Here is a 72,089-nt window from a genome sequence, read left to right as displayed (position 1 = left end):
ATCACAAAAATGAAATAATTATGTGAATTATTAGAGGTGCTAGCTAAAGCTACAATGGCAATCATAGAGCAATACAAAATTGTATCAAATCAAAAGGCTACATACCTTAAACGTAACATGATGTTATTTGTCAAATACATTTCAATCTAAAAAGATTATTTCCTTCTATATATACTGTATAACTAATGATGCCTCTTCCCAGTATTTGTGAACCAAAGCATATTATTGATAGGACGACAATATTAAAGATTACCATTTTGCATTCACATGTCAGGCACTGTGATGAATGCTTTACTTAAACCTTCACAATAATCATTCAAGACAGAAATTATTATCCACATTTTCCAGGAAAATCCAGGGTTTAGAAAGGGTAAGTAACTTGCCTAAAGCCACAAAACAGAACTGAGAGCCAGAAAAATTCTGTATTCTTTACTGCCTTACTAGTAATGTAATGTAAATAATATGTATCTTAATGACAAGTAATTAGCCCTAAAATATAACTCAAAAATGTACAAAATAGATTATCCCCGAAGTGGTTAAAATTTAGAATCTGGAGTCATATAGATGCAAGTCCAAACGCTGGCACCATCCCTTAGTAACCGCATTGCTTTGGTAAAGATGTCTTTTTTTTTTTTTTTTTTTTTTTTTTTTTTGGCCCCACCTATGGCATGCAGAAATCCCCAGGCCAGGGATCCAACCTGAGCCACTGCAATAACAACATGAGGTTCCTAACCACTAAGCCACCAGGTAACTTCTTGTACTTTTCTATTTGGATTTAGTGATTTTACATGGAGATTTATTATGGCATTTTACCTATTGCTCATATTTTCTTTTATGGGTAGTAGGTACTATTAAAGCAAACGTGTGACATGGTGGTAGCTATACAAAAGCCTGAAGAAATGAAAATTAGAAGTATTTGCACCAACATGCATAAATTAAACAAGCATTCACTGTGTATCCCCCATGAGGAAGGTGTTGTAATGCCACACTCAGTGTAAAATACATTCTCTGCTCTCAAGTGGCATCTAATCTAGATGAAGATTCAAAACATATAATAGAATAAGAGCTATTATAGATATGATATGAAAAATGCTAGCTTAATGGTCAAGTAAGCAAGCCCTACAGATAAGGTGGGTCTTGAGCGGTTTTGAATAAAAGGAAGAAATGAGAACAAAGAAAATAAGCAGGTTTGTCATTTTGAGGAAGTCATGACAAAAAAAAGTAGAGGTCAAAATTCATGTTGCTTTTCTAGGAAACAATAACTAGATACTCCTGTCATGGAAAAGACCTTTAATGTCTATCTAAAGAGTTTAAGTTTAATAAGCTTTCATCATTGTTGCAAATATGAAGTCTGATTTTTGCACTAACACAGTATCAGTTATCATAAAGGTTTGTCTGAAGAATGTTAAAAATAAAACCTACCGTATTATTTCACTGCTCTTTAGATCTATTCTCAGATGAAAGATTGCCTCTCAATTCAGTGGGACATTTGGGGTCCAAATGTAAAGCTGACTTTTATTATGATATCCAATAATAATCATATCACCTTATTTGCAGCTGCAAAGATAAGAACCCTGCACAGAGTGGCTAGAATAAGTATGGGAATATTCTTCTCACTGGACAAGAAATCTGGAGACAAGGTGAGGTTCCTGGTGGTAGTTCAGAGGCCCAGCTATGTCAGGACCAGTATGGCTCTGACTCTCCAGCTTGTCACCTCATTGTCACAAGTTTGCTGTTACAGCTCCCAGCATCGTATTCACTTTCACGATAGGGTCGTTCTGGCCAAATCTTTTGTTTGCATGAGGAAAGCAAAAACTTTTCAGGAAACTCACGACAGTATCTTGCTGGTTCCTAATTAGCCAGAACTAAACCCCATAACCATTCCTACAATATAAGGAAAGCTAAAAAAGCAGAAAACATGCAGTGTACGGAAAAGGGCGTTGAGAATAGACGTCAAAATAGCCAAGTCTAAGGCTCTTCCATAGGGATACCACATGAGAAAAGACTGAGAATTTATTTTAAGACATGGAAGCTTCACGTTAGTGCTGCAAGATCACGAAAGAGAAGAACATGGGTAAGAATTCTCAGTAACAGTAATGCATATTAACAGCTTTCTAACTTGGATTGAATAATAATAATGAAAAAAAACAAGCATAGCGATTTGGATCATTTTTGTAACAAAGTTAAGTAGGATGAGGGTTTGGGAATTACCAAATTACCAAATATTTAAAGTCTAAAGTAGCAAAGACCAAAGAGGTTCTTGAAAGGTTTTTATTCTTTGTATTTTTTAGTGAGTTCAGTGTTGGCAAAACCACATCACTGCCTACATTATTGATGCAGATATCTGCAAAGAGGCAGATGTTTTGCCAAGAAAGGGAATATGAATCATTGTATCTAATAAGATGAGAATTTTAGGAAACAATCTACATAGCTCATGAGTGAAACCAGTAATTAATCTTGACATGTTTTGTAAAAGGTTTGGTTGCTTAACATTTCTCCCAAAGAATTTTTTTTTAAGTTTGCTGTAGGCAGGAAAGTAAAAAGACTGACATGCAGGAAACTGAACTTTTCTTTCCTCCAAAGGCCAAGTGTACCAGTTGTATATTGAAATATGAGGTGCATCATGATAGGAGATTAGACAAAGGCATTCACCGATGTGCCCTCAGCCCCAACTTGCTAAAGGAAGCGATGAAGTGGCGCCATTGGAGACAAGGAGTCATGACCAATTTATTGCTCCATTCTAGATGCTGCATATGTATGCAAAGTTTTATTTATAAAGATAATTTATGTGGCAGTTGGGTTATGTGGTAATCACCAAGATATAGTGACTAAAACTACACAATGTCACTCTAGCATGTAGATAGAAATTCTCTTGTATTGATTTACATATGAAAGCTTCCCGAGAGCTGTGCTGCAATCAAAATGCATCTGTTGATTCTCCACAGGTTTCTTTGAGGAGGAGAAAATGAAAACCTATTATTTCTAAAATTTATTGATTGTTGCCATCCCCGTTTGGGTGGGTCTGTATTTTCCCAAAAATAAATTATGGAAATCTCTGTCAATAACTCAATATGGCTCTTTTATGTTCCTTTAATTTTAAGATGTAATTGACCTTAAGATCATTATTTAAAGTCTGTTTAATTAATGTTTAACAGAAGTGCAAATAGAATGAGCTCAGTGTTGAGGAGGAACTTGGGCTAATTAAGTCACAGTGTCTGTATTTGATCTTGGAGCCAATATATTTATTGGCAATTTTTTCTACAAAAACTTAAAATGGAAATTTATATTTTGAAAAAAAAGAGGGAATAATTTCAGCTTGCTGAAGACCAGAAATCTGTTCTTTTTTATATCTAGTTATTATATACTTAAAATGAACAAACTGCACTGTTTAATTTCTTCCACCATATTGAAGAAATGGTATTGATATTCACATATACCACTTCCTCAGGTTCACACATTTATTCATAATCAACAAAGCACAACCACTAGAACCATCACTAGATTTCCCAAACCAACAATAAGAAAACAAAAGACAATTCAAGAATTAGAATTCCATAAATATTTACATTATTCATTGTTTTCTTTTCTCCACCCTCACCCCACCTCTGCTCTTCCCGAAGGCTTTATCCTCATTCAATCTCTCATTATAGCCCATCTGTTACTTCGTAGTAAAGTTCTTCATAGAAATACACACTAAGCATTTCATAGAATTCAAAGAAAGGAACATTTCCCAACAGTTTTAGTCATCAAATGGGTGCAAATTTACAACCATAATGAGATACCACTACATACCCACTAGAATGAATACAATCACAACTAAGAATAAAATAAAGAGAAAATCAAAACCTGATATTTGTAAAATTAATTAAGTGTTGATATCCCCATTTGGGTCTACATTTTGCTACATAAATTATGGAAATCTTCTGTCAATAACTCAATTCAGTTCTCTTATGTCCCTTTAAGACAAAGAGTTGGTTAGATATAGCACCGTCAAGTTATTGGTGACATTGACAAGACCAGTGGTTTTACTAAAAATGTGGGGTTAGTAAATGCAAACTATTGAATTTGGAATGGATAAGCAATGAGATTCTGCTGTAGAGCACAGGGAACAATATTTGGTCACTTGTGATGGAACATGATGGAGGATAATGTGAAAAAAAGAATGTATATGGATGTGTGGCTGGGTCACTTTGCTCTACAGCGGAAATTAACAAAACATTGTAAATCAACTATAATAATTAAAAAAAAAAAGAAAGTAAATGAGAGGCAGGAAGGCAAACACATGTGTAGACAGTTCTTCCAAGAAGTTGACTCAGACTAGGAGGGACACCTAAAGAATTTAAAATGGGAAACATCACAACATGATTGAACGCTAGTGGTAATAATCCAGAAGGAAATGAGAGAAAATGGTGCAAGAAAAATAGTGTCATCGAAGGAATGATGAACTTGAGAAGGAGACTGGAGGTGGGATCCCTCACTTTGGTGGGAAGAGAAAATCATCCTTCTCAGTGACAGAAATGAGGAAGGAGAACATGGATCATAGCATCAGAAAATTTTAGGTCTGGAGTTCTCATCATGGCTCAGTGGAAATCAATCTGACTAGCATCCATGAGGATGCAGGTTCAATCCCTGGCCTCGCACAGTGGGTTAAGGATCTGGTGTTGCTGTGAGCTACAGCTCTGATTTAACCCCTAGCCTGGGAACCTTCATATGCCACAGGTGTTTTAGGTCTGGAATAAAGAAGATTAGAAATGACTGTCCGATATATTGTTTTTCTTTATTTGCAATCTAATCCTCCCCGAAAGTGTCAAAGTTAGTACTAAATCCATCCTGACTTGGAAGTTTAGCTCAAGGAACAAATTAAACATACCTCAAATGTAGCACTCATGCTCCTCTGTGACCACTTCTTAGAAGACTGTCTCTGAGTACAAAGGAAAAATTATTTTTATAGAAAATTAATATATATGGGTCAAAACCAACATGCTGAAAACATATGAAGTTTTTCTAAAGGAAAGTATCAGCCTACTAGGATACTACGTAGTCCTTCCCCTCTATACCACAGATGCTTAGGGCATGTTAAGGCACAAACATATATTATAGTTATCTGTACCATATATCAACTGAAGCAAACACACATTTTTATTATTATTTAGTTGAATCCACTTATATGACACAATACTGCAGGTATCTGTGATGTGAGGAGTATGAGTAAGAGGTCACAGCAAAACAAAAATCACATGTGTCTTGTGTAGGCATGCTCCTAATCAAGGGTTAAATGAACCTATTTTTCTAAAAGGCTTTCTCTCAATTGTCCACTACTCTATGAAAGAAGTAGAGCCATCTCTCAAAACCTAGGAAACTTGAGAGCCAATGAATAGGGTCTTAAATCCAGAAAAATGATGGAATTACCATGGGATTATTTTATGGACTTTTGAGATCATAATTTTCACATTTTTTCCTGAAATACTTCTTTATTTTCTAATGAAACCTTGTATCAAAAAGATAGGAACTATGCTCAGACCCTAATGCTAGGCCTCTCCCACATAGTTCTGAGAGCCCCCAATTGACATCCAAAGAGCCACTGGCCTCCATGGAGAGAGAGAGGAAGAGGGAGATAAAGAATGCACAGACATAGTGACAGTGGCATTTAGATTTGCCTGACCTAAGCTATGTAGGTTCTCAGGTTGACAGATCCACCATGGGAGTCAATTTGAACAACTCTAAATATTTATACGATTCTAGGACACTGACATCACGAACAAAACTGTGTGTCTGGGCTGACTCCAGCTCAGAGCCCATCTTCCAATCACCACTTGATGCTCACCTATTGAGATAATCGTCCAAGTTGCAGAAAACCCTAAACCAGCTGAGGCTGCAGCATGAGCCAATGGACATAGACCACACAAGCACTCTGCCTTGCACCAGGCACAGCGATGCTAGTGGGACTTTCTTTTTCGGCACCCTTTGTAGAAAGTGAAAAGTGGAATTAAATAAGATAATGATAGCTTTATGTGGCATATATGTTTAAGTATAAAAATGTAAATAATTAAATAACATATGACACTGAAAATAATAACAAAATCTGTTCACATTTAGAATATAATTGCTTACCTTAAATCTATAGCAAAAGGCAAAAATACTGAATTTTTTAAATTGCTCTTCCTGTCAAAAGACAGTTGTTGAGAGTACTAATCCTACAGTTTGAATCTGCCAAGAACAAATCTAACACAAGGATGACAGCACTTTTTCAAGATTAATGTGGATTTTACTATATTTTGTGGCTACACAGTCATGGTATTACTCTCTCTCTCTCCCTCTCTCTCTCTATCTCACACACACACACACACACACACACACACAGACTAAATAATATTTTCCTCCAGGTTGAGTGTAGTTTGTTTGCTGTGCTGCTTCCTAGCAACCAGGGGCTCTCATCATGTGCTTCAAAGTGTCTCCCATAGCATCTTATCTCTGCACCCCACTGCTGCCCTTCTTCCACAATCCATCATTGAGAACAGAGTATGCTTTATAGCACCTGTCATTATCCACCATCATTATAATTAGAAAAATATGTAGTAGCAATAACAATGCAATAATGAGGAAGCCTACAACTGTATAAGATGCTACAAAGAAGAAAGAAAATATTAAAACATATATATGCCTTATTGAATCATAGATATAATTCAGTCACATGCCGAGTGGGATTGGTATCTGTATTACCCATATAACTATCCAAACTTGCCTTTGTGTCTTACATGCAATTTGGCTTAAGATGTTTATTCCACATTTGTGGGAGGTGAAATGCCCAATTATATCCATGGGAATTGTGGGTCCAGCAGGAGAGAAAGAAATCTTCTCAGATCTTGTTCCTTTTCTGTTGGTATCTAACTAGGAACTCTGACTTGAACACAACAGAGGATCATCCTTGATGGCTACAATTTATGTATTGAGGTTCCTTGGAAGCATCACATTTACTTCAGTAAAATTATACGCCACTAAATTTGGCAGAAATGAATATACATAGATTATAATGACTTCCAAGCAGACTGACATTAAGGAATGTAATTCCTGAGAGAAAGGTGAAATTAATATCTAAACATAGTTCTGTTCTAACTTGGAATTCTTAAATAAAAAACACCATTCCATTGGTGTTCCATTGTTCCTGTTTCAAACATACAGGTGTACACCACACACCGATCAGACAGGTATTATTCTCCAGTGTAAATGCTAAAATATGAATCACAAATGAAAAAACCAAAACTAACATTAAAAAAAAAGAATTTCTACAAGTTTGTGTGCCAAATATGTTCCTGTCATCTTTCTCCATTCTTAAAAAATCAGGGCATATTACTTCTAAAAAAAAAATCAGGAGATTTTTAATTTGTTTTCACTAAAGACTACTGTAACTGTATGGATTTTTTTGTCATGAAATTACTTGAATTAATAAAGCAAATAAAGAAAGATTTTATGACATAATCTTCACCAAATTATTGTGAGGACTTTCACAGAATCTTAAAAGCAAAGTGAAGTAAAATTTCCTACTACTGATAGGAAATTTTCATAGTTACCAAAACTATGAAAGATTTTCTCATATATAATGCAATTAACCATTATGCAGAAGAGAAGTTACTTGGCAACCACCTTAGTTTCACTATTTAGTGAAGAAAATGAACTGTTATTCTTAAATCTGAAATTTTACTAATAAGAATGGAGTGGGAAAATATATAGCAAAAGAATGTTAAAGTCTACATACATCACTGAACCCAGAGACAATTTATCATATTAACAAATTCATTAATAATATCCTCTATGAAGTGTTAAGAGCAAATCCGTTAAATATAATGCCCACTTTTAATGAAGATGCAGGACACCTGCTGATTATACATGACTAACACAACTATAAATTGGTACATATCTAGGAACCAATTAGACAATATAAATCAAAGACTTGGTAACTATACATACACTCTGATTTAGCAACAACATATCTGGAAAAGAATTTAAGAAAATAATAAGAGTAGGCTGCAGAAACTTATGCACAAAGATGTCCAACAATAAAATTAGGTCAAATAAATACATGACTAATCAGTGAGTGGAATACAATGTAATTTACTAAAAATGATGAAAATCTGTACACCAAAGTAGGGAGGAAACAAAGTCAGCAATGTCAATCACTCTGTCAAGGAAGTAAAAACTAAATTTAAAAAAGTACACAAGGAAGTATTATAATTAAATATGTTCTAGGAAAATACAGAAACATTTTGTAATAGGAAGAAAATCCTTTCTTTCTTTTTTTTTTTTTTTTTTTTTGTCTTTTTGCTATTTCTTGGGCCGCTCCTGTGGCATATGGAGGTTCCCAGGCTAGGGGTCAAATGGGAGCTGTAGCCACCGGCCTACGCCAGAGCCACAGCAACGCGGGATCCGAGCCGCGTCTGCAACCTACACCACAGCTCATGGCAACGCCAGATCGTTAACCCACTGAGCAAGGGCAGGGATCGAACCCACAACCTCATGGTTCCTAGTCGGATTCGTTAACCACTGCACCACGATGGGAACTCCAGAAAATCCTTTCTTATTTATCTGTCTTTTTTTTTTTCTTTTTTGGTCTTCTTAGGGCTGTGCCCACAGGGTGTGGGAAGTTCCCAGGCTAGAGGTCAAATTGGAGCTACAATCGCCAGCCACAGCCATGCCAGATGCAGGCCATGTTTGTGATCTACACCACAGCTAACAGAAACTCTGGATCCTTAACCCACTGAGCAGGGCCAGGTATTGAACCCATGTCCTCATGGATACTAGTCAGGTTCGTTACTCCCAAGCCACAATGGGAACTCCTATGTGGGTTGTCAACATATCATAATGAATCTTCTAAAAGCCTATTTGTAAATCCTAAGAACCTCAAAGATCAACTTTGAAGATACTGAACAATCTATATATTTTAAACAAAGGCTGTCTAGTTTTTTATATAACACAACTACTGAGGTATATCAGAAATTAAATAGCAATGAGCATCCACAAAAATTCAGACTCCAACAATCATTAATATTCTCAAGTAGGTTAATTACTGGGTGCTTTAAGCACATGACACAGAGTAACTGAGGTCTCTGAAAGAACACCAGCATGGGTTTCTTGTTCATACTAATAAGACCTTTACTAAATACTATAAACATAAAGACAAACAAATCACCTGTCTCATGAAGTTCAGGGTTTAATGGAGAGGACAGACATATGAACAAATAACTATAGCAGTGAGATAAAAGGGGTAAGAGGATGAGCAGTGCTTCCAAATCATAAGCATTTAGCTTTAACTGGTTATATGGGAGGGCCTCCTGGACTGATATAAGTTAAGAACTAAGGATAAGACTTTCCCAGGCAAACAAGAAACATAAAGGAATTTGAGGTAGAAAGACTAACACAGACAAGGAAAAGCATGGCCTCTTTTGAGAATTACAAATATTTTATAATTCTAAGACACTAGATCACCAAAAGGCAGAGGATGTAAGCCAAAGAGTTTTATATATCCAGTAGGTGATGGGGCACTACTGAAATGTTTTACACAAAAGTGTAATATGCCATATCTTCATTCATCAGGGTTCTCCAAGAAAAATAGCATGTATGTACATGTAGGAAAAGATTTATTAAAAGGAATTGACTCACACAATTATGGAGGTTAGCAAGCCCTATATCTGTAGGGTGAGCTGTCAGGCTGAAGACCCAGGAGAGCCAATGTTCCAGTTCAAGGCTGAAAGCCATCTTGCTGTAGAACCATGAAGGATTGATGTTGAAGATGAAGTCTAAAGGCGGTCTGCTGGAGAATTCTCTCTTGCTTGGGGGAGACTGGTCTTTCTGGTCTATTCAGGCCTTCAACTGATTGGGTGAAGCCCACCAACATTATGGAGGGCAATTCATTTTACTCAAAATCCATTAATTTAAATACTCACAGAAGCACCCCCAAATAATGTCTGGCCAAATATCTTGGCAACCTTTGGCCCAATTATGTTAACACAGAAAATTAATCATCGTAGTACTATGTCCCGAATCAATATGGAAAAAGTCATACCAAGTGAAATAGATGACCTGGCACGTTTTATACAAATTTTTAAAATATATGTCTCTTTATTTGGGCAAAATGGCATAAACCATCTACATCTCAAATGGAATATCTGGTCTGGCTGGTGAAAAGAGGAGGCTAACGCCTCTTTTTACCACATTAGTAACCCAATTTTCCTATCATGGCCATGACTTTATGGAATTACTATTTGAAAATATGTATGGATTTTATAATACTATTACAGAAGAAATGTGCATACCATATTTATTAGTTTTATGAGTGGTTTTGACTATCTAATGATCTAGAAGTAGAAATCCCTTAAAGTTCAGAAGAACATTTTTGGAATATGTAGAATCTATATTATATTTTAATATAGAACAATTAGTAACTTTGTCAAAGTAGAATAAAAAGAAAAATAAAATATAAAGTCTACATTTTAGACTTTATGTTTAAGAATTTTTATTTGAAATTTTGATATTAAGATATTTTGGGGTTTTTTAAAAGATCAATTAATTCATCTCAGAAACACGATCCTACCTATTTTTTTAATTTAAAGTATAATTGATTTACTACATTGTGCCAATTTCTGCTGTATAGTATAGTAACCCAGTTATATGCCTATACATATGTATAGATATATACACACACAATTTATATATATAAACTATATGTATGTGTATATATCACTATCTTTTTGTCATACTATCTTCCATCACGTTCTATCCCAAGATATTGGATATAGTGCCCTGTGCTATATAGTAGGACCTCACTGCTTACCCATTCTTAATGTAATAGTTTGCCAATCCCAAACTCAAACTCCGTTTGTCCACTCCTTTCTCCTGCCCCCTTGGCAATCACTTATTTTGAATGAGTCTAAAAGAATCTCTCACATAGACTGGGACCCATACAGATTTTTCACTAAAACAGTTAATCTACATATAGAATTAACTATGAGCCATGCACAGACAGAAGACATAAGAGTTTCTTATATCTGAACTCTCTTAATCCTTACAACAATTCTAAATGCTATGTACTATTGTGATCCCTGTTCTATAGATGGGAAAATTAAGAAATGAAGAGCTTAAGTGACTTTCCCAAGATCAAACAGTATGAAGTAGACTTAAGATTTGAATCAGGTAACCTGGCTCCATATTCCATTATTATATTATGTCTCCTTTTTCCTGATCAGAACACATGTGTAAAAATGTAAACAACAAACTATGTGAGTTTGGTTTAGATGGAGATGAGGAGAAGTATTGCAAATAATATTATAACTGCAGGGTAGTATCAACTTAAACCTGTGGGGAGTCAGATATATTTGTCTATGTCTGGTAAATTGGTGGAACAACAACAGGGGCCAACCAAGAAAATGATGGAATTAGTTGGGAGATGAAGATCCGACAGATTCTAGCCCCCACCAAAGGTCTAGACTGATGAGTGGTCAAAACCACTGTGGAGGAGAGCTGGGTATCCATGGCTTTGGACTAGGCAGGGCACACAGCCAAGGTGACCAGGCAGAAAGTCAGCAAGAGCAATCAAGCTATAGAATAAGCCAACTATATACAGTTTAGATCTAGACTCTAAACTCTTTTAGATGATTTTCTGGTCACAGGGACTGATAAATAATAAAACACATACACACACTAAAATCTTTCCTGACTAGGGAAGATACAAATAAGCTCTGAACACCTCACAATGATGTGAACACATCTAGATCTTTTTTTTTTTTTTTTTTTTTTGGCAGAAGGAAACAAAAACTGCAAAGCAGTTGGAGTTGAATTATTTCATTGGTGATGGAAATTCCTGCTTCCTGGACCCTCAAAGCTGCCCTGTTCTGTTTCCTTCCAAATAAATTATTTTTAAACTCTGTTTTCTATTCTGGAAGCTATCCAGTATTTCTTTTTAATTGTAGCTATCAAGAGTCAGTTTTGTTACTTGCTGCCAAAAGCCAATAACCAATGCAACCCCTTACCTGAGTTATCTCTTATTCGCTATCAAAATTTCACCTTTGTTTGCAACCCAAGGTAATTCTTACTTTGACATCCATTGATTTCTTTCAGTTTAGAACACACTTAGGAATAAATCTAATAAGGTAGCACTTTGTCAAATAGGTATGAATGCTAGTATTACCTGTAATGCATAGTTACTCATATATTAGAACTTTTTTTCCCAACTATACCTATATATATGGTATAGGTAAGCAATCAACAAATATATATTGAATCATCACTTTAAAATCATATACAATTTTTCTATATAAACATTCTCATCATAATAGGAATCTTATTTTGTAGTACACTGCAAATATCTTTAGCAGAAGACAAGATGTTTCATCTTTTAGCAAGGAAAGAACACTCTCAATCCGAATGTCTTGTTGTGGTATTAAACTTATCTTAAAATGCATAGATTTTCTTTATAGCTTAAACCACATAAAAAATTTTTACCACATTCTTTTTTTTCAACTTTTCAAAGTATATTTATTACCTATATACTGTCCTAACAACAATCAGTCTTCTAAGGAAGACTAACAATATCTCCATTTGGCAAATGCATGAATTAAAGCATACGGCAGCATTTCAGTTAATTTTCTCCAGTCACATAGCTAATGAGAGAAACAAGTCAGGAAGCCACATCTGTTGATTTCTATCCCTTTGAACTTTTTGCTGTATCATTGACTATTGATTTTTTTTTAAGTTGACTATTTCCTCCTTATATTTAGATTACACTTATAAACCTTTGAAGCATAAATCCCCGTGATTTTTAATAAAGGTCAACAATAATATAAACAAACATTTAAAAACAATTCATAATCACATTTTCCCATTCAGTGATATATATTTTCTGTATAATGGTTTCTATAGTTCTTTTCACAGGCCTGTGTGTTTTATAATATTTACAACCAAACTATTTTTTTCTGGTTTTAATTACTACTTTTTTAACAGTTACTTCCCCAATATAATTTTTTCCCTACTCTACAGCATGGTGACCCAGTTATACATACATGTACACATTCTATTTTCTTACATTATTATGCTCCATCATAAGTGACTGGACATAGTTCCCAGTGCTACACAGCAGGATCTCATTGCTCATCCATTCCAAAGGCAATAGTTTGTACCTATTAACCCCAAGCTCCCCAGCCACCCCACTCCCTCCCCATTCCCCTTGGCAGCCACAAGTCTATTCTCCAAGGCCATGATTTTCTTTTCTGTGGAAAGGTTCATTTGTGCCCTATATTAGATTCCAGATATAAGTGATATCATACGGTATTTGTCTTTCTCTTTCTGACTTCCTTCACTCAGTATAAGAGTCTCTAGTTCCATCCATGTTGCTGCAAATGGCATTATTTCATTCCTTTTTATGGCTGAATATAGACAGACGAATGGATTAGGAAGATGTGGTATATATACACAATGGAATACTACTCAGCCACATTCTACTTTTTACATTCTCCAGTTAGACCCCTACCACTGAATGCTGAGATACAGTAACTCTTCAGTTACTTTAAGACTACTTATCTTGCAACTCAGCCTAAGATCAGCTAATAAAGAGCTCCCTATTATTCAGATATCTACTCCTGGGTATATATATAGAAAAAACAAAAACACTAATTCAAAAATATAAATGTACTCCAATATTCAGAGCAGTACTATTTTCAATAACCGAGATATGGAAGCAACCCAAATGCCAAGCAACAGACAAGTGGATAAAGATGTGGTATATAAATGCCATGGAATATTACTCAGCCATATAAAAACTAAATTCTGCCATTTGCAGCAATGTAGATGGACCTAGAAAATATTAACGCTTAGTGAAATACGTCAAAAACAAGTACTCTATACTATCATTTATATGTGAAATCTAAAAAATAATACAAATTAACACATATACAAAACAGAAACAGACTCATATATATAGAAAACAAACTAGTAGTTACCAAAAGGGTGTGGGGTGGGGAAGGGGCAAATTAGGAGTATAGGATTAAGAAATACAAATTACCAGGTAAAAAATAGATAATAGGAGTTCCCATTGTGGCTCAGGAGTAACAAGCCCAACTAGTATCCATGAGGATACAAGTTCAATCCCTGACCCTGCTCAGTGGGTTAAGGATCCCACTTTGCCATAAGCTGTGGTGTAGGTCACAGACTTGTCTTGAATCACGCATTGCTGTGGTGCTGGCGTAGGCCAGCAGTTGCAGCTCTGATTGGAAACAGAGGCTGGGAACTTCCATATGCCACAGGTATGGCCCTAAAAAAAGATAAACAACAAGGATATACTTTATATAGCACAGAGAGTTACAGCAATTTTCTTGTAGTAACTTTTAATGGTATATATAATCTATAAAAATATGGAATCTATTCTTTATCCTATGCTGTATACCTGGAACTAATATAAATTATAACATTATACATCTTCAAAAGAGAAATACATGCAAGTTTTTTTTAAGTTCCATACAGAAGCTCTAAACTCATATGTAATAGCTTTTCAAGCAAGTTTTTTTTATTTTCCCTGAATTTTAGTTTCCTCAGGTGTAAAATGAAAATGGGTAATAATCCTAATCTGCAACACTGTATTAAGGACTATATGAGATGAAGTTACTAAGTGTCTGTGACCCAAACATCAATAAATCTAAGGATCAGGTTGAACAAAGCAAACTCAGGAGGTTACTTATAGAAAAGCCTCTCAGATTTTGCTCAAAGAGTTTTCCTCATTTTTGTCTTTAAAAATCTACTTATCTATTTCCCACCCTACAATGGCTTAAAAGTAGCAAATTAAAACACTGGTAGTTTCCAAGAAACCATGACAAATGCTGGCACACAGTGCCTCATCTCTAGGTACGTATAACTGACCCTTGAACAACATGGGTTTGAACTATGGAAGTCCACTTACATGCAGATTTCTTTCAATAAATACACTGAAAATGTTTTTGGCAATTGTAACAATCTGAAAGACTCAGGTGAAAAATGTAGCCTAGAAATACCAAGAAAAATTACGAAAAGTTAGGTATATTATGAGTGTGTAAAATATATCCAGATACTAGTCTATAATTACATAGGCAGAAGGTGAGAAATATTTAATATAAAATTAATGTGTTAGTTTTCTTACTGTTTATAACTTTCCTTTCAAAGAATTCCATTACTCTACAGTGCTTCTCTGTCCCATAAATGGAGAAACTATGTATCAGCCAATCATCACATGTGTTTTTTTTTTAATGTAACAATATTTCCAATACTATATTATGAATAGGACTGTAATACTGTATGCTATAGAATTTTTATAATGATTTGTTCATTAGTGTATAGGTCGGGCTACAGTGAAACCATCATATCAGTTATACTAGGTTACCAGAAAGCAATCATATTATACCAGAAAGCAATCATATTGCTGCTTCCTCACTGTCAATGTAAATAAATAGGAATTTATTTTTCATATTACCTTTTCATTTTTGATGTCTACTGTTAAGTAATACATATAACATCCTCATTGTTTTGAATCATGTAAGATGATACTGATGTAAGTACTGACAGACAATTTTTTTTTTTTCATTTTAGGGCCACATCCATGGCATATGGACGTTCCCAGGCTGCTAGGGGTCGAATCTGAGCCGCATCTGCAACCTACACCACAGGTCATGGCAACACCAGATCCTTAACTGATTTAGAAAGGCCAGGGATCAAACCCTCATCCTCATGGATACTAGTTGGTTTCATTACCACTGAGCCACAATGGGAACTCCCCGACAGACAATTCATCTTGTAAATAGATGATGTAAACTTATGGTATTGATAAATAAAGTACAGCACTGTAAATGTATTTTCTCTTCCCTGTGATTTTCTTAATAACATCTTCTTTTCTCTAGCTTACTTTATTGTATGAAAACAGTACATAATACATATAACATACAAAATGTGTGTTAACTGACTGTTTATGTTATAGGTAAAGCTTCTGGTCAATAGTAGGCTGTTAGTCGTTAAGTTTGGGGAGAGTCAAAAGTTACACGCAGATTTTTGACCCTGTCGTGGATTGGTGCCCCTAATCCCTGAGCTGTTCAAGAGTCAACTGTATTTACTATTGTTGCCAAGTCAGAAGCAAGTAAGCTGAGCACAGGACACATTTAGAGATGCCTTGCTGAAAACAAGGAAGCACATATAAAGCCATTACAAGAAATAAGCATATGAACCTCCAATGTAGGCATCATGCAAATAAAGCCCTGCACATTATATAGACCTGAGGGCCTCAGATGATTAACACATGATAGAAATATTTTTATTATACTATCAAAAGCCAGGGGTCTAGGGAGTTCCAATTGTGGCTTAGCAGGTAACAAACCCAACTATTATCCATAAGGATGCAGATTTGATCCCTAGCCTCACTCAGCGAGTTAAGGATTTATCATTGCTGTAAGCTGTGGTGTAGGTCACAGATGTGGCTTGGATCCAGTGCTGCTGTGGCTGTGGCTGTGGCTATGGCTGGCAGCTGCAGCTCCAATTCAACCCCTAGCCTGGGAACTTCCATATGCCACTGCAGTCATAAAAAACAAAACAAACAAAAAAAAAGCAATGGGTCTAGGTAGCCTCCAGTCCAAATCATACGTCTACTCCTTATAACCTGTGTCTATTATTTATTATCACTGTAAATTCAGTGGACCCAGCTGGAACAGGTAATAGCAATATCTGTTTTGCAAGGTTATCTTGAAGACAAAAAAACTGAAGTGACTGCATATAACAGTATTTTGTATAAGGAGGCAAAGAGGTGGATAATTTACAATGGTTTTTCATTTAAATTATTTTCCATTTACAAAGTGTCTCTTTTTAAAGTTTTGCATTTAAAAAGGCTTCAGTTTCTTTGAAACTTTATTTAGGAAGAATTCCTCATTCTTGGACAATCTCAAGTAAATAAAACACTACTACCTTTAACTTAGAAATGCATACAGCATTTTTTTAAAGCATCATAAACACAACTTAAAAGCAAATGAAAAAAATTCATAAGAAAGAATTGATAACCTTAATGTATAAAGGCCTAAAAATTAAGAAAAAGTTGGGCCAAAATGATGAAGAAGCAATTCAAAAAGAAGAATTTCAACTGGACTATGTATTTGTTAATGCTAATTAGAAACAGTGAGATTATATCTTCACCTATAACCCCAACAAAATTTTGTTAAATTACTGTAATGATCATCATTGACTAGGGTGTGGAGGAAAAGTCTCCTTTGCATTTTACTGTCAGTTTGCCTAGAAGGCAAGTTAGAAATTCATATCAAAAGGCTCAAATTGCTGTCTATCATCCAGGAATACTAGTGAATGTATGTAAGGATTAATAAAAAAGAATATCCATCTCTTTGAGAGATTGGAAATATCCTGAAGTTTTGTTCAACAGGGAAATTGTGAGTAAACTGTAATTATGGGTCATTCACATGAAAGGACATATTAACACATGCAATCCCATAAAGTATTTGTATTATCCTAAAAATATGATCGTAGTATAATGTTAAGGGAAAAGGAACAAACTACATATTGCATATTATACAGTACAATAATGAGGTATACTTTAAAAAATGATGTGCATAAGTAAAATTAAGATGCAAATCATATAAACATGTGTTAACACTTATTTGGAATGATATGGATGCTTCTCAGTTACTTCTTTTTGCTTATTTTAATTTTCTGTTTTTTCCACCTTCATCCTGTATTGCTTTTGCAATTAAAAAAACTGAAACAAATGTGTATAAATTTTTATAAAACCTGAATGGAAATAAGGCCATTTAGTGGAAAACATATAAAATATATCTTTAATAATCCTACATTTACACAAAATTTTGTGTGTAACACTTTTCCATACAAAAGCGTCTGACGCCTCTGTAACATATCTATTACCATTACCAATTTTAAGGATGAAAAAACCAAGTTACTTGAACAAAGTCAATGATGAAAGGTGACAAGGCTCTGTCTTCAATGCAGTGCTCCTGAGTTTAAGGCCCTGGCCCTTTCCACTGCACTGAGAGCTGCCTCCCACTTAATCCCTGCCTGGCAGTAAAAGAAGCCAACTGAGCATTAACATATAGTACCTCTAGCATTTCTGCTGCAGATGCTTGTAGGAGCAAGCCAGCATATCATTATTTTTCATTTCATTGAGTTTTTTTAATGACAAATTTTGACTGCAAACTCTTTCCAGAGTGGAGAGTTCAAATTAAAATGTCAGTTTTGATTCAGTAAAGATGCTTTACTTTCAAAATATTTAAGGAAAATATTTTCATTAAAACCAAGATGACTGAATGTTAGAGTGTATCAAAGCCATGATAAGTTCCACCATTTAGTAAAAAGATTTCAGGCCTTATTAGACAAATCCTGAAACTTTGTAAGGCAGGAAAACATGAATTTCATTAAAAATATACACGTGCATAAAAATACACATATAAAACGTATACAGCAAGTTCAAGATCCTGACACTTTAGTTTGTCAATGTCCATGACAAAGCATTCAATCTGTTGACAAGCAGTCCTCAACAATTATTAGCAATGACAGCATCCAACAGATTTCTGTTGACTAGTAGCATCTCACTGATGAATTTCTATGTATTTTGCTAAGCAGTGTTTCTTTCCATATACACATATTAACTCCTTTCTAGCCTTTTTTTTTTTTTTTTTTTTTTTTGCCTTTGCCTTTGCTAGGGCTGCTCCCGCGGCATCCGGAGGTTCCCAGGCTAGGGGTCCAATCAGAGCTGTAGCCTCCAGCCTGTGCCAGAGCCACAGCAACACAGGATCCGAACTGTGTCTGCAACCTACACCACAGCTCACGGCAGCGCCAGATCCTCAACCCACTGAGCAAGGCCAGGGATTGAACCTGCAACCTCATGATTCCTAGTCAGATTCGTTAACCACTGCGCCACAAGGGGAACTCCTCTAGCCCTTTTTTTTTTTAAATAGAAGATGGATTTAGACTCTTGAGATTCCCTTAGTCTAGACTGACAGTCTCCAAACACAACAAAATTTCTACATATCTCTGATTATTCAAAAAAATTTCACAATTTATGATATCTCCACCACCCTGCCTCCAAATGACTGAATACTTCACAAATATTTTATTAGAGCCAGATCTTATGGGCAGTTTTAGTTTGAATTTAGTGCACCCATAATTGAGTACAGATCTCTTCAACCATGATGCAAAGATCACCACTTGCTTAAGAGAAGAGGCTCCTGCACAAATTCCAATTCATCTCCCCTTCTTTCTCTTTTCCAGGACCCATAATGGTCCCTAACCTACCATTTTCTCTCTCAGTAATATCACCCTTTGCCTTCACTCTTCTCTGAAATTTTCAGTAAGGATGAGAAGGAAAGGGCATCTTTAGTTTTTCCTCTTTGAGAATTCCTAAGTACTCTTCTGCAGGTGGTGGGAAGTTAAATCAGAGCCAGAAGTTGTAAGTTGATACTGCTGTCTTCACACTGCACTACTTGACTCTCTCCCATCTTTGTTCTTAGTCTTCATCCTTATTTTTCTGCCTCCCACAATCTCTTCTTGAGATTTCCCCAATATTATCTGGTCCTAAAGAAAATTGAAGGAGGTATCCCAATGAAATGCTCTGGATCATCACGATTTCTGTTGTTTTATTTGTTTTACTACTCAAACCACTTGTGCAAGGCCACTCCTTGCACACACATATGGCTAATAAGGGTATGTCTTATATGTCTTACTTATAAGTAGCATTATTGCACCTTGTAAAGTCATTCGAAAATACAATTGCAAATATTTTTTAGCTAATTCAAGCCAAATGCCAGAATTCTTAAAAGACAAGAAGTCTACTGAATTTAACCACATTTCTTTAGGCAAATCACGATGGGATGGATCCACTGGAAAGCAAAACTAAGACAGGTTTAGAAATAATGAATTTCAGAAGGGTTCTTTTAATCAATCCAAAATACAAGTAACAATTATTTATTGAGAACTTAGATTCTGGTACTATTCTAAATTCATTGAAGATGCCCATAGAAAAATAATATAAATTAAGTGAGAACTCAGGAGAAGCACACATAAAGAATTTAGAGAACAATGCAAAAATATAAAATGGTGTATACTTAAAAGCCAATCTCCAAAGTAAAAGCCAGAAATACTAAAGAAATTCTCATCAGTGAAATTCTGTTAAGGTTTTGTGGAGGATAGAGAACTCAAAATGGATCATGGATAAAAACTTTAAAAAAATCAGGAGAGGAGATCAGCAAGGACACAGAGGTGGAAATTTACAACTATGTAAGGGACTGAAACTAAAAGCACTAAGAAGTAGATGACTTTACTCACATATCTAGTTGACACACAAACACCATATAAGGAGATTAAAATTAGCCATAAATTCTTCCCTTCCTGGAGCTAAAGTCTATCTTTCCACCTGTTGGATCAGGGCTGTCACTGTGGCTTCCTTTGGCCAATGGAACCTTAGCAAACAGGACATAAGTGGAGGCTAGAGAAACCCCTGCACCTTGGGGCTTGCATTTACTATGCTTGGTATCCTGAGACCACTACACATGGAAAAGAACCCCAGCTGGCCTCTTGGAGGATGAAAGGAGAAAAGTCTCCAGGAAGAAATGAGGTAACAGAGACAACAATCAGACAGCCTCCAGGCAAAAGCCTGCCAACTGCCAGTGATGCAGTGAGGCCAATCAGCCTGCCAGCTCACCATGGACATGAGTAAGCCCAACAGAGATCAGGGGAGTCAGCCCGGACACAGCACCTTGACAATCCACGGAATTCTCTCTCTCTCACACACAGGCACACGCACACACTCTTGAGTTTTTTTGTTTGTTCCTCTAAAATTACTATGATCCAATTAATCACCTCCAAAGTGATGACCCAGCTTTCAGTTTTTCCTTCCCAACTATCTTAATCACTGCTGTCAGATTAACTTTTCCAAAAAGGTCAGCTTTGATCCTCTCACTTTTTTGATCACAAACTTCTGAACAGCATTCATTCATTCATTTAACACAGTTACGGACCACCTGTTAGGTCCCAACCACTAATCTAGATGCAGGAAATATGTTTTTAAAAAGTTGTATACTCCACAAGACTAACATTCCAGCTCATGATTTTCTACAGTAAAAACTCTCCAGTCTGACTCCATATAAGATCAGTGGGGGAGATTTACAATTATTACTGAACATAAACAATAGAATGACAAACCACACATTGTTTAAATCCATAGGGAGAGTAAGTAGATAGGCTGGTGGGACAGGCTAAATTACTTCGACAATAATTTGTTTTATAAATTTAACTTTGGAAACATGTAAATATTCTACATAATTATAAAACAAAATTAACTGTATAAATCAGTCTCTAAAAGAGTTCCCTTCATGGCTCAGTGGTTAATGAACCCGTCTAGGAACCATGAGAATACAGGTTCTATCCCTGGCCTCACTCAGTGATTTAAAAGGATCTGGCATTGCAGGGAGCTGTGGGGTAGGTCACAGATGTGGCTTGGATCCTGTGTTGCTGTGGGTGTGGTGTAGGCTGGCAGCTGTTGCTCTGATTTGACCCCTAGCCTGGGAACTTCCATGTGCCATGAGTGTGGCCCTTTAAAAAAAGCAGTAAGTAAATAAATCAGCCCCTAGAAATGGAAATATAATATAAAATAAAACAAAGTGAGCTTTAATATGTAACCAATTGCTGGTACAATCAGATAGATGAACTATTCAAAGTAACTTTAAATTAGAGCAAATTGACTGTATATCCCTAGTGGCATATGCACTAAGAACAAAAAAAATTACAAAGTTTCCAGCAATGATATTATTAGAAATGATGTTATTGTTGTTAATATGAACTTTTTTCATGTATACTGCAGGACAGAGCAGATAGTTCATTATAAAATACTCTCTTCTAACATTCCTGGTATCATTGAAAACTGCAATTTGGGGGAAACATGGGAGAAAGAAGATACTGACCTAAAATAGAAGCCTGTAGTTGTTGGGTTTGAATGGAATGTATCGGTACAGACCTGTGAAGTGAGGGTATCTTAGAAAACAAAATCATCCCTGGCTCTTTCCATTTATAAACTTAGAAACATAGCCAAAAAGAAATGCAAACCACTCTAATATCCAGATTGTAATCTTAACATATGGTATCCTACTAAAAGACATCAAATCTCCTTGGAGAAATAACTGATGGCAGGTTTGGGACAGGAAATGTACATGATGATCCTGGAACATCTTCTCATACGTGAAAGTAAATGATGTTTCAAGAACTATGAGGGTCATGTAAGAACTCAGCCAAATTGATGAGGTTCCCACCAGGTAAAATAAGAACAACCTGAGAATCAGTCAACAGTAACATTGCAATGGACAGGAATATCCCAAACATCTTTAATTTCATAGTAATGTTCAAGAAACAGATTAAATAATTCAGTTCCCTGTATGATGCTAATAAACAAATCCATTATTTTGAAAACTTGTAAGTAAGGGAAAGAATCATGCATCCCGCCTTTTCTGCCTAAACTGTACCACTTTTTAAACAACCAGGAGATGGAAGGCAACATCTCCATAGAAGTATTCCAACAAATTAATGAAGAAAAGACTATCATCATTTTGCAATTTCTATTAAATTAATGACGCTAGGCATTGCTCATCAATGGTTGCTAACATCTTAATAAGAGAGAAAAAAAGATATTATATGCTCCTAATGGAAGAACACAGCATGACCTAGAAAATGGTTTTGAAAAAAAACAGAACAAAACTGACTGGAACCTAAATCTTATAAAACCTTTGGATCTGACTATCTGTGAATGACAAGAAAATATGCTAAGTAACACCATAGGAATGAAATCAGCAAAATACAGAGTGAGGGAAACTCTGTAGGGCAGCCTAGTTTACGGAAGAAAGAGAGAAATGGAGAGGGAACATCTAGATTAAAAGACTGACTTTATTGTGTAGGCCTCGTTCAAATCCTGATTCCAACAATCTGTAGAAAATTGCACCCAAACACACTCACATTGATGCAACAGTAACAAATTAAATCTCAACAGGCTATTTCATGATGCTAAAAAATTTAGTATGGTATCATGGCACTTTTACATCCTTACTTAGAGACACATACTGAAATGGTATGGATGAAATTTTAGAACATCCAAGATTTGCTTCGAAATAACATAGAAGATAGGGAGGGTGGTAGGTGCACACGTGAAATGAAACTGGTGGTGAGTCTACAACTGTTGATGGGATAGGCACATGGGTATTCACTATACTGCTCTGCCTACTTTTAGATCCATTTAACATTTTCCACAATGAAACATTAATATAGATAGATAGATACATACATACATACATACAAAGGTCCCACTCTGAGAAATTTTAATTTAATTGGCCAGGGGCTCAGGTATGAGAGAGGAGAAGAAGAGGAAGAAGAAAAGAAGAAGGGGGAAAAAAAAGGAAAAACATGGAGGGTAGAAAAGACAGGAAGGAGGGAGGAAAGGGGGGGAGAAGAAGAAAGTAGGAAGAAAGAGAAAACTCTCCCTGTGATCCGAAAGCACGAGCAGCCTGGGCTGAGAGCCACGTGTCTATCCCTCCAGCTACCCCATTACTTCCAGTTACCCAGCCATGCCTGTGTTTCTCAGTGGTTCCATCAGAATTAACTAGAACCCATATTAAACATGTGAACTCCTGGGCCTCAGCCCAGGGCCCTAACACAGACTCTTGGGAGGTCGGAGAGAGGCCTGGGAATGTGGATAGTTAATAAGCGCTGCAGGTCGTTCGTTGTCAACTCTGGGTAAAACCCCATGTGCCAATCAGAACAGGCCTTCCCATTCTTCTCTCACGCCACCACCCCAAGGCTTTGTTCCTTCCACTCCTCCTTTCCTCCACCTGGAATGCCTTTCTCTTATCTCCATCCAAGTCCTACCCTACTCTATAACCAAGTTCAAAACTCACCCATCCACAAAGCCTAATCCCTTCAGCTGAAGTCATCCCTTCCTCCTGTGAACTTGGTTTCCCCCCTTGCTCAGCTTTATATCAGTTTCGATGTAATGCTTCAGCTCCCTTACTCAGCAATAAGCTGCTTTGGGTCACAGGGCTTTTTTTTTTTTAACATATTTTTGTCATCTCATAGAATTACTAGGAGTTCAATAAACATATACAAAATCAATCAAGTAATGAAAGCATAAGAGCTAATGGTGGCCAGAATACTTATCCAGCAGGCTCTCTTCTCTTAAGGACTAGTTAACATCCCCATTCCACCTTCAGTATACAAAGAAGCATCTCTCAAGGAAAGGTGGTTCTGAGAGAAAGGCAGCTGAAGATAACTGACTACCAGCATTTCTCAAGAATCAGCTAAATCAGCTATAAAAACTTAACTACTTTCTAAACCAAAATGCCATGCTTACTATTTTTCCAAAGTAAAGAAATTGGTTTAAAGAAAAAGTATTTCAAAGTTACTACTCTGCATATAATAAATGCTTCCCCAAAGTGTTGACCATCCTAAGAGGCCATGCTTTATAGCTCAATATGCCTTTCTGTATAAACATGCTTCAATTTAAGGAGGTTTCTAAAGAAAAGGGTTATGTATTTAGAAAGATCTCTATTCAGATTCCCAAAGGAATGAAGAACAACAAACAAACAAGCCTTTCAAACTCTGGGAGGGTTATTATTATAAATGACTGCCTGGCACTCACTGAGTGCCTGGTGCACTCAGCAGTTTAGCTGATTTCCTCACTCAGTCTGCTACTAGTTAGGGTTACCCATGGTTTTTCGAAAAGAACCCCCCACCCCCACCGCCGGCCTGATTCTTTCTTTCTAGAGGCTTCTCCTTCCTTACAACTCTCCTGACAATGGAGGGTAAAACCGTGAACACTGGGGAAGGGGTGTGGGGAAGGGGAGGGAGGGTGGATTGGAAGATAAGAGACAAGATGAATGAGTGGAGGGCTTTGCTGGGAGACAAAGCCAGGTTCACATCCTACTCCTTTCCCTGTACTGAACCCCTCTGATCTCCAGCTTCCTTCTCTGTAATAATACGGACCACTAGGCACCAATGTGTAAGATGTGTAAGATGGCACATATGAGGACTCAGTGAATGGAAGGTGCTGGTAAAAACAGCCAGCGTGGCCATCTGTGGTTTTGCCCTGAACAGTCTGTCCCTGTAGACCTCTCCTTACTGGACTATCATCTAACTCAGTGAAATGAATGGACTAATATTTCACACTTCCCAGATTCTGCTGAAATCCCATTACGCCACCTAATTTGTTGTTGCTCCTTGTGGAATTTTCTTGTTAAATATCTGAAAGCGTGATACATATTCAACAGTGTTTAATATTTAAAATGCCCTGCATTCATTTATTATATTTTCATTTGTTTCCTTTTAATTTTTGGCCACACCCATGGCATACGGAAGTTCCTGGGCCATGGCAGGAATTCGAGTCACAGGTGTGGCCTATGCCACAGCTGTGGCAATGCCCAACCCCTACATCGCTGGAGATTGAACCTCTGCTCCCACAGAGATGGCGCCAGATCCTTAACCCACTGCACCACAGTGGGAACTCCTTCACCTTTATTTCCAAACTTACAAGCTAAACTGCTCTCAGCAACCTCATGATATATGATCTGTCCTTTAGGCAGAAGATTCCACTCTGTGCAAAAATCTTACCCAAAGGGATGTGGTCCCGGAAGGGTGAGTATAGAATGCCTGTCACAGTTAGCCTCTCCGGCGGTCCTTCTGCAGCCTCCTTTGCTTCCCCCAGGGCGAATGGCGATCATTGTCTTCCCTGAAGCCTTCCTAAAGGCTCAGGCCTGGCAGCAGGAAATGGTCCAGGGAGGGACTTAACGGCTTGCTATTCCTCCATCTTTCTTTCCCTCCCAAATTTGATTGGTTTTACCCTAAACGAGGGTAAGTGTCTACCTCTTAGGATTCTAAGTTAGAAAAACAATTCTTTTCTAAAATCTATCTGTACCATCCATTCAAGGGGCACAGATGAGATTTTACAGAGTGGTCTGTGTCCAAGGTCAAATTCTGAGGTGACTCAATACTTGGAAATGCGAACTCTTCTGCCTTCCAGCTGGCGTGGAGTTGGAGTAACTGAGTCAATTGTCAGAGGTACCAAGAGACTGAACACTGCTGATGATTTATCATTTTGTTGACCAGGTATAGCCGCAGACATTACTTACAGAAAAATATTTACAATCTCTACATTGTTTGTGAGAAACATACATTACTGACCAAAATAAATTGTAATTTGTGGGTTTCTGTACACAGTCTTTAGTCCTTGAAACAATGTGTTTCACTAGTACCTTTCTGGACCTGAATTGAAGACCAAAGCAATAAAATTAAGTGTTCATTTATAACTGAGAAATAACTTCATAAATATTTGGACAGAATGATTACCTATACTAATACATACAGGTCCATACATACTTTTTTTTTCTGGCAAATAAGAGTGGTTCTCCACCCTCCACAATGGCTGAAAATCTCCTTTTCTCTGAAGGAATCTTTCATTTTTCAATTTATAAAGGATATTTTTATTCTCCCTTTATTTGCAGAGAGGTAGATTTTGAAAGAGCCCACCACTTTAATGTAGCACAACATTTCCTAAAACTTAAGACTATTTCGGTTTTTCTAAAAGATATGCTCAGAGGTTTACGCTTTTCATAATATGGCTATTTTAACATAAATACAGAAAATATATCTTAGACACACATACAATATTAAAAGTATAATCTTGCCATGGAGCCAGCACTAAAACAGGACTTTTACTGTTAAAATTTTCCTGAGAGCACTCCACATTTATGAGATGAAACTGCTCTGAAGTCTGTTTTATCTATTCCTGAAGTTATTTTGTCAGTCTCTTTAACTGTCTAAGTAGCTTTTACAGGTAGAATTAAAAACCCCAAACCTATCATTAGTATTCTTATAAATCTTCAGTAGAAAATCTGTTTACTAGGAAAACAAAACAGAAAATTTCATCATCAGCAGGGCATGTCCTACAACTCTAAATAATGTCAACTGCACATTTTCCAAATTTTATATTTTCTCTTGCAGAACAAGAGAGAGGAAAAAATTCAAACCCCAATATGCAAGGAAAACTTGGTCAGGCTTCCAGGACAAGAGCTGTAGATTTCTTCCGTGCTCCTGTATGGTTCTACACTGGTGGCTGAATAACATTAGCATAATCCTGAATTATTAAGAAAATTAGAGGCCAGATTTACTTTACAGGAGAATTCAACCTATCTGAATCAGGACGGAGAGGGTCACAGCCCTCCAGATGTGAGCCTGGTGGAAGGTGTAAAGTGCACCGCACGTAGAGACTGTGCACAGTAAGGAAAAAGACAAATTACCCAGAGCTATTACTGTCATTAGTTCCATCAGCCTGGGAAGCCCTCCCACGGCATTTTCAGTGGAGTGTGTGGAGCAGGCCTGGGGCTTATCACGTCTCGCAGGGGGTCGTCTTCTGCCGGGCATAGTCACATAGCTTGACATTTCAGTTAAAAAAAAAAAATAGTCTGGGCCTTCATTCTCCATGCAGGCTTCTGTTTCCCAGCTCCACAACCAGTAGCTCAAATAAAGGGAGCCAGCCCACTGAAGGCTGCAATCATTTATCTGATGGCAGAATTGCTAGCCTTTCCAGAGGTGCACACTGTTCTCTCACACAATTGGTTTTAAGCCAAGGACAATAAGCTTGTGCTACTACCTTGTACCAGAAGCTCCTCTGGGGGCTGTTTCATTAACCTTTTGAATATTTTGCTGTAATTAAAAGGTTAGGAATCTATGCCACAAGAAATGTGATGAAATAAACATACCCAATGATGTTAAATGGAACACTGAATTTAGGACTGCGCAACGGTGACCAACGAGAAAGGCTTAAGGAGCAACTGATGTAACAAGGCCATTTTCACAAGACGTGTTTTTAATTCTGGAAGTGCCCATGATACTTATTATGGGATATGAAGCAAAAGAGCAGAAAACTATGTAGATACCCACATACATATGTAAATATACACATTATAACTATGTGATAATCTGTGCTTGTGGCAAGTGTACGTAAAAAAGAAATGGGTTGTGCTAGGTAGGGTGGTATGACCTTTAAAAATTGTCTTTTAAGCATTTACAAAAATCCTTCAATGTTGAAAATTCTCCTCAATTAAAGGAAGTCACAGAAGTATATGTTATAAGCATTCTTACAAAGGAAATAGAACCACAGAAAGTAAACAGAGGTAAAAATACAAAAATGAAAAAGACTACAAAGACTCAGCATCCATCCCCAGGAAACAAAGAAAAAGACGCAAAGAACCAAGTAAATTCATTCAAGAGAATAATACTTTTCTCACACCTTTTATAATTATAATCCCACACCCATGGTTTATTGCAGAGAGGCACATATCAAATGAGTCCAAGAGCTGTTCCTAAACATGTGGAAACTGGAGTTCAGAGAAGCTAAGTAACATGTCTAAGGTCAAACAGCAAGTATTCATATCCAAGACCACTGCCGGCCTCTATCTTTAACCACTAAGTTTCATCTCTCTCTGTCTCATCATTTTATTAAGTTTTAGTCATCATTCTGAAACAGCCCTCCTTTCTGTTCCTCCCTGGCCATTAGCCATTAATAAAGCAGTGTAGTTCTCATCTGACTTTGGCAGTTCTGATAGTCACTCATACTTTAATTAATTAATGTATTATTTATTTATTTATTTCAGTAAATAAATATCTGAGTACCTGCTCTCCATTGGGCTGGTTCTGGGGACACAAAGCTGAAGAAAACAGATACCTTGGAGGCTTACAGGCAAGTAGGAGATACAAACATGCAAGCAGACAAATGCAGTCTGTTATATGGGAGCACACAGCTGGGGCATAGAACTTGACTTCTTGAGGAACTGGAGTAAAAACTGATAAACTGGTACAACCACTATCGAGAACAGTAACGAAGTAAACTATACATAGAACTACCATATGACCCAGCAATCCCACTCTTGGGCATATATCCAGACAAAACTTTCCTTGAAAAAGACACATGCACCCGCATGTTCACTGCAGCACTATTCACAACAGCCAAGACATGGAAACAACCCAAACATCCATTGACAGATGACTGGATCAGGAAGATGTGGTATATATACACAATGGAATACTACTCAGCCATAAAAAAACAATGCCATTTGCAGCAACATGGATAGAACTAGAGACTCTCAAACTGAGGGAACTAAGTCAGAAATAGAAAGACAAGTACCGTATGATATCACTTATATCTGGAATTTAATATATAGCACAAATGAACCTTTCCACAGAAAAGAAAATCATGGACTTGGACAATAGACTTGTGGTTGCCAAGGGGGAGAGGGGAGGAAGGAGGAGTGGGATGGATTGGGAGCTTGGAGTTAATAGATGCAGACTATTGCCTTTGGAATGGATGAGCAATGAGACCCTACTGTGCAGCACTGGGAACTATGTCTAGTCACTTGTGATGGAGCATGTGAGAAAAAAGAATCTACACATGTATGTGTAATTGGGTCACCATGCTGTACAGTAGGAAAAAAATAATGTATTGGGGAAATAAAAAAAAAAACTGAGAAACTGAGGGATAAGTTGGGATTAGGCAGATGAATGGTGCATCATAGGAAATAATTCCTGTAGAGGGCCAAAGTGGGGAAAAAACAGAAGACAAAAACAAAATCAAACACACATGGTGTATTCCAGAAACTGAAAGTGACCCATGAAGCTGGGCTTGGCATGCAATAATAACCATAAAAACTTTGTTGTGCCTAAACAAACTTTGTTGTGCCTATTTTTTGAAGACTTGGAGGGTTTACTTTCCAAGGAAAAAATTATTCAACATGTCAAAAAACTACATTTAAAATCTTTTTGGTTTTCCCTCATTGCGTGGCAACAATAAAAACATCTTTGTGAATGACCAAATTACCCATGCAATTAATTTAAATATCATTGTGTCTATTTCCACAAATTCTGAGACACTGGGCAAGTTTTCTTGACTGGTGGTTACTTTCCTTTTCTGCAAAATGGAATGAATTTCTCTTGCATGTTTGTTGATGAGAAAGACAAACAATGTAAGACAAGCACCTAGCCTGGTGCCTGATACATGGAACACAACCTCTAAATAACAGCCGTAGTAGAGAGTTTGGAAAGCCAAATGCCTTTAAGTCTCATTTTAGTGACAAGAAGAGGGAGGCACCACCTGCTCATCTGCCTCACACTGTGTTCCCAATACTGACTGGCTACTCAAATATATGATTATTTTACTAACAGTGAACTTCAACTGTGTCAGTGATTCAAACGCCTCCTGTCATTCCCTTATTCCATATCCATTCATGCTACATATAAGAATATGTTCTATGGATCAACAGCTATAGATCAGAAGCCTTGATCCATTCAGGATAAGCCCTTTAGGCCCAGTGAGAACATTCCTAAACTTAGGAGAATATATCACAAAAGTTCTCACTCACTACCTATGTCATCTAGCCACCCATCTGGCTTATGCACAGCTTGCTACAGAGCAAATTAGTTTGATGCCAAGAGTGTCCACCTGTTAGGAATTTATCCCAGCATGTTTTTTTCTGACATAGTTTATTGCATTATGCCTTACCCAAAACCAAGACCTTTATTTAACTCTATAACTTTCTAGACTACGTTGCTCATGTACTCTTCCTAAGCAATAGTGAGTGATACAGGCTGAAATTCTGAGAGTGTGGGCAATGGGAAAGAAAATGATTCTCATTAACTCTCAAACATAAAAATAGATTTATCATCATTCATTTTGAAGAGAAGTGATTTTTCTAACCAACTGGTTTCAGAAAACCACTTTTCTGAAAACAAATGTAGTTTGGATTGCTGTGGCATTTTTTTCCCCACAAACAATCAAGACTTTGTCTTTAAAAAAAAGACAACTAATGTCAGATGAGACCAAATTAATCTATTTATAAGAGGTAAATTACATGTCCACTATTAATATACTTTGTACATGATGTGCATTTTAGAAAGTGCACGAGATGAACACAAATGATGTTTCATTCAGAAAAAAAATCAAAGATTATATTGGAAAGTATGCTGTATGCCAACTCTGGATTCTAAAAGGAATAGAATAACTAAAACTTTTAAAATTATGGGGATGTCTTCATATTATTGTTTTTATGCACTTTAACATAATTCCAAAATTGGAGCTCAGGGGCCAAAAAAAAAAAGATGGAATCTCTATCATTTTAGGGGGAAATAGCATTAAAGAACTCACCATAACTATAAACATTCTCAAAACTGAGTATTTCAACTACCCTCACTGAGGCCTTTTGCTTTGTCTTTACTCATTTTCCCACAAATGCCTTGTGCTTTTACCCATCAGATGAGTGTTTCCTTTCTAATTCCTTTATGTTTGCCCTCAAAATCAAGTCTTTCTCCCTTCCTTCACTCCTACCTTTTGTCTACTCCAAAGCATTGGATGGAGGAATCATTAATCTTTTAAAATTATTTAAACTACAAATAATAACTAACCTACTGTAGTTTTATATGTTACTATGATTTAGTCTTTATTTTTTCCCTCCAAAGGGCTAACATTGAGGCACATCTACACACCCTACCATTTCTCACAGCCACAAAGTAAAGCTAAAGGAAACTATAAATCCTTGGTAGGCATCCATTCCAGGAGAGGCAAATTAGAGCAGATATTATCACTGGTTTTATGGTAAGTCACAGTACAAAATGTATGAGGACTTTGCTTCTTATTATCTGAGTTTCTAAGGCCCAACTGATTTTTTTCCCCTTACTTCATAGGGTTTTCAAATATGTTGCCCTTTTTCAGTCTTGTTAGCTGCGTTTTTAACAGTATGATAATATGCAGCCCAAGGAATATTACTTTCTTATGAAATATCACATATTCTAGCCTACTGTCAGCAAAATAGCAAATTGCTAACCTCTCAAGCAGTTTTACAACATGCCAATAAGCCTTTTTATTCTCTTAGGTTTATGCCTAGATTCTTGTAATTACTGGATAATTGTTATAATTACCTCACCATACCCACTTTCTTTTGACATCTTAGTTCTAGACTCTGGGATTTTTAACATTGAAGTGGTTGATCTGCTTAGACTGTTGATCCATGAGTTTTCCTGAGCTCAGCTACGCCAGAAGGCCAAAGGGGTTAAAAATGTCTTAGGGAATTCTGTCTTCCAGAGCCCTTCTAACACAGAAGTACCAGACTCTGGTACTTCAATCATTCTTTACAAACCTGGTAACTGGACTCAAAGAATATTTTGGTTATCAGAGCGCTCTATAGAGTCACTGCACTCAATAAATGTCCAATAACAATGGTAAAGAGTTAGATGAACTATATTTAAAATATTTCCCCCTAAATTCCCCTCCTAAATCTGGCTTCCATCTTTGCCTCTTTATGGTATCCAAAGATCTCAATTCAGCCAAGTTCAAAGGCATTTTCTCTGTCCTTATCTTCCTTGATCTTTCTGATGTATGGGGCACAGCTTTTCATACCTGCCCCCTTTGAAGACTTCTGGCTTCAGTTCCGGAGACATTTCTATTGTCATTTATTTTTCTTCATCACCACCCTGACCTCTTCACTTATTTCTCACATTTCTATGTCTTTCTTTTTTCCTTCAACCTTTCTAGTCACTTTTCTTCCAAACATATCTTTGATGAATTACTGTTTTCCTTGTGTCTTCCTGCTTTTGTTTTATTTTACAGAGATTCTTTTGTTTTCACTAAGTTATGTAAGTTAATCATTTACAGATAGCTCTCCAACATTGATCCATTTCTTTCCATACATCAAGGACACATTCAAACTCAAATATACAGTTTCAATATAAAATTGATACAGTATATACATTATCTCATTTTCACTGTCTCAAGTGCTCACATCTCTTCAAAAGTCACCTCTTCTAAGAAGTCGTACTTGGTGACTCTACTTCAAATTCTCTCTCTCTTTCATCTGCTTGATTTTTCTTCATATCATCTATTGCTGCTTTTATTGTAGTGTGCATTTATTTGTGTGTCATTTGAATGCATCAAAATATAAGCTTCATGTTTGCTGTTATATGGTCAACACATGAAACAGTGCATGGCATGAAGTAAGCACAAGATAAATATTAGAATGGGCTAATGACTGAGTGATTAAGTAAACAAATGCATGACTCATTCAGAATCTGCATTCAGATTCAGAATCTTAGACTCATTCTTGATTTTTTATTGTCTCAATGCTCTAGTATATACCCTGTTGTATTAGGGTAAGGCTAGGATGGTGTAATGAACAGGACTAATGATAATTCAGTAGCTTAAAGAAGATAAAAACCATTTCTCACTTACAGTTTGAGCTATGTCAGGCCATTAGGCAGCTCTGTTCCTTGAAGTTATTTAGGACATTAATTATTTCCACCATGCTGTTCCACCATACCTGTAGAACACTTTCATTATCTGTCCAATGGAAGCTGGACTTTCATGGGTTCCAGCCAGTTAGAAGAAAAAAGAGAGCATGAATGAAGCATATCCCCAAGCCTAGAATAACCTATATTATTTCTGGTTAGGCAAGGAATGTGGTCATGTTCCCCTCACAGCTGTAAACAAACCTGGGATGTGAATCAAGTGCTTATGAAAAAGGGGAAAACAGATTTTGATGAGACAATTGCCAGTCTCCTCCACATCATTCAATTTCTCAGAATATTCTTAGACCTATCCCTTCCTTTCTCTTCCTGCCAAATAGAAAAAAAGTCCTGAACCACTATGATCCTTGGCTATGTTTCCAGCCTTCAGTCTTTCATCTCAGAAGCTTATCTTCTTCCAAAATTCAAACGACTTTTCCAAATTATAAGTGTCATTTTTAGTCTGTCATCTCAAAATTCTCAGCTGGCAATTCCCACACATGTTAAGGCAGAATTACTTGTTACGTGTTTCAGTGTTCATCATCCTCCAATTTCACTAGGGTAAAGGATAAAAAGATCTCTAAAAGGTAAATGAGTCCAGCACATATTTTATATACTAGTCCACGTTTATGTGTCAATCGCTCCTGAAGTTTTTTTCCTTATCAAGGAGTCTTAAATTTTCAGTTATATAATATCACAATTTTTTTCAAAGCCCTGGATATAAGTGGCTTTAGATCAGTGTTTGATGATGGAATCGAAAAGTCACAAAATAAAACTGCAATAAGGATTTGACTTGGAAACAAATTTGTATCACTAGAACATTCACTTAAGCAATTAAATTCCTTCAAGCAAAAGTTTCTCTATAATCCTCTTGCAAAAGCCCATTTTAAAGGTAAAAATTTTCACTGTGTAATCTTGGGGCCTCTGAGCAGATGTCTCTGAAAACTTTTCAGGGAGTCTATGAGATCAAAAGTCTTTTCATAATAATGCTAAGGCATTTTTTACCTTTTTACTTTCATCCTCTCACAAGACATGGACTTTTCCAGAGGCTACGAGATGTGTGATATGACCAAAACTGAATGAGAAAAAAAGAGATGAGAATTAAGCTGTCTTCTATTAAGGCTGATATTTTAAATACTTGCAAAAATAGAAAATTATACCACTCTTCTCACTTAATATTTTGTTTTGTAATCTATAGTTATTTTTTCATTAAAAAGTAATTCATGTGATTGTATAGTACCTTATTTTAAATAAATGACAAATATTTCAAAATCATTTTTACTTATACAGTGAACACTGAGAAATATAACTCACATAAACAAGTATTTTTTGAGATCTCATTAATTTTGATGAGTCTAAAGGGGCCTGGAATGCAGAAGTTTGAGAGTCGCTTATTTAAAAAGATACACTACAGTTTTGCTAGTTTACTGCACTCACCCATTTCACCATTCAGCATCTCCCTTCAATTCCTAGGAGGAGAGCAGACCTCACTGAAAATGTCTATAAAATAGTTTCCATTCTCTGATCTAACCTAGTCCTCACTGAAGTCATCAAGGACAAAGTATTGCTTCTTTGATGTTTTGCTCTCACACATATGAAGGAAAGACAAGGGAATTGAGAATAGTGCTGAGAAACAGGTAAAGAGGTCATTAGGAAAACGGGCTCAGCCAGCTCTCATGCATAACTAATAACTGTAAAGAGCTTTACGGATAGAAAAGTGTCATGTCAGGGCAGAAACAACCACTATGCATCTCTAGCTCTAGAAGAAACTGCCTCCTTCCTTGATATTTCCTATAAAGAAGATTTAAAATATTCTTACTCTATAGTGATTCTAGAAGATTTTAACTTGAATAACCAAACCACATTCATCATTCATATTCTTATACCATCACTCAATTCTGTAATGTTACAGATTCTATTCCAATACCAGCCACTTAGCTTTGCCCTAGAGAAAACTCTATGCCACAGCCAAAGGCTGCCATAATATACATTACAAATGCACACATCTATCCACAAGAATGATTTCATAGAGTCCATCGCCACTACAAAATGAAAACAAATAAACAAAGTATCACTCCAATTCCAGTAAATAATTCATTAGAAACAAGTTCCTATTTGGTGAGTAAGCCGTATATAACCAGTTCTAGTCCTAGATCTCAGCGGTAGAAAAGCTATACTATTTGTCAGGCAGGAAAGTTTTCTGAACTATCAGTTAACTAATCAATGGGTTACTATTAAAATTCTAAAAGTTGGGAAAATATTTCAGGCCTTTTAAAAAATAATGCATTTGTTTTTAAAGTCAATTCTAATCCTACCACTTTATATGATCATTTTCACCTGTGAGACTAATAGATTATCTAGGCCTAGATGTGATTGAAAATACTTAGGTTGTTTTGGCCTTGACATACTTGCTATAAAGACATTGCTAGGTAAACGATCTCCAAGCCCTGTTTTGCAAATGACACATGGGGCCATTCTCCATTAACATTAATGAAACATATGAATCCAGTGGTGGTATAAAAGAACTAAAAGATGAATTTTTGTTTGTAATATACAATCTTTCATCCAAGTGTTTTACTTCTGGTAAATAGGTGGAAATTTGGATGCATAAAATGCCACAGTGACTAGTGTTTCTGAAGCTGTAAAAACTTCAGGAATACAGCAGAGTCTGAAAAATACAACATTTACTTTGATACAAAAACAAAATTACAACTAGTAATCTTTAAAATATTTCCACACATTACTGAAGGCAGTAAATGAATGATTTCAGAATTAACTCAGCATTTTCATTCTCCAGAAACTGATAAATAATAATGTATTTTCCACAGGTAATCTTTTTAAACATCCACATTCATTGTTAGTTGAAGCAAATTACTGTATTTTACAAATAAAGTCACTCATTTTGTTTTATGAACTAAATCTTAATGTTGTTTAGTTTTTGAGGTGGTTTTTATTTCAAGTATTTCTTCTTGAGAACTTATATTCCATAACAAAAACTTAGACTACTGATACAAAATTTTAAATAACTATCAGTTACATTCTGTGAGTTTAAAATGACATCTTGACTATTTGGCCCTATATTGCTTAAAATAGACTGTTTCAAAGTATATGTGCTTTTTTCACAAATACAATTTTTTTCTATTTCCTGCTAGTTCTCCCTTAAAATACTTTTCCCTTTACCAGACTTATTTTAAAGTAAACCTCCTGTACAGAATAAAAACAAATTAATATTTGTTCTAATAAGTAATTATTGAAATTTTAAAACAAGTTTCTACCTAGGTGTGGGCATTGTCTTTTTCAGTAATGGAAAGGAAAATATTTAAAACTAATTGACAAAAAAATTAAAAAATTAAAAAATAAAACTAATTGAAACTATAAGTAATCCAAACTATCAAAATAACTGCTGACCAGAACCTGCATAAGGAGCATCTTGCTGTGTTTTAAACAACTATTTTCGGTATGATATTACAGAATTGTGAAAAAAATAAACATAATATTTGGAAGAAATTAATTAAAAAGCTATTGGGAAAAAGCAAAATCCTTCATAGCCCCTAAAAGTTCATTCCCACCATATTTTACCTTATCATATTCAGTGGCCTGTCTAGTATTATCTCCATATACCTGCTAAGTTTAACAAGTTTCAAACAACACATTGTATTTGTGACAGGTCAAAATAAACAGCAACTCTTACCCATGAGAAAAAAAGTGAGTGCCTGAGTTACATGCAGTTAAGGATTATTTTCTAGAGAAAGAAAAAAAAAATGTTTAACTCCCTACAGAAATTCTTTGATTTCATGAAGCTTGGGTTTTGTCTTGTTTTGTCTTCTTCCTTTGGTGAGTCTGGTGAGTCTGGGACTAGGCAAGGGAAGAGCATGACGTGACTGTGTCTTCCTCCAAAGCTGGTAGAGGGTGGTGTCAGTATTACCACCACATGAAGCATATAACCAAATTACTCTGACCTCCACTGATGGTTAGTTTCCAAACAGAGGCAATATTATCTATTCCATGCCAAAGACACACACACACCTACACACATATCATGTTTGCAAACTAGAGGAATAGTGAATAACAAAATGTAACTAGAAACTGTACCTTCTTTTTGAAACAAGAGAAAAATCCCACAGAGAAGGACCAAAATTATAATTAAGTTAATCATACTCAATTAATTTGAAAGTGGAAGCCACAAAATCCTTGATTATATCCCCAAGCTTGGTTATTTGTCATTCCAAAAAGGGAACTGCAAGCTCCATCCCAGAGGTCTCCTCGCTCCGCTCCCAAGTGTAAGGAGTGCCAGCCTCTCTGTGGTGGCAGTCTGTTGGAGGATCCAGGAAGGCTTCCACGCTTTGCCCAGTGAAAAGTGGTCACGAAAACAAGGTAAAGTCACGCCACATTTTGTGCCTGATGGGAAAGAAAGGGTGCTCCGCCGCTCAGGGACACTCTGTCCAAGATGGTGACGCATCTTTTCGGTACTTGGGGGGAGGGGGGAGAAGCTTATTACTGAACTAAATGTTTTTATCGATCGCCCTTGAGTCAGAGCCCACTGACCCCGCAAACCATAAGTGGCTATAGCGCATAACTGTCATTTCCAGGCATCTAGAGGAGATACCGGATTAGTCCAGGACACCTCGCGCTTTCTCCCACTGCCCCTCCACCCCCTGGGCCTCCAGGGTTCGGAATCAAGAGTGGAGCAGCGCTGGGGTCTCCCGCAGGCCCCTGGCCGGGGGCGGCGGGGGGCTGCGTGGGGCCGTAGTAGCGCGCGGTGGCCCGCGGGTACCAAGCGGACCGCGGGGCTGGCACGCATCCCACCCGGCGTCCGAGGCCCGCCGCCATGCGGGGCCGAGAAGACAAACGACTGCTCTGCGGCCCTTCCCATTAAACAATAAAGAGAGCTGTAAAGCCTCAGGTGCTGTGTTTGTTGTGCCGTCTGCGCCGCGCTGTGGCTCCGGCCGGGGCCAGCCGAGCGCAGTGGGCCGGGGAGCGCCTCTTCGGCTGATTCCAGGGAAAGATAAGGAGCCGCCGAGCCACCAGCTCTGTCTAGACTCGCGACCTCACAAGTCAAGCGCCTTGTTTGGATTAGCCCTCCAGATCTGCCAACCTGATCAACCCCTGAAAGAGCAGGGCCCAGCAACACCCTCTTTTCCTCTCCAGGACCACGACCGTCCCCTACTTTAAGGGATCAAGGGCTGACTTGCCCGCGGGAGTCTCGGGGCTGGTTAGACCGGTGTCGGGTCCCCCACTCCTAGCACCCACCTACCCCACACCCGAGGGCATCCGGGCTCTACCCTCCCCACTTGACATGGGAAACGCATCAGAAGGGAGAACCACTAGGAAGACGGGTCAAATAAGTTGCCAACTCAATCACATCCACAAATAATATCGCCCTGAAAAGAGCAAGAACTTTTGCTCAGTGGAAGGGAAAGGGGGTCTCAGGCGTGAGAGGGCTGGGCGGAATGTTCCATAGGGCTGTCGAAAAGGGCAGGTCAAGGTGTCTTTCTCCCGCCCCCCACCTGCAAAAAGCAATCTTCCCCCACAACTTTAAGAAAACAACGGTTTTCTTTTTGGAAAGCTTTGCTTATCATTGCTGAACGCTTCTGCAGAGGCATAATTAAGCAGACAGATATGCAAAATAAATTTTAAAAAACTGAAAAGAATCAAGTAGTCTTAAGAGCGGCTCCCTGGAGAGACTGGCTTCCTCAAGGCACAGAAACTGGTTGCTTGGAACCAACAGCTTAAGCGCCATAAAAATTAAAGGATGTGATAGTAACAATGCTCGCAGCAAACACTCAGCAGCCTCCCCTCCCGCCCCTCCCCCTCCTTCGCTCCCTGTGAACCAACTTCTCTGTCTACACTTCAGAAGTCTCTGGGAGGTGTGGAGAGATCCTCCATCACGACTTGGGACATTGTAAGCTGTGAAGTTTATGTTTGTGGCGCCTGGGCTCAAACAGCCATTCAGTGGCTTGCTCAGTTATCAAGAAAACAACAATCAGAAAAGATCAGTAAACAGAATCTGCTGCCAGCACCCTGAATTAACTACTTGCATTTTAGTTTAAAAACACCAACTCACATGGTACAAGTTAATTGTTTTATTTTAAATAGTTAATGAGAGTTCAAAATTTGGGGGCGTTTTCAAAAATCACACTTTTAAAATAAAGGCACAAAAATAATCCTTTCCCCCTTTTCCCAGCACCCCCAAAGAAAACTTGCCTTGCCTTGTTGTGACATAATCTTTAATTGTTGATTAGCAGCAGTGAGGAAGTAAATAGTCCTTAATGAACAGAACTCCAGAATAATTTGGATTATACATCTCCTTTACAAAAGTTGACTAAACTGAAATTTACAGATAAGAAAATAAGTACTTTCTGCTTAGTCTTCTTGTATTAGGGGTGATCTTAAAACCAAACTGGCTGGTTTCCATCCATACTTAGCTCTTCTGGTGATTTGGACCTAGTTTTTACTTTTTTTCCCCTTCTTTTTTAAGAAAAAGGAAAAGGCTAAGTAAGTTCCCATGGGACTTACAAGAGATATTTCAAGGAGATTGATCTTATGGCTAAAAAATTCAAGGTGCCAGAAAAATGCCAAGTACTTCGAGGTACCTTAAAAAGCACAGTGTGTCTTTTTGGCTTTTAGTCAAAGGATTAGACCAGAAAGGAGGTCGATAGATGAGTTTAACAAGCTGATCAGGGTGAACAGAGGCAGAGCATCACAAATCATCTATTTCATCTTGAATTCCAAAAAGGTTGTGAATTGGGAAGTAGGTACACACTCCCACACAGAATCTCAAATAACCAGAAATGTTATTTCAACAAAGGAAAAAACTCTCTTCAAATATGATTCTAACTTAGAAAGGACTTTTTTTTTTTTTTTAATGGTAGGAAAAACCACGTTCACTGGATGAAAGGGAAAAACAGAAACAGTAAACTGAAATACAAGAGCTTATTGCTCTGAATCAATAGGAGGAAAAAAATTCTGTCTTTTTAAGAGTATAGATGTTGATATGGATTCCCTGATTTAAGGAAAGCATCCTGGATGTTTTTAGTTGCATTAAATTTTAGCTTGCAGAAGCTGGAGGAAATGAGTCATAATGTCCAGAAAGAAGAATTCAGGGTAATAAGGGGAGAGAGGATCAAAGATAATAGCCAACAGCAGGAATTTCATTAGAAGAGCACAGCTCAAAATTCGGTCTCCAGAGGTGTGCAGGGAAAAGGGGAGTATGTGTAAAAGATGGTTTGCAAACAAGAAGACATTTCAGCTACACATTTTAGAGCACATGCTGAGGAGTCTAGAAGGGAACACACCTTTCATATGAATAATACAAGAACTAGAATGCTATCCACCCATCAATCCACTCTCAGCCATCAGGCAACAAATATCTTGAATCTAGCAAGTGAAACCAAATCGTTCAACACTTCCCTCCCAAATTACTATAGTTAAATTCGAGCTGTGGACTTCAGAATATATCTATAGAGAGAGAGATATCTCTCTCTCTCTCTCTCTCTATATATATATATAGATGGCATTATCCCACACTCACACACCTAATCTTAGAAATGAATGTCAGGATGAAAAACCATCACAAAGATGTGTGCCTCACTTATGTCACTCTACTCCATTCAAATCCTAAATAAAGATCCCCCCCCCCCCCATCTAAGTCCTAATGTTTTCTAAACTGTCTGCTAAAGGTTATCGCCAGGGAAGGGGGACTTCATGGTTTCCGAACCAAGGCTCAGGGAGTCAGTAATTTTGCACTCATGACACCAATATGCATGTGGAGCCATCCCTGCGCTTCCTAGATGTCCATCCCAGGTATGACAGTAAAAAAAAAAAAGAAAATTGAAAAGACAGGAGAATAGAAATAGTGAATAGGAGGCCAGAACAGTCAAGTCTGGTGCCAGAGATTGGAGAGGGACAGGAGAGAAAAGAAAAAAAAAGGCCTTTCCCGGAGAAGATCTGTGTGAGATAAGACATAACTCCTGTTTTTCTCAGCAGATGACTACAAGCCATTATTACCGCCGGCCAAATTATTACCCCTCTGTCAAGAATTAGACACAACAATCAAAGTAATCAACGGGCATGTCTAATGCACTGTAACATTTTCAATGCAAAGTTTGTTTTCTCTCGGCCCCCACGTTAGAGCCTGTAATTAACCCGTTATGTAGAACGAGGCCAAACAAAAGCCTAATTGAGGCTCGTTTCCCGACTTGCCGCAGGTTTGGAGAGGGTGAAAGCAACTTAAGGGCTGGGGAGCCGCGGGGCTCGCCCGTCTCCAACCCGGCCTCTGCCCCGCTCCCTGCCAGGGCTCCGAAGGGGCGCACGCCACGAGACACACGGTTAGGGTATGTAAGCTTTCGTGTTTATTAGAGTTGTCAAATGTTTAAAATGGCATTACACTCGCGCGTACAAACGCATCCAGTTTCTAAAGAGCCAAAGTATCATGGGGTGGGGGAGCGTGGGGGGAGAGAAGAGGGGAAAGGGTGGAACCTCAAATCCTAACACCCACAAATGAAGCGAGAAGCCCGATTTCGGGCAGAGCCCTTTCTCCATCCGTGGGTTCTGGCCCCGGCACAGGAGCTATTGCTAGTAGGCCAGCGGGTAAGGTGCAGGAGCGCCCGTCCACGTAACTCCGACTGCCAACGGGGGCCTGCAGAGCACACAACCCAGACCCCTGCCCATACAAGGCAGTTCCCCACCGAGCCTCCACCGTGCTTCTCCGCTGTAATCGATCCCCCTAAGGTTTGGGGGTCGGGAGTTGGGGGAGAAGGAGAGAAAGGGAGGGGAATGGGAAGCAAGTTGGGGGCGGTGATGAGGAGGAGAAGCAAGAAAAGACATACGCTGAATAGTCTGGGAATTGCTAAGAAAATCCCCCTCTGTCGGCCCTGTTCTTCCTGCGCAAATAAAGCAGCATTTCTCAATCGGCTGACAGCCGCCACCGGTAAATAATGGTCATACCTCACTGGCTAGGCAGAAAGCCTCGCTTTTGGTGAGAGCTTATACTTGAAATATGGGTCATTTCAACGATCCAAGCAGGAGACTTTGGTATAAAGCACTGTGAGAAGATAAAATGTGACTCGGGATCAAAACTCATTTTAAGCAAGACCCTCTTCCTATTTGTGGTGGGGTGGGGATAGGGCAAGAATAGAGAGGAGAGGAAAGAAAGGAGGGGAACAGGACAGAGGATAGAATCTCATTTTCAAAAACTAGTAACTTTATCACAGTTGAGAGCTAAAGGCTTCCCACCAGTTTTGATCCAACTATTGAAACGCAAACTTGCAAGCTCAACCTCAACTATTAGCAATAAAACGTCACACCTATTGTATGTCAGTTTATCCCATTCACATGCAGTCCTTAATTTCAGACATTTTAATGGCTTACTTGTAAACATATAAAAGAGGGACCCTGGATCATTGTGTTTATTTATTTATCTATGCCAAACGTTTATTGGTGAAATAGTCCTGAAGATATAATACTACATATGGCGCTTTGATTTCACATAATATTTAAGAAAAAAGACAAAACACATAGAATTAGACATATAATTCAAAGACCACGGTACAACCTTTATCTTTTTTTTACTTCAGCAAACAAAAAATAATGTCAAATGACATGAAAAGTGGCAAGTCTTTCGACAATAAATAATAAATTACTTTATAATTTTTGCAATGCAAGAGCAAACAAAAAAAAAAAGTTTCCTTTTTTTTTCCTCTTTATTTCCAGAGAAAGAGAAAACAGTCGTTTTAACCAATAACTATACACATCTTTGGGGGGAAAAAGTCCTTGGACAGACACAAGTCAAACACAATCCCGAGACGCTTGTGGCAAAATAGAGGTAACCTTGTTGCAATGCTTTATAAGTTGGTTTTTAAATCGGAATTCAAAAACCTTTAAAGTCGCTTCAGACTTCTTGATAGAGGATGGATCTCAAAAAAAAAAAAAAAAAAAAAGGGAGGGGGGCAAAAGGAAAAAAAGAAATCAGCTACAAGACATGCTAGAGACCCAGGATTTCAATTAACCCCTTGTTAAAGTCAACTAAAAACATTGCAGACCAACGCAGCTCCACCTTCCTGAAAGGACTCTTTCAGCCCAGGAGGCCAGTTTCTCTTCCGGCTCATTTGCTGGAGCTCCTGTTTGGCAAGGCGGGACCAGTATAGAAACAGCACCATTCAGAATAGGATGGACTAGAAAATCTCTGTTTCTGCTTTTCTCTAGATGTGCAGTGAAATGAAAATGCTTTTTTTGAGATCCTTGAATATAAATCCTCTACGTTTTAAAAACGTCTTTTTTTTTTTTTCTCCTTTTTTCAGTACTCCTAAGGTCATTGGATAGCGTGTGTTGGGTTTGGGTTCTGTTTGTTGTTTGAATTCTAGTAAAATCCCATGATTGTCTTCACAGTGTTGCTACCATATCACCTTGTCATTAAAACAGACTTCGTGCATTTCATGGAGCATTCAATTCTCGATTCAGTTTTCATTGACTGGGTCGTTAAATACTTTTTGTTTCGGAGTTCAACATTATAATTTCCCACTTTCTCCAACAGGGAAAAAAAAATACATCTGAATGAATGTTCCTCATGCCTCAATAGGACTGGCTACCATGCTGTTAGGTGTATCTGGGAGCTGAGAGGACATCGACGCCACTTCACTGCCAGTGGAATTAGAGCCCGGTCCTCCTTCTGAAAAATTGACCTGCATAGAAGGTTGAGAAATGAATAAAGGAGGCTGTGATGGTATTCACAAATGGATTATAAACTTGTCGTGTGTGTGTGTGTGTGTGTGTGTGTGTACCTACAAAAGTGTGTGTGTGCATAGATAGAGATATCCACATATATATTTGAATTTTAACAGGCTTAAAGAAAGCCTACAAGGAAAAGAACTTGAGAAGAAATCCTCTCGCTTTCCCATCTTCCAAGAGATCTCTGTTTTAACTGAAACTGAATTCCCAACATTATGTTGCATTAAATTATTTAAGAACAAATGTGTTTCCCCACTGTAAAATGGCAGTGCAACTCTACCATGCATGCTTGAAATAAAATTATCCTGCCGGCTACATGTTGCTCTGGGAGCTGGCGAGTTCTCAGTCTCTAGGCATCAAAGCCTCTCTTCTTGAGTTGAAAAATCCATAACACAACGCTCAGATCGTGTGACAGGAGATTCAGAGGAGGCTCCACAGAACAATGTTTAACTCCTCAGAGGGTTCACAGCGTGGGCTTTCTTCCTTGTTGTTGGTCCTGCTGCCTTTTGGCCTGTCTTTCTCTCTTTAAATCAGGCTCTTCCTTCCGAGAGGAGACCCATATATTATAACGTCATCCACATTATAAATATCTGGCTCCTTTTTTTAAGCTGAAAGTATTGAGTTGCTGCTGTAAACCTCCTTCTCCACCCTGCTCCCAATGCCCCCCTCCCTTGGCTTCCCTTCCACTGCTCTCAGCTGATGCTTAAGTTTCAGAAGGTGCAAGCACTTGGCTGCCCTGAGCCTTCCCCCACCTGCTTTCTAGATCCAAATAACACCTAAGATTAACCTGACCTTAAAAATAAGTTCTTTTCCCCATTTCCAAGGTCTACTGAATTTTCTACCCTATTGAACCTCCCCATTGTGAGGTCGAGGGACTTCTCAAATTTGCCTCACCCCTAGACTGGCCCACTTAGAAACCTATATCTGGGCCAAACCCTTTTAATACTGCCTGTGGCCCATTACCCAACAGTGGCCACACAGGAAGAAAACACCCTCCAGGTAAACACCAGGGTAAAAAGCTAACCTCAACTCAAGCTATATTTTCAAAGAAAGGAACCGTTTTTCAAGATAGCTCTTGTTTTATAGGACAAGATTCCATAGCGCTGTTCATTAAAAAAAATTCATGTGTGTACATATACCATATCACAAAGGACATATACTTAATAATCTCAGTTATCTTCACTCTTAAGCTTTCTGTAGGTGAAAGGTGAATTGACTTCCTCTTCTTTGGATGTGTAAGACATTAATATTAAAACAGGTTTTCACATTACTATCTGTGATTGGTGGAACTCAGGTTCCTTTTGCTATATATTACATATGCCCCAGAGTGTATGATATTTGAACTGATACACTAAAAACATGTTTAAGCAGTCTTACATTTTAGATGAAGTCAGAGTCCCAGGAAGGGATAAGGTAACATAAAGTATCAATCGTATCTTTGAATAATTGAACTCTTTATTGATATATTTGATACTCGCACGCACACAGGTGCCTGCTGACCATGGATAGCAACACTGATCATGTATTACAGCACTGATTGTTATTACAAGCACCTTGACTTAGATCCTTAAATATACCATTCTCTAGGAGCTGAAGAGGAAGCAAGTTTACTAGTTGCTGATCAAAATGACAAGGTGATCTGGAATGACCCTTCCGACTTTAAAAGTCTAAGTAGGATTCTGCAACCCAGTGTACATTCCCACGCTTGTCTATTAAGTTAGGCACCTTGAAGCGAATCCCTCAAAGCAGGCCTTATTGACAGAAAACTCAACGAATGTGGTCAAATCATGAACTCTCATAGAAAAGACTAACAGGAGGTTTGTTTTCCTTGCCTGGTGTTCCCCTCCTTCTCTCCACCACACCTCCGTCATCCTTCCCAGCCCTGGGGCCAGGGAGTCACCATCCCCACCCCCTCCCCAGAAACTTGCATTGTGTGACAGTTAAACCAGAATCTCCTTTCTTTGGAGATTCAGCCTCCCCACACAGGGAGCTGACACTTACCAGTTGCTGAAAAGCCGGCTGATCTATGTCACTCTGCAAGGCGAAGTCACTCAGTACTTTCCAAGGTGGTTGGTAACTTTGCACCTCCACGGGGTTTGCCTGTAAGCCACCGTCATGTCTCTCTGGACTGGCAGCCACCATGGGAGTTCCTGTCATCCCCTGGATATTCTGTGAACAGGCCCCCCCAATTCCAACATGTTAATGAGCAAACGCCCTCCCTCCATTGTCTGTGCAAGCTAAGCAAATATACCCTGGTATTATCTTATCTATATAGTGGCCTTTATTGACTCAGTTAATCTGCTGCACGTATGGATATTGGCCAGAGCTCAGTTTTGTTTTATTACGTTTTGTTTTTCTACTTCTGTGGGCTGGACTATTAGGTCTGCTTGGACCTTATTAGATGAAATTCTATTTCAACTTTCCCTTTATGTTACACATTCATCCCAACTCCTCCCCACCTGCCTTCCCAGGCCACAGCATCTCAGTAGAAAGCTGAGGCAGAATAGGCCTTCCTTTGGCCTCTACACATGTTGGTAGTTTTCTGGGCAGTTTCAGTTAGTTAGATTGTGGGCTAGGTTTTCTCCAGGCAATTCTCCCAGAGCCAACCCCCACTCCCAAACATTTGGGTCTGGAGGCTATTGTGCTATTATGCACTAACCAACTTAGAAAGTGCCCTGGCCCAGGCGTGGCCGGTCTGCCAAATTTAATGACAGCAGGTTTTATAGCATTTAAAAATAGGGCCTAAGCAGGAAAAAAGCAAAATGGGAAGAAAAGAAAAAAGTAACTCTTTAGTTTACCTTAACCAGGAGGCCTGTAGGGTAGGTGCTGCCCTGGACCAGGGATGATAGTGGGTAATAGTGCCAGGGGCCTGACTACTCTGGAAGCAGGCCTGGGCCTGACCTGGAGCAGAGAGTGCCCTATTTTCTGGGGTCATCTTGGGGGACCTTGCTGGCCTGGGGGCCGTGGAGACTTCCCACCCAAGGGCCTCCCCAGAGTGGCCCACTCACAGAACCCCTGGATTAGACAGGAAGCCAAGGTGTTGTCCCTCCCTCCTCTCCCCTGCCTGAAGAACTGATGACTTGAACCTTGAACTGATGACTTGAAAACCAGAGCCAAGCCTCTGCTGCTCACGCAGGGGGCTGCGGCGGCAGCGGCAGCCGCCGCCGCCGCAGCAGCAGCGTCAGTCCTTCTGGATCGGATCCGGGTCGGGGAAAGTGGACCCCACGAGCCCACCCCCCGACTGGGGGCAAGTTAGCTGCTCTTGCCCGCAGGAGGGGCCTCCCAGAGCAGCTTTGGGTGGCGCTGGAGGTCTCTCCAGGGAATAGAGGTTGGGGGTGCGGGGTCACCAGTCTCTGCTCTGCTCTGGATCCCGGATGCCGGGGTGAACACCGCAGCGGCCCACCTGAGCAGCCGGCATGCACGCCTCCTTTTCTTTCCCCCTTCGCTTCCCCTGCGGGGCCCCAGCGCCACTCACAGTTTTGTCATTGGGCTGCTGCTGCTGTAGCTGCTTCATCATAATGCTCCGCTTCTTGTCCTTGCACCGCTTGTTCTGAAACCAGACCCGGATCACGCGGGGACTGAGGCCGGTCATCTCCACCAGTTGCTCCTTCATGAGTGCATCGGGTCGGGGATTGGCGGCGTAGCAGGTCCTCAAGGTGTGCAGCTGCTTTTCGTTCAGCACAGTCCGAACGCGGGTGGTCTTCTCAGGCTGCTTGTGGACGTGGGGCCTCAGGGCCGGCTGCCTGGCGGAGATGGGCTCGGCTGCGGGGCAAGGGGCGCCGTGAGCGCGGGCCGGTTCGCCGGCCCCGCTACTCTCTGACAATGGCCAGGGCTCTGCGGCCTCGACAGACAAAGCATGGGCGGCAGAGGTGGGGGTGAGGGGTGCAAAAGGGAGAATAAAATCTTGCTGTCTAATCTTAAAGATCAATGCTGAGTTATAGTCCCAGAAAGCAGCCTTTGCCCCTGCTGTGTCAATAGCAAAGGGGTGCATTTCACACGGTCCGCCCCCCTGCTCACAGCAGGGATGACACCGGTCAGCCCAGTCAGCCTCTTTTCTCTTCCCTCCTTGCCTTTCTGGGTACCCAGGTTGCACCCCCCACCTTCAGGCCCTTGGATCGAGGCTACAGGCAGTACTAGGGAAGGAAACGCTTAACACCCCAGTGACAGCCAGAGTCACTACCATGGTGGGGATGTCTACAAAGCCAAGGCTGAGGAGAATTCTGCCATAGAGCCTTGAACTTCAGTTCCCAAAAGGCAGTTACATCAAGGGGATAAAGAAACTCGGTATTTTGGCCATCTCTCCAGTCCCTGATTGTTCTTACTCTACACCTGGATCTACTAAATCTACCTGGATGTTCTTGATGTGATCTGATCCCAAGCAGAGGAAAACCGAAACTCCTCAAGGCCGCCTGGCTTCTAGATAAACAGCAGCTGGGGAGTGTTTGGGCTCCTGACTCCTTCCCAATCTTTCCACCTCTTCTGTTTTCCCACAGCGGAGCACAGGTTGCACCTAATAGAAGTTGCCACCTCTTGTTTCACCCCCCTGCAAACTAAATCACAAATCCCCCAAGATAGAATTCTTACAAGTGCCAGAAAGCAGAAGGGGAAGAGCTGTAGTTTTCTCACCCCAGTGTTCAGGGGGAATTGATACTTTAAAAATGCACCAGGGCAGATCTATTTGAGACCAAAGCCAGGTTTGGTAACACTGTCTCTCTTCTTATGGTGGCCCCCTCCCGCAAACCGTGCTCTATTTCTACTCCTCTTCCTGGGGCAAAGGCCCTCAGATCTGTAAGTTACAAATCCTGCACTTTCCAGGACCCCCTAGGGTCAGGTCAACACCTATGAGGTCAATTTTGTGTCACAGCTACAGGCCCAAAGATGAAATTCTCACCAAATCAAGTAGAATGAACGTTTAAAGAGGCAGGCTCCCTTTAAAAGGCAATTACTGCAGATTAGCTTGCTGACAGTTTTAAATTACAGCTCTGTGCATTGGTCTGCAATTATTAAAACTGTATCTTTTCAGGTCCATTCTCTCACAAACAAGGGAAACAAATAAATTTTAAACATGTCTTGGAGTGTGAGGAAGTTTGCAAAAGAAAAAGGATCTGAGAGGCGAAGTAACTCCAGGCCACCTAAGCTTCCTATATTGGGTTAAAGGAGGAAGCTCCAGGGGCCCAGAGCTCCACCCCTTTAATTAGGCAGCGGCAGGGAGAATACCTGGCGGGAAGCTGCAGCCCGTTTTCAGTAAGCTGCGGTTTGGAGGCCAAGGTGAACTGGAAGTACTGTTTAGACGTGTGTATACATGTGTGCACAAGTGGTTTACATTAATGGGCACCCACATATAGACAGAGACATGTAGGTGTGCTGGGGGAGGCAACGGAGACAGCGAGTGCACTGAACCTTGCTGCAAAAGAGTGAAGCGCGATGCGAAATGCACCCTGAACCCTACATTTAACTGCTGGCCTCAGCGGCTGCCGCGTGGGTTCCAGGGTTGCTGCGGCCGCCGCTGCAGTGGCAGGGGCGCCGCTGGCCTCTCCCGGCGCCTGCCTCCCCGAGCCGGGCCTCCCTCCTTGCCAAGCCGAGGAGTACCTGCCATTTGCAGAGGCCGCGCCGGGTGCAGGGGGCTGAGCGGGTCGCCGGCGCCCAGGCTGGCCCTCTCCACCACGTCGTGGTCTGCGCGGCAGAAGAGCCCGTCCTCCCGCAGCGCGAACTCGTCCCCAGGGATGAGCTGGCGGCTGCAGGCCACGCAGCGGAAACACTCGATGTGGTACACCTTGGAGCGGGCACGCATCACGAAGTCGTTCTTGCTGAAGCCGATGCTGCACTTGGCGCATTTGATCCCGTACAACCTGCGCGGGGGCCGGACCCGGGACGGGAGGGAAGCACAGAGAAAGGGGGTCATTTCAGGCAGGCACGGCCCCAGATCCAAGGTCGCCGGCGACCCGGACCACAATGCCCTGAGACACTGAAATCAGCATTAGCAGACAAGCTGGGAATGCGAGGAGGGCGAAAATGATTTCTCTTTTCCGGATCTCTTTCCCTTTCCTATGAAGCTCGGTGTCCCTGTCCGTACCTTAGCTGAGAACGCCCAGTACAAACCAAGGAAAAATGTTTGAGGTGTTGGAAGCCTGGCCCGCTGATCCAGCGGCCAGTCTCAGGGTGACCCTTGCCGCGCCTGGCAAGAAGGAGTCCACTGGGACTCCGGGAACCACTGGCCCCACATTTTCACCTCCCTATCCCCCAATTTCTGCTTCTAGAAATGTCTCTAAAATGGCAACCTCAAATCTCCCTCTAAGAAAAAATGAGATTGGGGGATGGGGCTGTTACCCCACTGGGTTTCCAAACACACACAAATGCACAGGCTAACAAAATGAAACCTCTGAGGGTTTCCAGAACCCTTTCTGCACAAACCAGGCCATTGCAGTTTTTCCCCAACTAAAGATTTTTCCCTCAGGCAACAATGTTAACAGAAAGTTTCCTCTTCATTATTCCTTTTATTGCTATTTTTTTAAAAAATCTACTTCTGTTCACTCAATCTCTTTCAAGTTGCTAAAGCCCCTACATCTATTTCAGTTTGTCTGAGCACCCTAACTAGTCAGAAAAATGAAAAGACCCACTTCTAAGGTCTTCCTCAATGCTGATGCTGACCTTTCCTTACCAAGGGACAATCCTTGTAGGTTTCATCGAGAGGCTCTGCCCCAGGGCCCCCTGCATGTATCAGTAATAACAGACGCGGGGGCATTCCTACAAAGAGAAAGAATGGAGCAGAGGAAAGAATCCACATAAAGGGAACTTAGGGGGTCACCTCTCACACCCCCCAAGGGAAGAAAGGCATTCAGAAATCTAAATGGCCCCTCTGTTTTGCTTTTACAACTACAGGATTTCAAAGGGACACACACACTTGCACACACATAGTTGAAAGAGTAGAGAGGAAACGGTACAAGCGATTGGTTCCTTCCACAAACGTGTATCCAGAATGAGGCACATGCAGGTCTGAATAAAACTGGGCAAAACACCATCTCCACAAGAGTAGATACTTCTGGAGTTTCGGAGTATGTGAGCTCTCCCTCTCTAGAATCTCGAGTTCACACACCAATCAAGTAAACAATTGAAAACGGCTGGTTTGTCAGAGGTTAGAAGGTAGATTCAAAAGTTTTTCCTCCCTCCGCCTACTCTATGTGAGATCTTCCATTTCATAGGATGAGGACTTTACCTTGCCTGTGACCAAACAATTGGGAAAATCCCTCCTCCTTCTCCAGCTCCTCACTTCCCCTCTTTCCTCCCACCCCCCCCAAAGTATTAATAAACTTTTTTTACCTGCACTGTCCAGCTTCACCTATCAAAATTATACTCCCCACTTCATGGTTTTAAAATAAGAAAAAAAATCCTGGACACTAAGCCAACAGGAAAAAATTCTAACTGCATACTTAAATCCTGACTAAACTTTAATGTAAGTTCTCAGCTCCCTAAACTCTATGATTTACAAAGCTAATTATTTGTTACAGCCACTGGAGAACGTATTTTTAAATATAATAATTTAATTTTACTTAACAGAATAATGAAGGTGTTTTCTGTTTTGCTATCAAATCAATAATACTTTCTTTAGAAATTCTAATTGCTTCCTAAGGCGGAAAATTAAGTTTCTGACATATGTATACACAGGTCAGAGAAAATATGATATTAGCAATGCATGAAGTTTACAGGCAGAATAAATTGAAAGAACAAAATTCATGAAGTTCCTTACGTGGTTTTATTCTTGTCAGTATGGGCAATTCGCTCATTTTATCAGTTACCAGATTTTAATGTGAGAAAGGAAGCTGTTCAATTATCTAAATATACCAATTGTTCGTAGACAGATGATGGGCAATTTGATCTGCTCTGTCTAATTCATCAGCTCAGATAAGATAAGAAAGAAAAGACAGTCAGATGTCACCAAAGGGTTAATATTTTAAAAGATTAAATTTCTGGGTTTTTTTGCAGCGAATATTTGGGTCGGTTTTGAAATTTTCCAGGAAGAAGCCCTTACACTAAAAGTAAAGGGGCAATACCTCTATTTGCTCTTTCAAAGTACATCCCTAAACATGATTAGGTCAAACTTTTATTCCACCTATTGAAATGACATCTCCAAAGCATCTGGAAGTTACTAATAAAATACTGAATTAAAGTAAAGAAAAAAGAGAAAAAAAAACACTGCATAATACAATAAAAAACAGCAAGCTTTTTTTTTTTTTTTAAGTTGAGAAACCCCAACTTAGGTATCTTGAAATTTTTTTGTTTGTTTTGGAGGGGGGAGGGTAACAGAAAAATATTCTGAGCATCACAAATTCCAAAAGCAGTGAAACAAGCTTCAATACCACATAATTTATGAAAACCATTATTAAGTTTCTTGGGACTTTTCCTCCTAAAACGTGCAATGAACAACACAGTTTAATTTTCACATTGCACTTGCAGAGGTAACTTTTGTACGCTGGAACCCATTAAGGCAAACTTAGCCAAAAGGACAAAGCCACACAAAATAATAAATAAGGAGTGGGGAAAGAGGAAAATCTCAAAAAATTAAAGAAGCAGTATTAATGGCGTACCTGATATAATCTCTTTTACAGTAGGTTTTCCCATCTCTAACAAAGCACGTACAGCTCTCGTCCAAATACTGATTACACTCCGCACATTTCAAACATGCCGCATGCCATTCCAAATCCGGAGAAACCCTCAGAATATACTGATCGTGAATTTGATTGCCGCAACCAACACATAGGGAAATCAGACGTTTTTCTGAAATGAAAATAAATACATGATTGACTAACCGTTTACTTCCTACAGAGATAAACACACTTTTAGTGTCGTTCTCTTATAGGGCGTACTCTGGGAGTTCCCCCCCCCTTTTTTTTTAAAAGAGTATTGCACTTTGGGATGGTAATTGAAGTGTGCCATCAAAACCTTGACTCATTTTAAAAAGGAGGTGGAATATATGTAAAATGCAGATTTGAATAGCCTGCATTTGTAAGCCTAGCACGCAATCAAACCCGTTCATTTTGTATTTCTTTTTCCTCCCTCCTCCCTCTTTGCCATAATCATTGGGAAAGATTATGGATAAGTCAATTCAAAGAAAAGGTTTTGACTAGAAGCGTTAAGGGAACGCAGGGATGTCTATATTTTCCATGAAGCACGCTCTTAAATAGCACATAGGACTGGATATTGTTAGCAAGAGCAGACATCAATACAGTTGTCACTCGTTCTCTTTTGCAAGTCTAATGCTAATTCACATCTCCGGGTATTGTACTTGCAGGCAGACCTTTGCAACAGAATAACCTTCTCGGAGAGCTCAGGATTCCCGAGGAGGAAACCACAGCTTAGCACCAGAAGGCTAGGGTTTGGGAGGGCATACAGGCGAATTCAAACACAAGGTATGATCAGTTTCCCAAAGATCAGAACCGACAGCAAGCATGCAGGCGTGGCGGCAACAAGAAAATGCCACCTTCTCTCTCTCTCTAAGCAATGACTCCAACTCTGAAGAGCCCTTGGCTCCCATGCCTGAGAGAGACCCCCGCACAAGAACAGCAGCACATCGAGCCCCACAAGGTAAAATAGCCTCTTACTTTTTGGTGGATCTCCCATGTCTCCCATATCTGTAACAGGGAGTAATGTCCACAGTGAAATGGTGGTTGTACAGTTGGTGAACAGCCCACAGAGAGGATGCTGGAGCTGTGGCTAAGTGGGAAACAGTGGCCCCTGGGGTTGCCAAGGCTGAGAGAGCCGCTGCCCGGCTGCGCCGCGCCTTCAAGGATCCGGGAGTCCAATTTAAGCCGGCGGAGTTGGCGGAGCGGAGGCGCAGCGGCGGCGGCTGACTCGGCGCGGCTCGGGCACCTCTCTTCCTTATCTCTTACTCAAACTTCTCAGCTACAACTCAGCTCCATCGCCATTGGTCTGACGCAGAGCGCGGGGACGTCAGGCGAGCGCCGCGCCCATTGGCTGCGGGGCGCGCGGCGCAGCTGTTCTGATTATCATATTTCAGCCTCGCCTCTGCGGTGCGCCACTGACCGCTCCGCGAGCCGGCGGGAGAAGATTAGGGCTCCCGAGGTTACTTGCTCGGGGCTCAGGCCGCTCTCCCCCGACGCTCGGGCTGCTCGGCCTAACTGGCTTTCGGCCTCCCTCTCGTCCTCCTTCTGCCCCCTCCCTTGCTCCTTCCCGGCCGCGCCGCCTGCGCCCTCGCCTCCTGTCGCGCTGCTCCTCCGCCCTGCGCTCCTGGGTCCCCGCAGTCCGGCTGGCTGTGTTGCGCGCGGGGCTCACTTTTTCGCCGCCGGTGGCGAGTGGCTGGTGGGTAGGTCTTCCTGATGACGAGGTCCCTCCCGGGCTTTAGGAAAATGGGCGACTTGGAACAGGCTGGTTGGCTCGCGCTTTGGCGCACAGCTCCGGGCCTGGTTGGGCTTGGCTGCCGGGTCGGGTGAGTTCCCGAACTGGCTGCGCGTGGCGCGCTGGAAGCTACCTAAGGGAAGAAGAACCGGTCATGGGATGAATAGACCCAGAGGAATTGTTTGCTGCTGCTACCCCACTACCCCGTTCCCCTCGACCTCAGAGCTCCAAAAACCTGGGTTGGGGGAAAAGGGACGTTTCTTGCCTAAGCGGAGAATCAGGCTGGAATCGCACAGGTAAAACCTAGTTGACTCCGCGGACTGCCCTCTCTTTCCGACCCTCAAGGTCGGCTTTGCAGTTTAACTCTAGAATTAGAAGGCGCACTAACCCGAAGCCTAAGTGCGAAGTGATCTTCCAGTCGTTTAAAGTTTGCAAAGCGATTATGGCCTGTCCAGTTCTTCTGTCTGATGGTCTCCTGCCCTTTGTTTTTAAGCAAACGTGTGCAATTAGCTGGTGGTGTTAGATAATTGTAAGGACTAGTCTCCAGGTCCCTCTAGAGATTTTAAAAATGCGCCAGTCCAAGGGCGTGAGTAGGGAGGGGTCTAACGCAGAAGAACTGCGAAATACCTATTTCACTTCACCTGGGGTGTTTTATCTGATCATTTTCTCTTGGGAAACAACCTGAAGAAGAATGTTGGCTGCAACTCACCGGTAATTCTTTTCAATAATTTCATACATGTTCCCGTCAGCTCTTACTGTCTCCCAAAAACAAAGTCTCAGGAAGGCCACGAAGAATCCCTCCCCCTCTCCCCGCACTAATCCAAAAGCTTCTAAATAGCTATTCCTTATCTATTGTGACTGCCAGTTTTATCTGAAAAGGCCCTCATACCCACGCTGTAATAGGTTTAATTTCGGTGTCTCATTGCCTTGAGAAAACCCGGTGTGTTAGGAAACTCCTTTCTTTGTATCATTTGCCAGATCTAGTCCTTGATAAGAGCTGTGAGCTCTCTGCCGGCCTCAGTGGGTCGGTTTACAGGGATATGCTTCTCCAGAGCGCCAGGAGAAGCTAAGATGTGTGAATTTCCTCTTGATCTAGCTGGGTCTTTACCGAGAACTGGCATTTGTTTTGTCTTCTCTAAAGGAAAATTTCGAAGTGGGTCTCATCCCTTCTATTTTTATTGTAACATATCGGAGTGCGTGTGCGAAATCGAAATTTAGACATGTTGATAAATTTACCAGATGAGGGGAAGGCAGAGGGTGTTTTTGTTTTTTTGGTCATAAGTTCTAGTCTCTGGTGTTATGTGCGTGGAGCCTTTTGTCAGGCTGCTTTTGCAAAATTGATGCTGATAATGACAATACAAAGCACATCTTCCCAGTTGTACGGATTTTTCCTGTATAGGTAACCAAGTTGACGCTAGTTCTTCTTTTTTTTAAGGTACTATAATGCCAGAAAGTAAATACAGGATTTTAACCAATCATTTTCCGTCATGCCACCTTTTATAACATGGAATTAAACAACGGAAGCTGCCAGAAGCCTGATGACTTAACACTTGAGATCAGAAAGCAGCCTCAGGATCCATCCTCCTTCAAACCAGCCACATACAGTGTGGTATTTTAACTCCCTAAACTAATTATTTGGCTCTTCTAAAGAGTTATTGCTGCTGATGATAGAAAATCCAAATAGAAAAAACTGGCATGTGGCTTGGAGGGAAACCATTAGTAATAGGTAGTTTCATCATAATGGTGAGGACAACATGTTTTCCTTTTTTTCAGCCCATAGTGTTACTGTAAACAAGTGTTTTCTTAATAAGTCTCTAAACTGATAGAGGTGAAGATCATGCAGAAGATACCCCCCTGGCAAAGGAAAAAATTGGAGGGAACCCAATAGTTAGGTTGTTCCTCACTGTACGTGCTCTGGAGTTCTGTATGTCTATTGCTAATACATTTTGTATAAAAATCAAAGGATAGCAGGCATTATTGTTTCACTTTACCCTGAAGTTCAAATGTGATCACAGATAATTCCCCCGTTTCTTTAAAAGATTTCTATACACTCATTTAATACATCAAATATATCTGTAAAAATTGTGTAAATGTTTTTATAGCATATATCAAACTGTGATTAGTAATATCCCCCCATTTGATCACAGGAGCGACCTCTTGTGTTCAAAGGGGGGATTAAACCGTCTAGTCAAAAATGGACTCAATTTTGACCTTTATAATTTCTATTAGGTCAAAAAAATCTATTTTTCAAAACAGCAGTTGTGTGAATCCCCTGTGGTGAGCTCCTACTGATGAAAGAAAAGGAAGAATATGACTAGTTATTAAGTATAGTTCCCATTGCCTCCAGGGCACCCCCAATATATGTAGTGTCTTTAAAAGGATGCAGAGATTTAATTTCCTCTTGAGTCTTGTAGCGTTTGCCCAAATGTGCTTATACACACCTTCCAAAATGCGGGCTTTACACCCAGAGTTACTAGTGGGCTCTTATGCCTGTGTTTTGTGTGTTGTTGCTTTTTTTCTCTGCTTTGATTAAAATTTAAACGTTCCACGTCAAACTTAATGCCAAATAGAGATTCCTGAACAAATATCATGTTCTCAAGCTACAGTTCAAATATCTAAATAGATTTTAATTGCAATTGACAAGCAGTTTACACATTTAGGGTCTCTTTAGTTCCCAATAAGTTCTGGCAGATATAAGTGGATTTTAAGTTGGTTCTTTGGGAAATTATGTACAGTAAGGGAGAAAGCTTTTTCCTCCCCAGCTAACCAAGATTGGGAAGGAAAGGTGGCTTTGATCAGCTCTCCCTCCACTGTAGATTTGTTTGGGAACTTATTCCCAGGGAGGTGATGCTCTCTAAGATAGCCCATGTCAGGGCTATGAGAACAACAATTGGAATGCCACTTTCTACATGTAAGGTGTTCAGAAAGGAAAAAAAATATAACAGTTATATTTTCTGGTATCCACAAATATGTAATATTGGAGGTCAAAATGAAACTTTTTATTCACCTCAGAAAATAGGTATGGAATGTATGTGTGTAAATATATATATATATGTATATATATCCCATACCCCTCACATTTTGTTTTTACTTTTCCTTTGTAGTCTGATCATGTAAAAGAAGGCTATTCAAACCATCAGTATCTTAAATCACATCAGGGGTCAGATAAAATTATATATGGGTATAAAGAAGGTTAGGATTAACCATTTATACTCCACCCAGAACAGGATGTGGATATTCAGAGCTAATTTGCCTCTCTTCCAGTTGCTGGTGGTGGCTTAATGAAGATGAATCAAGAGAACCCTGCACTCTAATTTCAGGGAAAAGTTGAAGGGATCTTCTTTATGTACCATTGGGTATGAAATTATTATCTCTTTCCCGTCTTCTCCTTTTACTTGCTCCCCCCCCCAATAATACTAAGCAATGATAATAAAGGCAGTTATTAACAACAGCAAACCTTTAGTTGTGATCCTTATTTTATTGCCGAGGAATCCTGATGTGATTATGGTTTTGTTGAGTGTCTATTGCTTTATTAACCAGTTGGAACAATCTGGGTGAATTAGGAAGAATTTTCTTCCGCACTCAGAGCTTCCTGGCCTGAATTTAGGTAGTTGTGTATGTCACCAGCGGTCCTGCTCTTTTTTTTTTTTTTTTTTTTTTACTGGCAGAGGGCAATCCGGGAGGCAGCGTTCATGTGCGGTCTGCTGCTCGGTTCCCAGCCTAGATAGAATTCCACGCTCCCGGCAGCGGCGAAGCCACAAACCTCAGATCAGTCTTGAGAAGGCGAGGTTCCTCCTCCTTGCGGGTAGGACTTCGACCAAGCGAGAACAGGAATTTGCACCCTCCCTTTAAAACTGTTTTTTGGAGGTATTTATTATGATTCCACGAAAGTGCTGGCAATGTCAACTGAAACCTTTTTCTTCCTTTTTTAAATTTTTTTTTTCTTTTTGAAATCTTATGTGACTAGGAACAGGCAGTTTTTAACAGGATCAGAGTTCTGCGTGGAGCGCAGGTTGGAACCATAGTGCAATGTGCTATGAGGTTTTGACCCAAGGACGCACTGAGCCCTACCCCCTGGCAGAGCCTCCATTAAATGTATCGGATTCTCGCCGGGGGTAATTGGAGTTCCAGGTCCTGGGCGCTTCAGCTGAAAGCTACCACATCTGCAATGAATCTAGCAAAACACCCACGGGCCCACCCGAGCTCTCGGGAAACCCGGAGCAAGTTAACTCAAGTGTAGTTGATCAAATGGCAGTCTTTCAGAAAGAAGCGACACGCTCTCCCCCGCTGCGATTCTATCCAACCGGCAGCTCTGAATTTTTGCCAAAGGATTGATTTCCAACGCACGCGGAAGGTTTACAGGGAACCAGTGGGGGAGGGGAGGAGAAGGTACCTTGGAGGAGGTCGAGAGGAGGAGGAGCAGAAGCAGAAAATTACCAGACAGGCGGGGGAGGGAATTGGAGGCCCGGAAATCTTCCAGGATGCCTCAAATAACCCTCTCTTTCGTCTCAGAATTCAGCGCTCGAAAAAAAAAATAGCTTCGTAATAAGGTGTCCAGGGTTGGAGTTCTCGGGTGGGCGGTGGAGGTGATATCAAGAGTTACAGCTACTTTCTACGAATTAAACTGGTGGCTAAAGCGTATTGGGGCCCTTTAATGTAGCTGAGAGAAGCGTGGGTGGGAGCCGTTTTAAAGGGGAGAGGCAATCATTGGTGGCATCTACCAGCAGACTGTGAGAGTAGAAGAGAAGGAGGTTTGGGGACTGGAGAAAAATCTTCAAATCCCGGGAAATGGCTAGTAAATTCAGAAGAGAAGATTTTAGGGACAGTCTTAAAGGTCGTCGTCTGCTTGGACTTCGCGGAGGTGGATGGGAGGATGCGCTTCGACCGTGTGTGCATTTAAAATCCTCTTCGCCTCCTGATCTGTGCTGTTAAGAAAACATTAATTCTTTGCGACTTCAGGTTAAGAGGAGAATTTGCCCTGCGCCTCTACCTGCTAAATACCCACCGAGAAGGGGGCCCCAGGAGACGACCCCTTTCTGAAAGAACGTCATTCGATCAATTCAACTGAGTTAATAACTTGCCTCCCGGAAGGGTTCAGAATGCCTTCCCCTCCCACCTGCGCAGCGGTGCGGTGCGGAGGTTGCTCGCTCTCCTTGAAGGCCCAGGAAACCCTGTCTGACTGTGCTTTGCTGGCCCAGAAGAACCTTGCGATTAACTTTCTGGTATTTCCTAGAACCCCCTCGCCTGCTTTCAAGCACAGAGGTCGCTAGAGATTTAGGCTACCCCAAGTTCGAGGAAAAGAAAAGCGGGAAGCCGAGACACATCCCCCCCTCCACGTCGGTGCCCTCGGCCTCCTCCCATACGGACTTCCGATTTGCCAACCTCTTAGCAGGGCACTCCCCACGTCCGCAAACCTTCAGTGTTCTGCGCTTGAGGGCCTTTTTCCATTCCACCTTTCCAATGGAAGAAGTGGAAAAACTGAACTGGATCTACACCCACGGCCCTAATTACTGCTAGACTTAAGGAAAAAAAGTCAATGTCCCACAGACCTTTTTCCATCCCGGGTCGGCGAGCGCAGCTACCAGAGAGGCCACTGGGTTCCTTAGGTAAATCTGTTTGCAACCCACGTTTGGGACCAGAATACCCGATGGCCTGCCTTGTGTCTCCCATTGGTGGGTCCGGGTGGGGACGGTGAAGTAAAGGTGAATTGCGGTGCAGATTACTAACAGAGCAGGGGGTCTCTGTCTGCCACCTGGGGGCTGCCTGCTGGGAGACCCTCCAACTTCATAGACACGAAGAGTGGAAAAGAACACGCCAGCCCCGGCGGCCGGCTCGGAGATTAAACCCTGTTGGAAGGTAAAACTTTCAGTGTTAGGTTGCTCCTTCTCTGCCCACGCCCCAACCTCCCAGGTTCCCCCCCAAATAAATGCACGTGTGGAAATGAAAGAATCAAGGTACTATTTTAACTGCTTCAGACCCTTTGTCAAAACATCTCCTTATGCCATCAACTGATAAAGGCATAACTTGCTCTGAGCTTCTGTATTTCAGAAAACTGTTAAGGACGACAGCCCCTCTGCGTTTGCTTTGGTGGCAGCGTCCGGAAATGATGGCATTGATACAGAACATTTGAATGAATATTTTAGTTATTAATATCACAACCGAAATAAAGATACCTCCGAAGTATTAATTGGCAATTTTTTTCCAGGTTTATTTTAATTCACTTGGTGTTTGCATTGGAAAACAAGAGAGAGCCCCGCAGTGTAGAGTCACTTCTGTGCTCTTCTGTTAGGCTGGGAATCTACGCGGGCTGATTAGCCAGAGAGGCAGGCTCCTTTGTTGATTTAAGAGTTCATCAGGCGAGACAATTAACAATTACCTTGTTGCTTTTCCTCAATTTTCTATTGTTAACTTATGTCTGGAATGCCTCCACTGTACAAAATTCAATACAAAAATGAAAAAAATTAAGGTAAAAAGGTAATACTGATAATAGAGGTCTATTTTAACTGACCTTGTGTATGGATTGTATATACCTAGTAGATATATGAAAAACATTAGAAGTATATAGCATATGTTTTATATATATAATTGTGTGCTAGTAATTTTTTTATATTACAATGTAGTTCTAGAAAAAGTGTTTGAAATACTATTTCATAATACACATAACACCCTCCTTCCAAGAAAATAATTAGGAGGCTTCAAAATGATATTCAGGGTGCTTTGTTAAAAGAACAAAATCTGAAACTTCATGGACCCAAGTCACATTGAACATGATGGTTCATGGCTAGGTTGCTACAGGTTAATTCTATAAGGAAATAATCCCCTTCGGTTTGCACAATATCATTTTTTTTTTCAGTTGTGTGTTTAAAGTATATATTTTACCACTTACTAGTCTGAAATTTCCAATCATATCATATCAGCAAGAAACAAAATAGAAATAAGTCCTAGATAATGCTTAAGGACCACCTATGATTAACTTTTGTGATTTGTCAGTATTGTGCTCTTATTTAAATGTAAATGTTAATATAACTAGAGAGTTTACCACCTCATAATTTGCAAGAAATTCATATAAAGTGGAAGAGCAAATATTGCTTTCTGTAATGTCTACTGAGGGTTTATCATCAAAATATAGTAATAATCATGATTCATATGTTTAACAAATATGTAGCTATCCATTCTGCTATCAGAGCTTCAGTCTAGTTATAAAAACGTTGAACTGTTATATCATGTGTGTTCTTACTTGAATGTGGCTAAATTAATACTTTGCTATTTCTAAGAATCCTCCCCCCTACTCCCCAGATAAATGTAATAGCCCAGGATAATTAATGCATCTTGTACTGTAATGCTAAATCAGAAATGATATTATTACTTACAACTAGCATCCTGCTGATTTTCACTTGAATATCAGGACTTAAATTATGTTATGTCCCACTTCAGAATGTGGTACAATGTGCTATTTTGTCTTCTTGGCTTAGTCTTAGAATTTATTATTCACTGTCCTTTTTCTAGCTGTACAAGCCGTTGATGATAGTGATGAGAAGCACTGGTTATAGCTTCACTGGCTTTGGAATCTCCTATGATAGATGAAAAAATAGAAATCTTATCTTTCTAGGTATGGATGGTGTATTTCTTCCGATTCTGAGATGTTGATTTAGCTGTCCCAAACATCACATGATGTGCTTCTCCATAATCCTGTACCCAAGTCATTGCGGATCTGCTGACATGACTTTGGATATGCTGAGCCAGGGCAAATAGATTCTTTTGAATTATGCCAGTAGTGAGGAAGAAACATGAGTACAGCTCTCAAAGTGGAAGAAAAGGTAAGTGGGTGGAAAATCACTCTTGAATATGGTAGTGGAGAAAGAATTGTGTGTGCCTGACTTTATCAGCTATCAAAAGAGAGGATGAAAATAGATGTTAGACTAAGATGAGAAAAGTATTCAGTTTTGAGAGGGAAAGAGAAAGCTTATTGAGGACGAGAAAAGAGTGGAATAAATGTCAAGAGGAACAATAGAAAGGAACAGGCCTTGGTGACCCAGTTCATGTGACACCCAGATGTTTACTAGGAGTAGATGGAGGTTGGGAAAGTAGATGGAAATTTCGAAAAAGTAGTCTTTACAGTTATTTTAATCTGGCATTTAAACTTTAAAACTCTGATTTTGGGGGGGGGGTTAATAGAAATATAGACTATTTGGCAATAATTTTTAAAAAGTTGTTTTGCATCTTTAAACAACTTATACTAGAATGCTTACCATAAGTGAACTCACTATCACTCTTGATAAAATGAATCAGCACAGAAAATATGAACTGAAAGTACTAAAATTACCATAAAATGGATTCCTATGGTTTTTTGTATAACTAGTTTCATTTAACAGCAGGATTCAGGATTCAAAAAGGAGAAAAGACTCAATCTGAGGAGTTTTTTGTTTTTTTGGGTTTTTTTTTTCTTTTTAAGTTTTATCGAAGTATAGTTAATTTACCAGCCTGTGATAATTTCTGCTGTACCACAAAGTGACCAGTCATACATATACACATATCTTTTGAGAAGGAATTTTTTTAAGGTGACTTTATAGTTTTTGAGAGATTTTGTTAGCTCTTGCCCTTTCTACAGATTCAATTATACCAGAAAGTGTAACTCATGTATTTGGAACTGCTTTTTAAACCTTAATAAAAACGGAAAGATGTTGTGAAAAAATTGCCTGATGCTCAAATTCATGCCAGGGAACTTGAAGGGCTGCCAGCAACACTGCTGCTCTGTTAGCATTTCTGACCTGGCTTCACATTCTCCTAGTAGCTCTTCTGATGTGAGAAGAATGTAAGCCAAAACACGAGGGAGCATTCTTCGCACCCATGCACTTGTGTCCCAAATGTTGGAAAGGTCAGATACAGTTGTACTCATAGGATCTATTCTGAAGGTCATAGAGTCAGAATGTCTGCACATGTGCACCAACCAACAGACCCATAAAAGCCTGGTAGGAGGCAGCAGTGCCCCATAAAAGGTCATACCCAGCCAGAATCCAACAACGTTTGAAAGGCGTCTGCTATAGAGAAGAAATACGAGACTGACAGCATCGTCTTCGGCAGTGGCAGCAGCAGTGAAGAGATGGATGGGGATTAATCATAGTAAAATACTGAGCAGAGGAGACAGCAAATTCTGCCAAGCATGAATACTTCTCTACCCATATGTTTCACAAAGTATACTCTCCAAAGTACAGACAGGCTGATTGGCCAAGGTCACATTGATATTTGCTAACCTAAAAGAAGCAGCTGCCCAGTGTATCCTATGGCAGATGGAGGACACCTCAAGATTTTTAATGTTGGAAAAAGGAAAATTATTTGTCATTCAACAGTAGAAATACTCTTGATAGCACATGGTAATTAAAATTGCATTCCCTCTCAGCTCTCATGCCATTCATTTTGGGGTAATACTGATTTGTAAAGATTATTGGTTGCTATTAGCCTCTGGATCTTCAAGACTTTTAATATATGTTCCTCATGTTTTATTACTAGATTTAACAACTTAACTCATTTCATAATCTCTTCTCATTAAGACGTCCTTTGTATAAGGAAAACGTTTACATAACAGCCTTTGGAGGACTAAATAGACAGCGCTACATGGTGGTTCTACGCAAGGCTACCAAGACTGAAATACCACCATACCCCTCCACAAGTATCTTTCAAGGGACACAAAATAACTTGTAAACATTTACTTCTTGGACAGTCATAAAGGCTTTTTAGTCTTTAGAGGTTTTTGCCTAGTTTTGTTTGTTGGTTTTTAATTTAAATACCAAACCTTCTATAGGTGATTTTTCCCCCTGTTCCTTTATCCTTTTGAATTATTGTGAAGGTTTCTATAATAAGCATTTTTACAATAAGAAAAAAAGGAAAGAAAGGCAAATGTCAAAAAGGAAACAAAGATGATGGATCTAAAAGGAGTGATATAGAGTGGAATACAACTCAGCAGTGAAAAGGAGTGAACTATTGATACATGCTATTGAATGGATGAAGCTCAGAGCAAATGTGCTGAGTGAAAGAAGACCAATAAATGGACACACTCTATGATGCCACTTATATAAAATTCTAGGAAATACAAACTAACGTATAGTGAGTGACAAATCAAATAAGCAGGAGATTGGAGATGGAATGGGTAATGGAGAGGAGGCAGGGAGGGATTACAGTGGATACTTTTGGAGCTGATGTAGCTTTTAGAGGTTCATTATCTTGATTGTGGTGATAGTTTCTCAGGTGTACACATATGTCAAAGCTTACCAAATTAAACACTTTAAATATGTTCAGTTTATTGTATATCCATTATGCTTTAATAAAGCTATTAAAATTTGAGTATTGTGGTACCCTATTATTTATTACTATAATTACTATATACTTTTTACAGTATGGTGATAGGGGAAAGGGCAAATGCACAGCATTGCAAATGATGAAATAAGGTACTTGAATAGGGGAAGGAACTTGCCTTGACCCTTGCCCTGATTGCAGTTTTGTTAGCATTTGCTCAGTAACATCCATCTGAATTTTCTATTGCTTAATTCCATAATTTTAAGCACTTTCGCTTCCTCTTGTACTATTACCATTAGGGATCCCAAGATAGGCTTTCAAGAAGGCTTCTCAAATATCCTGCTTTCCCCAAAGTCAAATTAATCTATCATTTCTAGCACTTTGTAGATAATTTTTTATGATACATCACTTTCTACTTTGCTTAGTCATAAGTCTTTCCATCATCATCAAAAACTCTTAAGAGAGAGCCACATCTTCCATTACTGTACACTGTTGGCTTTCAACAGCTCATTGGTGAATTATCTAATGGTCTCCCAGCTAGATTCCTAGACTCCTGCTGCCTTTGACTGAACTCCCCTAGATGTCAGTGCCTGCCTCACTTGAACACAGTTCCTGGGCAGTTTGTTCTGTGGCCCAGTGGGTCCTAGAGTCAACCTGATTTATATCTGAGCTCTTCATATCCTTTGGACGCTGCCTCCAATGCATGGCTGCACCCCATGTCTTTCCAGACAGGTTGGCCACCTTATTCTTTCTGTCCCTGTGGACAAGTCTCCAGCTCATCCCCAGCTCCCTTCTTCCTTGAAAATGTAAGTTGCTGCAAGCTAACCTCAATATCTGATCTTCAGGTAATCATATTGATTCTATCCTTAATCACTTAGAAAAATACAGAGGCAGAAACAAGGGGAAAGAGAAATGATGTAACATGGCAGAGCTTAACTATAAGATTTGTCTCTTCATGTTTTGGATTTGGGGTTTAAACATGACTAATCAGGGAAAGGTTCAGCTTAGTTTCTTTGCTTTGGCTTATATTTTCCACAGGGCAGGATATGTACCGCATGGGTGAACAAATATCTCCCTTAAAATTAGAGAAGGGTATGAGGGCGGAGGAGATAGAGCAAAATCAAGAGCATTGTTTCCCCGTCACCATACAAAATTACAAAATATGCAACATAATATTATTGACTATAGTCACTATGTTGTACATTATATCCCCAAGAAGTCCATACCTCTTGACTTCCTTCACCCATTTTGCTCATCCTCCCAGAAAACCTTTAAAGCAGAATAAAAAGACATTTGAAAGGCTGTTTGGTGTCAGAAATTTTTTTCTGTTTTTCCCCCTCTCTGGGGAAGAGATTGCTGTTTGCTCACCAATATTCATTCCTCTCTCACCTTTCTTCTCCCTTGCTAATAGAATCCTGTTTGGCATTTGTCTGCCTATTGAATATATTCCCAGCTAAATCACTCTATTTTCTAGCCTCTCTTATAGATAAGAGTATCCAGTAAGGTATAAGTGGAGGTATATGTGTGCGTCTTTGGGGAAAACTATTTAAAGGGTAACAGACAATTAGCACGCATCTTTCTTGCTCTTATTTCCTCTCTTCTCCTTGACTGGAACTTGGGCATTGTGGCTGGAGCTCCAGCAGCCATCTTGTGTCTTTGGGATAAGTATGAGGAAGAAGCCAGGCATAATGAGCAGATGGAAGGGTTTTCTCAATCTCTGATTATTTTATAGAGCCAAAATACCATCTCTGAACTATTGTACCAGTTATCTATTGCTTCAAATTACCACAAATTTATCAGCTTAAAATAACACCCATTTATTACCTGCCAGTTTCCTTGTGTCATGAGTCTAGACATGGCTTAGCTAGGTTGTTTGCCCAAGGTCTCACAAAGTTGCAATCAAAGTGTCAGCCAGGCTGCATTCTCATCAGGAGGCTTGACTGGGGGAAGAATCTGCTTCCACGCTCACTCAGGTGGTTGGTAGAAATCATTTTTTGGCAGTAGTAGGGCTGAGATTCCCATTTTCATGCTAGTTTTTAGACAAGGATTACTCTCAACATCTAGTTCAGGACTTTGCCATGTAGCCATCTCCATAGTTCACAACATGTCTGTTAGCTTGTTCAAGGCCAGCAGGAGAATCTCTCTCTTCAGAAGGGCCCACTCCTTCTTGTAAGGCCTTTCATCTAATGAAGTCAGGTGATCTAGGATAATCTCCCTTGGGATTAACTCAAAAACCAACTGATTTGGGACCTTAATTACATCTGCAAAATCCTTTCACTTTTGCCACATTCTATAACCTAATCTTTGGAGTGAGAGCCCATCTTATTCGTAGATCCTGTCCACAATCAAAAGGCATGTATATCAGGAGGGTGAGAATCTTGGAAGCCGTCTTAGGATTCTGCCTACCACAACTGTTTCCCCATGGGCTTCCTTTGCATTCAGAGGATGAGCCCCTCCTTTCTTTCACTATAGACAGGTGCATCTTTAGTACTTGCAACCAAATGAAATTCCTGTTACAATCTCTGGAAATGTAAGGAAAATATATAAGGAAATAGTTGAGTAAAAAAAAATTGCAAAAATTAATACAAGAACATATGTCTGTAAATTTTAAAAAAGAATCAAAAGTGAAGGCCCTCTTTCAGACACCCCAATACCTCTTCATTCCCTGACTGTAGAGATTGTTAGCCACAGTGCTTTCTCTGTGCATTTACACATACTCCCATATGCATGTATTATATATATAATAAAACATGGGAGTTCCCGTTGTGGTGCAACAGAAATGAATCTGACAGGTATCCATGAGGACGCAGATTCAATCCCTGGCCTTGCTCAGTGGGTTAAGGATCCAGGCATTGCTGTGGGCTGTGGTGTAGGTCACAGAAGCAGCTTGGATCTGGCCTTGCTGTGGATGTGGTATATAGGCCGGTGGCTACAGCACCAATTCAACCCCTAGCCTGGGAACCTCCATATGCCATGGGTGGGGCCCCTAAAAAAATGGACTTATATTTTATACATATATAAAATATCCATATTTATTTAAAAGATCAATATTGCACATTATATACCAATATTATATATTGATATCAATATGTAATATTTAATACAACATACTATTGTTGTAGAATTTTTACATAGTGTTAACACCTTTCATCCCCAGACCACCAAGAATTCACTTGGAGTTGAACAGTTGAGTTTATTGTTCAGTGCAGCAAGAGAAACTGCACACCATGGAAAACTGGGGGGTGTCTTCGTGAAAGGATGTTAGAATTGAAGATATGTTTTGTTGGGTGATTTGGGGGAGGGCTCAAAGACATGGGAGTGTGCTCACTCTGGATTGGATGCTCTCAGAAAGCGGGAGGTTAATTTTCTCATTGGGTATTTTAGCATATTTTTTCTAGCACGGAAGAGTGGGAGGAAGATAAATCTGTAATTGCTCAAGAAGGAGCGATCACTTAATAAAGGCAAGAGATGTTTGATACTTCTGTGGTTTGTACAGTGGCTTGGTTCTTGACTTGTGATTAGACAGTTACGAAGTGGCCTTGTCCTTTAGAGTCATAGAGAAAGCTTGCCTCATGTTGATGTTGTGAGGTTGTTCCATTGGGTCAAACAGGATAACACCAAGCCTTAGCTGTGAGGGCCAGGCCAGCTCCTAGCGATACTGAGGCTCAGCTGTAAGCCTCAGACCAAGTTCCTGGATGTTAGGAGCTGCTTTTCTGATTCTTCCAGAGAATCCCTTTAGAAAGAGAAAAAAGAAAGATACAAATGAGGTGATATACTGCATTGATACGGGTATAGGACACTTGTAAACTATCTGTCACACCCATAATTACATCTGTAGGATCATAATGTAGTTGATAACTAGACTTTATTCACGACATTTCAATAGTATTTGAAAATATCCTGTGTTCTCAGGATACACACACACCCACCTACAAACATATATGGAATAATGTGTTTTGCATATTTCTCCTACATATACTTTTTAAGAGAAAGGGTTACTTTAAAGACATCTATGGACATGTTTATAATATATAATTTATATATACTGTGTTAAGAGAAAGCTTTTTTAACTATCACATCCTGAATCAGTATATTAGTTAGAACTTGTAGGATTTATCTTGATTGGCCTTTGTTTCAAAATTGTGTAAAATAAACAACCAGCTGCTGCTGCTAATATCAACAACATTTTCTAAAAATATGCTGAGTATGTTGTGTCCTTCTAAATATTTATCTTTTTTAATAATCTCAATAAGCTATATTTTGGGAAGCTTTTTGGGTGGGCAGATAAATACTTCCAACAGAAACAAAATGAAGAAGAGTTCAACTCTCCTCTAGTATTTATAGAAATTCTCTTCTCTAGCAATCAAAATGTCCTTGGTCCAAGATAGATCTGGTCCATACTGATTTTCTCTCTGAAGCTGGAGTAGGTGAGATTCTCCCTGAACAACCAGCCTGGTTTCTCATTTTTCTGTTAGATAAGGAGAGCCCTTCCAAGTTCATTGTGAAGTTCTAACTGGAGTCATGTGCATTTTTCACATGTCTGGTCTTTCAAGTAAGCGTTCAAAGCCTTGCCTAACAAAGTATTTACAGTTATCTGAAAGGGACTGTGGGTTGCTTGTCTAAATTATTTAGGATGACTTGTCATTTCTTGGGGTAATAAGTCAGAAAATGAAAGTCATCTCTGAGTGTTTGGATTGACTTTCAGTATTCAAAGGAGGAAATCATCCACAGATCTTTCTATTTCAAGTTGTTGAAAAAAGGCGTGTTATAAGCACCAGACTGTATCTCCTTTGCTCTCCAAAACTCCTGAAAAGATGCCATAGAACCTGTGTTTACATCGAGTCTTTGCATGAAGTGAGTCAGCAATTACCACTGATCAGCTTCGCAGCCGAAAGGGCACCCAGTCCATTCTTCAGTTTCCCCAGTTGTTCTCGCCAGGTGTTCATCTACCTGCCCTTCACAGTCTGTAAACGGAAATGCTGCTTCATAGCCAGGTTACCCGGTGAATCAAAGGAAAAAGGAATAGGCTTTGTGGTCCTTTGAGAAGGCAGAATGATGAGGCAAGGTGACTTGGGGTAGACCTTTCACTTCTTAGGGCAGTTGTCATCTGCGTGCCTGAGGAGCCATGCTCTCACACTGCACTCCATGGAGGTCGTTTGGGGGTCTGTGCTGGTCCTGACTGAGCTCAGGTGTCCAGCATTGTGACTTGGACTCTCATGCAGTCGGTCCAGTTCTCTCAGCCCTTGTTTGTTCCTACGTCTGTGCAGCCCATCAGGTACCCTCATTGCTCTCATCCTATGCCCCTGGTGGGTTGAGGCAGCCTCACATCAGCAGTTTTGTTGGTTTTCAAGCACCAACTCAGAAAAAGTGTTCTGAAAGTATCTCTTAAGATTTCTTAAAGGCACGCATGCCTCTAAGTCTGTTCACAGGAAGATAAAATGTAAGTCTTCATTGCAAGGGATAAATGAGATGAAAATAAATCTAAATTTTCTTTACTGCCACTTGCAATGCATACTTCTACCATTAAAGGTTTGAGTATCACAAGGTTGAAGTGAACAAAATAAGATAATTGATAATGAAAATAATTTGTAAATATAAAGCAATTTGGGTCTATAGGAGTTGTAATTAGGGCAATATGACTGACCATCATTATTATTATTACTATGGTTATATTATTGGTGGTATATAGTAGTAGCATTAGGAAGGATATTGTAGATATGCTCCTATTCCAGTGGCAAAAGACTGAAGAATGGAAATACACTAAGGACTTAATTGCTAGTTAATAGTTTGCTGATCATTATACTTTTCTAGCTATGTGGAAATTTATGGCTTTATTATTTTCCTAGAGAGGCCAGAAATATACAACATTCAAAAAATACTAATATAAGCACATACTTATTAATGTTGTACAGAGATTTTATAAGTATTATCCATGATGTAATGTATAACATATCATACCACTATAATGTAGACTCCACGTTTATTGTAATATAGTACACATCAAGTTAAAAAGGCACTAATACCTCATACTGAAGACAGACCAATTATCATATATATTAATTAGAATCCCATCTTTAGTTCTCTTATAAAGTACACATTATTTATTACAATATTATGTAAAAATGTTAAATTGACCTTGGAAATGTAAGCATTCATACATAATTGTGCACTTCAAGCACATTATGTTTCACTAACACATACCAGTAAGTCTAATGAAGGCAGCTTAGAGGAATTCAAACAAGTGATTAGTGCAGACAATGTAAGTATGAATCTTTTCTGCTCTTAATATGCCTGTAGAGATAGATACCTATTTTATAGCTAAATGCAAGTGCTAAAATTATCATCTTAGTGTGCATATTTAATTAGTTTTATATTTTCACAATACTTTGATTTGAAGCTTTAAAAAAAAATTATGCCTTATCTAGAGAGTGAAACCTGTTCTTGTGTCTGTTTCAGTGAGACTGTCGAACTGACACTATGGTGTCTGTATATGTAAGACTCTTTGTGGCATTTCCAGCAGCAGTAATGTGTACTGAGTCATCCATAGTCCTCTGTTCCCCTTTGTGACATTTACCCATGAATGAGGGGGAAAGAGGATAGAGTCCAGGTAGAATGTGTAACAAAATGGTAACTGAAAACAATTTTTTTTTTTTTTTGTCTTTTTTCACCATTTCTTGGGCCGCTCCCGCGGCATATGGAGGTTCCCAGGCTAGGGGTCTAGTCAGAGCTGTAGCTGCCAGCCTATGCCAGAGCCACAGCAATGCGGGATCCGAGCCGCGTCTGCAGCCTACACCACAGCTCACGGCAATGCCAGATCCTTAACCCACTGAACAAGGCCAGGGATCGAACCCACAACCTCATGGTTCCTAGTCGGATTTGTTAACCACTGAGCCATGACAGAACTCCTACATTGATATAGTTTCTAAAAGCAGCCTTGATAGTAGTGTTTTTTGTTGTTGTTGGTATTTTTTTTCTTTTTTTTTTTTTTTTTTTTTTGCTTTTTTTAGGGCCGCACCCATGGCATATGGAAGTTTCCGGGCTAGGGGTCGAATTGGAGCTGTAGCTGCCGGCCTACACCAGAGCCACAGCAATGCGGGATCTGAGCTGTGTCTGTAACCTACAGTGCTGGATCCTTAACCCACTGAGCAAGGCCAGGGATAGAACCCGTGTCCCCATGGTTAGTAGTGGGATTCATTTCCTCTGCACCACAGCGGGAACTCTGGATAATAGTTTTGATAGGCTATAAATAAAATGTGTTCCTGATAGGCACAGATTTTTTAAAATTATATTATATCTACCATTTATTTATTCCTATAATGATCTGTTATATTGACTGACCTTCAATATTGTGATGA

The 72,089-nt window shown here is 39.7% G+C and overlaps 2 protein-coding genes and 1 long non-coding RNA gene across 3 annotated transcripts; 2 read left to right on the top strand and 1 right to left on the bottom strand.

Annotated features, from left to right (window-relative positions):
- The first annotated feature begins 37,628 nt into the window (after positions 1-37,628).
- On the top strand, positions 37,629-44,027 carry LOC146395536 (uncharacterized). Its single transcript, XR_014831284.1, has 3 exons — positions 37,629-37,743; positions 43,081-43,192; positions 43,901-44,027. It is a non-coding gene; the product is annotated as an uncharacterized LOC146395536 (long non-coding RNA).
- Positions 42,776-53,966, bottom strand: ISL1 (ISL LIM homeobox 1). The gene is made up of 6 exons (XM_003133934.6): positions 53,691-53,966; positions 52,677-52,866; positions 49,684-49,943; positions 47,570-47,856; positions 46,096-46,263; positions 42,776-44,048 (listed from the first exon to the last, which is right to left on the bottom strand). Exons 1-6 carry the CDS (start codon positions 53,716-53,718, stop codon positions 43,932-43,934), a joined length of 1,050 nt encoding a protein of 349 aa, XP_003133982.1. The 5' UTR covers positions 53,719-53,966; the 3' UTR covers positions 42,776-43,931.
- Positions 53,788-64,782, top strand: LOC146395535 (uncharacterized). Its single transcript, XM_085002008.1, has 5 exons — positions 53,788-54,412; positions 57,709-57,800; positions 59,404-60,300; positions 62,054-62,261; positions 63,993-64,782. The coding sequence occupies exons 1-2, from the start codon at positions 53,788-53,790 to the stop codon at positions 57,756-57,758; spliced, it is 675 nt and encodes a 224-aa protein (XP_084858134.1). The 3' UTR covers positions 57,759-57,800; positions 59,404-60,300; positions 62,054-62,261; positions 63,993-64,782.
- Positions 64,783-72,089: the final 7,307 nt, after the last annotated feature.

Source organism: Sus scrofa, chromosome 16 (assembly GCF_054392235.1).
Source record: "Sus scrofa isolate SSC_HxYL_T2T_F1_AM1 chromosome 16, Sscrofa_HxYL_maternal_Yorkshire_Landrace_v2.0, whole genome shotgun sequence".
NCBI classification, from domain to species: Eukaryota; Metazoa; Chordata; class Mammalia; order Artiodactyla; family Suidae; genus Sus; species Sus scrofa.
Note: the sequence above shows the minus strand (reverse complement) of the source record. Positions and strands in the feature narration are given on the sequence as shown.

Coding starts and splice junctions, on each gene's coding strand:
- LOC146395535 (XM_085002008.1), top strand. CDS start 53,788: ATGCTGGAGCTGTGGCTAAGTGGGAAACAGTGGCCCCTGGGGTTGCCA. Junction 54,413..57,708: donor CGGTGGCGAGTGGCTGGTGG/GTAGGTCTTCCT, acceptor CCTCTCTTCCAG/TTGCTGGTGGTGGCTTAATG.
- ISL1 (XM_003133934.6), bottom strand. CDS start 53,718: ATGGGAGACATGGGAGATCCACCAAAAA. Junction 47,857..49,683: donor GCGGCCTCTGCAAATGGCAG/GTACTCCTCGGC, acceptor CTTGCCCCGCAG/CCGAGCCCATCTCCGCCAGG. Junction 44,049..46,095: donor AGCCGGCTTTTCAGCAACTG/GTAAGTGTCAGC, acceptor CCTTCTATGCAG/GTCAATTTTTCAGAAGGAGG.